Source organism: Metopolophium dirhodum, chromosome 1, assembly GCF_019925205.1.
Source record: "Metopolophium dirhodum isolate CAU chromosome 1, ASM1992520v1, whole genome shotgun sequence".
Taxonomy (NCBI): Eukaryota; Metazoa; Arthropoda; class Insecta; order Hemiptera; family Aphididae; genus Metopolophium; species Metopolophium dirhodum.
The window spans coordinates 76,883,682-76,948,508 of NC_083560.1; the positions used below are offsets into that span (position 1 = coordinate 76,883,682).

Sequence of the window (64,827 nt, forward strand, 5' to 3'; positions counted from 1 at the left end):
TAAATTAATTGTAGTTCAGCGTTTACCGTCATGGGCTTGTAGTCCCGAGGTGGACCTTAAATAATTATAGGTACATACTATACACAATGTTTTAGTATAAAAGTCTGTTTTAGTTAAATTGTATGCTTTTTAGATTTAACCGATTAGTAATATGTAACCTAAGAACCTTTAATAGTGATATTTTCTCGATAACGTACATCAAAAAATTATAATAACAACAATGTGTACCTAATACCGATTCGGTCTTATAGTTCCAGATAAAATCGTCTGTATAGACCCGTCTGCAGACTATAATTATATTTTTAATGGTTTCAGCGCCTTACCTTATTTCGGCGCTATCAAGACGCAGTCAGACCTACTATCATATAGTTTTATACATTATAGATTTTTATGCCCACTAATATTTTATTATTATATACCTACCCGACCCTCGGCGCGGCAGGAAGCAGGTGTTCGAGTCTTATTGTTATTATCGTTCTTAGAATGCAATACAATAGTAGATACGTTGGTAGCAGGGTAGAGGTAGTAGGGGACGCACTATATACAATAATATGTCTACAACAATAAAAGTGGCGGCATTTTATATTTTCTCTTGGATATATATTGAATATATGTATACGGACGAATCTCACGGTGCGGCCGCCGAAATTCCATCAGGTATTAGGACCCCAACCCTCGAGGTTTTTTTTTGTGTAGGTACGCTATTATGGTATACGCTGTTTCCATACTGTGGCCATAACCACTTTATACAGCTGATACCTGTTGCTCGGCGTAGCTTTGTACATCGCATTTAGGGACGTCACGCCGATAGTTGGGTATATATAAAATATTTTTCAAATATAATATAAAAAGGAATATAACATGTATATATTTGAATAGCCGCAGTACTGAGGGATACAATGATGGTGATATTATTTTATGTGTGTGTGTAAAGCACTAAATCCCGTCTGAAAAACATGATCTGAGCGGTTGAGAATAATATATTATATTATGAGAATGAAAATGTGGGGGTACAAATTATTATTGTTGTTATTATTATTAAACTCAACTGTCTCCAAAAGAACACATCTTACAATTCGCGCCCGACCAGCCTCGCCCCTCACTAAGACAATATAACCGCCAAAGGTGTAAAAATGAATAGTATAATAATATTATAGTTGATTTTTGAATTATATTTTATGTATCTTAAATTTTAAAAGTATTTAAAATCGTTAATAATCAATAAGTACTACGTAAAATGATAATCGTGGAGATAAAATAATAGGTAATAAGTAGCTAATATGAGGTAACTAATGCAATTAAAATAATAAATTAACAATAATATTTTTATAATACAAATTGATTATATTTTAAAATTGTTGACTTTTTAATCCCACATTTTCAGCTGATTTATCCACAATTTCACAAGTAATATTTAAAATTTCTTAATAAAGTTACAAATTATTAAATGGAGTACTAAAATATGATTAATTATTAATAATCTAAGAAACTTATAGTTTCTATAGTGTGTAATGTGCACCTGATTATATAGTTATTGATATTTGTATTCTTACCTATGTATTGGTATTTGTGTGTATTTTAATATTGAGTATTTCATAATTATTTTTCATACTTTTTACGTTTTTTACTGTTTTTATTAGGAAACAATAATTAATTATTTTGATTCATATGTATATGTGTAAATGATTATAGTAACTCCGATACACCGATGGCCGATACGGAGTTTACTTCAGTGGTGAATAGAGCCAAACTATGTTGTATTTTATTAGTATTTCTTTAGTGAAAGATTGTAAAACACATTGTGATTTAATTAACTGTTTTAATTAGTGGCTCTATGTTGGCCAATACATTTTATATAAGTATGTAAAATTGTTCATTTTTTATTTTTATATGCACTCCAATTTCCCTGATAAGAGGATATCCTCCTTAGTTGGAACACTATAAAATATTGTATTTATTCATGTGATTATCTAAATGGCCAATAAATTATTATTATTATTATAATCAATATTATGTAGTTCGTTCACATGAAATATAAAAATTATGAAAAAAAAAACCATTTTCATTTAAACCATTTTTTGTGTTTCCGGTGGCACAATATTATAGTATAGAAGTTAGAACTCGATGATATTATATGTTAAGTTGGATTGTCGTTATCGATTCATTTTTTTTTATTATCTTACACTGTTAGAGACGGGTGTGGGGGGCGACGGTTGGAAGATAGCTGGGCAGCAGCTGCAGTGAGTGGACGGACTAGAAGTGATTTACGACCAACGTCACGATTACGAAAACGAATATAATATAACGACAGGATAACGATAAATATTAATCCCAAATATTAGTGTGCACCGGAAGTCGAGTGTCCGGGACAGCTGGATAAAATCCTTATTATTGTAAGTTATCATCGACCACGGTCGTCCGTTCATGAGATTTTATAATCCAAAATATGTGTGTGGCTGCACCAGTCCTCCTCCTCCTCCTCCTCCTCGACTACCACCTTTGACAGAAACGCGGACTGGAGAGCATCCGGCTGAGTGGGAAAGTAGGATTATCATTCCACTCATATCTAACTGGGGGGATTTGTGATTGGGACATGGATCCCACATGGCCTTTTTTTAGGCAACATAGTTTCCTGTTTAACTGATATTTAGTAATAATAACCAATTAAATAAATTAAATAAACACTTTTTATGATTCGTTATCGTTTCCACAATATTCGTATGAAAGTGTATAGATATTGTATTATCTATTTTTTTTTTATATATTTTCATATCCCCCAATAACAAAAATCCCGAGAACGCCTCTGATTCCACTCTATACAATTTTCTTCATAGAATTATAATATAATTCATAATAAATTAATAATCAATATAAATTATAGTCTTTAAGAAAACTAAATGTATAGGTACTATCAATGTATTATACACATTTTTTTTTATTTTAAAGCAATTAATTATATTATTTTTTTATTAACTAAACGACACATGAAATTTACATGAAAATACAAACTCATGGAAATTACAATGAACACATGTTCCTCATAATAGAAGTGTAGAACTATACTCGCAAAATTATTTCACACAACTGATAACAGTATAGTACAGTACAGCACATTGCAGACGAGAGTTGCACATGCAACATTCGAATTAAATTATCTGTACTTTGTAATAATTATTTATAAATAAAGTTGTCTAATACAGGCCGACTTATTTATATGCATATATATATTATATATTATATTGTATATTTGATTTTGTCGTCGTCGTGGCGTGGCCAATTTCCCACTGTCCCACCAGCCCACCTCTGTCCTTTGGAACAGAATTTTACATTATATTCCTGCCCATTATTATTGCAAAACCGCCTTCGTAATGCATTAACTTACCTAGATCCTTTTTGGTTTCGATATAATATTATAACGAATTCGACGTGTTGAAACAAACTCGAAACGTGTATCGAACTCGCCAACCACTTGCTCACCATTATAATATTACCTTTCTACCTACATAGTACGTACCTACCTTTGCGTATAATAATATTGGTCATCTTTGTTATTGTTGTAGTTGTTGCTTGCGTTTGGTAACTGCATAGTGCATCTGGCATCTGGCATTTTTTCCATTCCCCAACGTTACTATACGGACTCCGGCCCCCTGCAGCAGACGTTGATAAATCGGTTTTCGGGGTGAAGTGGTACTAATGGGATTATTCGGTACTGGTTTATTATTATGCTTTTTTCTTCATACAATATGATATGATTATATTATGCTCGGCCGTGACCCGACTCTATAGTGTTTTTGTTGTGCACGCGCGCCTGGGACAAAGCAGCGACGAATAAGGCGGGAAGAATGTGGAGAAGAAGAAGTAGAAGAAGACGACTAACACGATGGGGGAGAGATAGCGGAGATACGGTGAAAATAAGGTGGAGGGATTGCCGTTAGCGGGGTAAAATGTAATAAGAGTAAGCACAATAATAATAAATTATCTACGTTCCTCTTTACATTATTATATTATTTTATACCCGTTCGGTACGATGAACACAAAATATTTTATGTGCACTCACGATTTTCGTTTTTATTATTATCGTCTTACAGTAGGTACGTGTTTGTTCGTCTTCCTGTTGCACTGACATGAATATTATAATTTATTGTACCTGCCTATCTTGAATACACACACACATACACGTGTATAGGATATCCACACACAAAGTCAAACCCGATTTAACAGCGGTTAAGACGCCTCGAGGAGGAGGCGGATGAGGAGGATACTACATATTATATATTATATTATTATTATTACTTACTACTATTGTATAATAATATATGCCGACGAGAATATATTTTCTTTGAGATCAAGTTTTATCGTCATCGTTCTAACTCCCATAGAATATATCATAAACAATAATATTATTGTTGTTGTTGTTGTATCACGTGTTACAGTACAGATATTATAAAATACAACGTAATTATGACGTGTTATACATAAAGTGTTATTACAAGGCCACACAAAATACCTATTATACATAGTGTCTATAATTATATATGGAAAAGGGCTCCGCCGGGGTAGTAAATAAACTGTAATTTATACAGCAAACACTTTCTTCACGCAGTCTTACCCTACGACGTGTAAAATAAAATGAAAAAGATAGATAAGACCGTATATTGTTATAATTGATTATTAAATTGTGCTGTAATCTGTCGGCTGTGATACGTTTGAGTACATATTATATTATAACGATTTTTTTACCCGGGGCTTGGGAGAACGATTGGGTACACACGTTGAAGTACACGCATTTTTTTCAGACACTAAAAATGAACATCAAGTTTGGGTGCTTTTATTATATTTTTAAAAAAATTATAGAGGTGTAAGCTTGAAAATTTTCAGTTGAAATTTTTTTTTTTTAATGTAGGTAGGTATGTATTTTAAATATATTTTTATAACTTAATTAATTTTTATTAATATTGTAACAAGTATAATGGCAAGTTATTTAACAAAACACTTACATTTGAAATAAATTATTATAATAATCTCGTATAATAATTTTGTACCTACCTATTAAATTAAATGTTTAGGTATTATTTAATTACGAATTAAATGACTATGAATATAATAATATACTAAATAGGTACCTACATGTAAAATAATACATATTTATCAATTATAAATAGTTGCGACTAATGGTTAAACTATAACTTGTGTTAAGCTAAGTACAATGTAATTTGTAACAACTAATAACTATCAGGCATGGATTTAAAGGGGGGGGGGGCTATGTGGTCTGAATCCCCTTTAGGCCTTAGGTACTTTAAAATATTTCACTCTTGCCTGCATAATTATATAAAATAAAAGGTAGTTTTGTTATTAAAATTATTGTTACGATTATTATTTTATATTATGCTTGTATGACTAATATTTTATTTGCTACAAAAAATAAACTTAATGCCTATGGTTTTATGTAATTGAAGTTATTTTTTCGTCGAGCACATCACTTTTTTTAATTTCTAGATCCACGGCTGATAACTTCTCATAAAAAAAAGTCATTCTAGTGTTGTGGAAAAAGTCATAATGACAAAAAAAGGAAAAATCAATAAATGTAGGAAAACGTTTATACACTCGACATTTATAATCAAGTAATAATACAAAATATTTAATAATAAGTAAAAATGCACATTTATTAATGAGATAAATTTATTTTTATTTTGAATTAACTATATTATTATGTTCAATAGAATAATATTAAAACGGGTAAATGGTAATACAAGTACACAGTTTTAAATATAACTATGAAGGTTAAATAAACTATAATTACATAATATCAAAGGATTTATTTGATAAGAAATTAATATGAGAAATTATAAAATTATCATTATTTCAAAAAAAAAATTGTCATGAAAATTCACACCACGAAGTATGATACACTAGACATTATTCCTCTGCAAGAATCTCTTCTCAATCATAGAAATGTTTGTAAGTGTAGTGCTGCAGTAGAAGAATATCTTGTAGCCTGCGCTACATTTCGTTAAGAATTTAATGAATTACAAATATTAGGTATAGCTTGATTTTTAGAATATTAAAAAAATTAAGTTTTTATTGTTGATTTGCGTTTTTAGGAATACGCAAAATTGGTTAAAAAAAATTAGTTTTATCAATCCCAAAAACTTTATATATCTATGTTAAAAAAATACAAATTTAGGTAAAAGTTTTTAAATTTATATTTTTTTTACTTTTTTACTTTTATAGCTTTTACTAACGTTACCCAGGAGAAAACACACAAGGAGATTAGCTCTCAAAACTTTTTACAACTTTACCTAGGTACCTAGTTTAAAAATATGTTGATCATTATACATCTATTATATTAAATCTATAAAAATCAATAATCTTTATTTTCGTATATAGCTTTATTTCTTTTGCAACTTTGACGAAAACAGTACCTATACGTATCACAACGTTAATTGTATTGTATCCAGATGTTTCCTAATTTCCATCGTAAAATATCGTTATCCTAGCAAGGACCGCAGCACTAGATTAATATAAATTCCAAATTGTATAACCTATACGGAGTCAACAAAAAAAAGATTTACATATCTTATTAATTATCATAACAGATTGCATGATATTATGTTTCCCACAGAATATAATATGACTATTGTCGATACGTCTATGAATAGAAGTTGTTGTATTGATATCAAAATACGAAATAATAATATAATATAATGTACTTATCGGTGAAATATTCGAGGATATGCATTTACTACTTTAAAATATGCGAAAATATTTATAAATGAATATGTTTTATATGTTAACTCAGTATGTTACGAAACGTGATAATTTTTAATCAGAATTAAGTACCAATATTTACATAAAAATCTATGCCCTACAATAATATTATCAACCTAAATACTAAAGTATAATACCAAATTGCATTTCTCTGTTATAATTACATAATATTATCATGTTTTCACAGTGAAATTAATTTTATAAATTCATTCCGATATACTCAGTCCATTTGACAATCGTACAATAAGTGACACTGTATTTCATAATACAAATTTAGAACGTTTTTGACAGATATTGATTTTATCGTGATATTCATTTTATATTTACCTTTTCGCGAAAATATAATTTTTGTAACAAAGTGACCACATTGAAATGCAAAAATCCCTGAACGATAAAATAATATAAATAATACGAATTATTATATTGTACATATTATTATTATTATTGTATTTACTGGCGTTCAGAATCGGGCAAAGTTAACATTTTTTTTCAAAAAGAATTTATTTACGGTAACTGGACTACTAAAATGTTGTATTTATATAAAAAGGTGCGTTCGGAAACTCGGCAATTACTTTACAAATTTTTTGAATCGTATCACGAGGTATATTGTCACTATACTAATAAATGAGTCGGTAAAAATTGCATCCCATTTATAGTTTTTTATGTAAATTGCGGCCCTGTTATATATTATATATAATTTTGTTGTGACCCAGAAAAACAATATTTTGTATATGAAGCAGCTATAGTAGCTAAAACTTGTTCCAATTTCCGACCACCCGTTATACTTACCATTATATATAGGTAATATATTATATATACTCCTATATCATGTAACACTGATACGATAGCGTTACATTATATGGTTTTTGTGGCAGTAACCTACATAGGTTCTCTTTTAAATAGTTTTTGGCAAACTGTGATATTGGAAAAAAATTCAGACTACATTTACAAAGTCAAATTTATGACCTGTCTCTTATTACGCGGAGAAAATGTGCAGTTTGTTTAACCGGGGTTGTGGCTAAAAATGTCACTGAGCGGATGGAAATTAATTTTAAAATTGTCAACGACTTGCGTATTGAAAGGCGGGATTTATCATCAAATGATATTTTGAATTAATTTATAAATAAAGTAATTTCAAATTTAAATACGCCATGTGACCGCAAACGGTTTTTTCCTGTATAATCATATTGATTCATATCATTATTGAAATTAGGTTGTGGCCGTATCCCCCTCCACAGAATTTTGACCAAAGTAGCACCCAAGAATTTATTATGGTTGAGTTGGAAGCTTGTCCACGGGAAACGGTTTAAAACAATTTTTGGGCGAGTTATATAACTACTACCTACTTACTTATACATAAGTAACAAAATCAGTGAACAGTTCACCAGTATATAACTAAATTGTAAGTACATAATATATTGACGTGCATGGGTATATAAAAATTATCGAATATTTGTCATATTGCGGTTAAGTCCACAAAATCGTTTGCACGTGTCTAATAATATTCCGTAAATAAGACAAATCAATAATGTTATAATCAATATCTATATCGAAGAACAAAGTTATCGCAATGTCAAAGTTTTGATCGGTGGGTTGCACGGGTATAGGTATAACTAATATAATAATATTTTCTCATATCTTTGGTAATTTTTATATTCTATTATTTTTAGTTTTAATTGAAAACAGTATTTCCCAAGTAATTTACACTTCAGTCCACGTGAAAAAGGAAAAAAATCACAGTGAGCTCAAACCGGAGAATCACTGGATCTGGGTTTTTTTTAAGGTAAAACATTGGGTTGGACTAATTTTTTTGCATCACAAAAATAAACAATATTTTTATGTTGTCAGTCCAGTCAGTAAACATTTTTATCGTACGGGACCTTTTATATACCTTTTATACATCAATTATTGCACTGGTTATTTTTCGGCGTTGATAGACCAATTGCAGCTCCAAATAATAGCCTCTTAATATTTATTTTATACAATAGCACATAACATTATTTTTATTAGAACACAGTGAACACGAACGTCAATAATACTTATTTAATAATCTAATATACATAAATGATAAATATAATTTAATTACAATTGAATAAATCACTTTTATAATATTATTCTATATTATAATATATTTTTAAAAAGAATGCATATAAATAAATAGTTTCTTTTAGATAAAATAAAACAATATTTTGTTTGTACATTTTTTCAATATTGTTTTACAATAAACGTCAATAATTAGTACATTTATTAATTTATAATCTACCTAATATCCTACACAATATAAATATATAACTAAAATTAGATACTATTTTACCACCAATTAGGCCAATAAATAGGTAACGATTGTAACGATAATTAATACTTGTAAATGTAAAGGAAAATGTATAGGAAGTAGGAACTAAGTCTTTAGTTCGTTGATAATAATTAAAAAATGATGTTTTATAATCGTATTATTATAAGTCTCGATATAGGTAGGTAGTTATAGAATATTGGCCGCAAATAAATAATAATTTATGTTATTCGAAAAATCTATATATTGGCGGTTAAAATATGGAGCGCAATTATTATACTGACCTTCAAAAAATATGCAAAGCAGTTGGTATATTACAAAATTATAAGAGTTTTGTATTAGGCGCAACTAGACCATATTGTAATCCGGTACTGGTTCTCTAAAAATAAAACAACTGTTCCGGTTTGGTTCTGGTTTTTTGATAAAAAAAAATAAAGGTATCGATTCCAAATAATTTCGGTACCGGTTCCAGATAATTTAGTTACCGAAAAGTAAAATAATTTTAAATACCTATCCGGAATGTGGGTTTAATTAATATATGAGAAATATTAGGAAACTCATATAATACATACAACTCATACATAGTTTATACACAAAACAGTAATACCATTAAACTATCATAAATAAAATCATTATTTTTTTGAACCTAAAGAACCTATTTAATTAAAAAATTTCGGTTAGGTCCTAGTAATTTAATTATTAAAATAAAGGTTTCGGTTCCGGTTCCGGTTCTTAATATTTTAAAGGTTCCGGTTTCAGAACCGGCTCTTTTAGGTTCCAGTCCCTGTCCAAAACAAAGACCTAATAAATCAAAAATGTATTAAAATTCATGGTTGGAGTCAGCTAATTCAAAGTTCAAATGTTGTGTTTAGAAAGCTTACAATAAGCGAAAAACAATGCATTTTTATAAAAATTCACAGCCATTGTATCCCAATTTAATATAAAATAACGATATATTATCATATAAAATATATTATAATAATAATGTATTCGTAATTGCAGCCCACCATGTTGAGTATTCGAGTCTCTTAATGAGAACGTCAAATCCCACGGGAAATGGGGACTAACTCATCTAATATAACGTTTTAAGGGTACAACGAAATCGGTTTTCGACGACCGTGAGAACCACAAGTTAATGTGCATGTGCCCGCTATAATAATATAATGTTATTGTCGGATGTAATATTATATGTATTCAAAGCCGGAAATCGGACGTGCAAGCGATTTTCCTACCAAAACTGCGTTCAGCACAATGTCATCGCATATTATTCGTAAGTGCGAGTGATTTACTATTACGTTCACGTATTGTAAACTGTTAGATATAAAAATAACAATTTTTTGCACGACTAATTTATAGTTAATTATTATTGTGATTAACGAGTCGTGCAACATGGGGCGTATATTATTACAGAAGTTGGTCGAACCGTTCGAAGTTGGGAAAATTTAACCAAACCTTAGGTGTTCAGTGCTAGTTTTAAAGTCAAACCTAGTAAAAATAAAACTTGAACCAAACCACTGAACTCGAACAAAAAGTTCGAAATTCTATATTCAATCCAAACTTCAAGACACTATGAATTCCAAAAAAATTTACAAACTCCTTGTATTAAAAATATACAATAGAATATTTGTATTAAAAGTTTGGCACCACCGCAAGTATATCTGTGTTCAATATGTTATATAGGGCATAGGCATACTATGTACGTCTGTACGTGAATGATGTTTGTATAGTTGGCGAAGAAATAATTTTATAAAGTGAAAAACGTTGTTGTTTCCTAGTAGTATAATTGTATTATTATTATATTATTATGGAAAGGACACAGCCGTAGTATTCAGACTAGTATTCACTATAACGGTGGATGGTCGCTCTGCTGTATAGTAGGATACAGGTGGGTCACTGTATAATTGATGGTACCTATTAAATTTGAATTCAATGATATAATAATTATCATTGTATACGAGAAACGATTATATAATATATTATGCAGGTACCTATTCAATATCCACACTGAACGTGAATTACGATGCCAACGATTGGACCTTCGTAGTCGACGTTTAAGTTGAAAATGTTGTAGTTTCCTAATTGAATATAAGAAAATGTTAACTATTTTATCGAATGACCACAACTACAGCTGCCGTAATGTTCGGATGCTGCCTGTGTCACTATATTTTAATGATTAGGCATAATATATAGGTTCAATAATTTATAATAATAATAACAATGATAATTATTGGTGCCAATAATCTCGTGAGAAAATAAACATTGCAAATTTAAACAGCAAACGTTTGTATAAGAAAGATTGCTATTGTCGGATGTGTTGTTATCTATTCAACATCGGATCGGATGTCCAGACATGCAAGTGGCTTTCCGCCCAGAAATTCTATTTGCACTTTATCGCATATTATTCGGAAGTTTTAGGTCTTAGATGTTCGGTTCGAGCTTAAAATTAGAACATAGTCTTAAAAAAATTGAACCGAACTGAACTCGAACAAATAGTTTGTAATTCTATAGTCAATCCGAACTCTAAATAAATGTATACGACCTTTTCTCTTTAAAAATAGGCATATTTGACGAAAAAATATCAGCATTGAAAGTTCATAGTGGAAATCATTTTATAAAGTTTAAAACGTTGTTGGTTCCTATAGTCGAATAACAAAATTAATTAATATTATCGAAAGACCACCGGCGTAGCGTTCAAACGTTGACCGCGTCGCTATAACGGCTATAATATTATACAATCACAATAATAATTAATAATAATAATAAAAATAATAATGATGATAATAATTGGGGACAGTAATCTCGTGAGAAAATAAACATTGAAAATTTAAACAGTAAGTATAACAAGCACCTACATCGGGTATGATGACGTAAATATTATTATAAACAGCGATACGACGACGTGCGGACAATGATGAAAAGACGTCCTTTATCGTACTGCCAGGCTCGTTCACATCGGTTAAAGTCTTTGAAGGCCATGTATAATATACAACCACACACAAATTCACAGACGTAATATAATATAATATTATTATAATGTTATATAGCTGTGGTGATGATAAAACACAATTAATAATGCTTTTATTTGTCCGTCGACGTTACTATATTTACAATCCACATACCTAATAATATCTAAAAATATGCACATCGAATGTTTACCAATATAATGTTTTGCAACTCAGGTCAACTCATATCAAAATCAAGCGTGTAGTAAAAAAATTAATGAAGAGACGATAATAATATTATTGTTACATAAGCACACGGTGAGCAAAACGTTGACATTGCGACGCATATTTTGCTTTTCGTCTGATCTATTATAATAATATTGTCGTTTTGTCTCATTCATCGAGTCATGTGCCAATAACGACTATTATAATTATTATGCGTGCGGACTTTACACAGTGACACGACAAATATTCGATGATTTATATGGTTGGTATATACCCATTACCCGGTAATATGTATACATACAGTTTAAGAGGATGTCAGCGCACTATTTGTTTTCTCTCTCTGGCCACATAGACAAGATGCACTTACGCAGATCATTTTTTCTATGTTTTTAGGTAATCTTAGAGTAAAATCTCCAATTACAAAAAAGACAGAGAATAATATTTTAGAGGGCATTATATATCGATTAGTCTAAATATCGTCTCAAAACAATTTAAACATAATTTAAATGTACGACATTTTTTTTGTTTATTTTGAAAGTCGAATACAAAGTCAAATAACAATAAAATATAAAATCAATATGTCATTCCCTCAAAAATATTATTATCTTTCTTATAATGGGTGATTCTACTTTAAGATTACATAGAAACATAGAAAAAAATTATTCAGCGTTAATGCATTTTATCTATGTTGCGCCTAGGCCAGAGAGAGAAAACAAATAGTACGTTGACATTCTCTTAAGTGTACATATTAAGCTTCACACACTGACCTTTTTATAATATTACTAGCTGATCCCGCTGGCACTTCGTTGCCCGTTAAATGTACCAATTCTATAAGACTCAAACTTTGTTCAATTCGTTATTTAATATTCGGTGTATGGTGTATGGTATTCACAATTTATCCTAACTTTTCTGTTGCCCGGAATAAAAATTCTGATTCGCAGCAGCATTTTAACAGGTAGTCAATCTACCTGCGGTAGATCACGAACCCCGTGCTGTTTGTACGTAAGTGTATGATTTAACTCTAAAGTATAAAAATTGTACCAAGTTTGTCATTTTTACTTAATTCCACCCACGGAGGATTAATATAATCAATTAATACAAAATCCTAACGCAACCGAACTAAAATCCGACGAATAAAAAAAAAAACAAATTTAACACTTTTTAAATTAGCCTATCTTCTTTCCAGAGGTCTAATCTACACACAACCATTCATTTTTATCTATACCAACAACTCTCAGCATGCCTACCCCCCCACTACTACTCCTGCTGGAAAAGCCTGAGTGCGTCGTCGATTATGGCAAGCGTTATAATAGAATCATAAATGATTCATGCATCATGCCACCGTGTTATTTTAAAATCGAAATTAATAATATAATGTGTTATCGATAAAGTGTTGAGTATCCGACATCCCAGACATATCTATATATCTAGCTGATCCCGTGCACTTCGTTGCCCGTTAAATGTACCAACTCTATATGACTCAAACTTTGTTCAATTCGTTATTTAATATTCGGTGTATGGTGTTCGAAATGTATCTTAACTTTTCTGTTTCCTGGAATAAAAATTCTGATTCGCAGCAGTATAGGCAATAGGGTAAGCAATATCAGGTAGGCAATTTATCTGTGGTAGGTCGCGGACCCAGTGCTGTTTGTACGTAAGTGTAGGACTTAACTCTAAATTATCGAAGTTATACCAAGTTAATTTTGATATTATAATATAATTCGAATTGATGCCAGCTATTGTACCTGATCCGCCCGAATAACCAATGGCAACCAATAATAAATAATTACTAATTTCTACTGTAGAGTGTAACCAATGGCAACTATTAATAAATAAAAATAAAATTTCCAATTTCCATCTTGAACCTCAATGTCCCTGTTTGAGCAGCTATTTAAAATGCGAATTTCGAAAAATCCTTTCTTAGTGCGCCTATACATAGTAATAAATACATTTACTGAAAATTTCATATCCATAGCTTCAGCAGTTCCGGCTAGGCGATGATGAATCACCCAGGACAAGTCTTTTTATATATATAGATATGTTTGATTTAAATCACTATAATAATGACATAAACATTTTTTCCTTACCGGCATTATATTATACTCATAACCCATAGGCGTGCGCAGGATTTTTTCACGGTTTGCAGAATGATTTTAGTAGCGATATAACCTTTCCTTGACTATATTATTTTTCAGTTTGCAATATTTATGTAAATAAAAAAAGCCATTAAGTAGGTAACCACTCTGGTTTACAGTTGTAGTTTACGAGTGTACCCGAGTAGGTCACTGTAATCAGTGCTATGGATGACGTGTTAAATTTGAGTTCAATGATATCGTTGCTATGATTAAAAATAGTTTTAAGCCGAGACGTACTTTTTGGACTTAACATGAAAGGTTACCAAACAAATATTTCAATAATAATATTAAAATTTTAAAAATCAATCCTCTTACTTTCAATCTACCAAAGTATAAGCTAGATATCAAAAATCTATACCTAGAATCATATATTGTAGATTCTGAGCGCTCCGCTGAATGTATATTGATTTCACAATGAATTGTGTTTTTTAATGTTTTTATTAATTATTATTTCTTTATTTTTGTGCTTCAATCATCAACTTCGAGAGAGGTTTCTACGGTATCAAATTGGATTTAATTTTTACATTGACACCTACAACTGTAGTATATACCAGTTTTTTGGTGTTATCTTGGATTGGTCTAGGGCTTCAATTATAATATTAATATAACGTTAGTATAATAATATTATAATAGCATCATTACAAAATACTGTCTGGGATACCTATTTCAGATAACCGTTATTTTACGATTGAAAAAAATTCTTAATCATAGAATATAATTTATGAACTTTTTTCAATTTATTTGTTTGGTATTATTATTGTTATACACAAAATACTTTAATACACTACAGCTACTATTGATGACGTTCTGCACTTTGATTACCCGTAAAAATCAGATCATATAAAATTGCTATGAGACAGTTCATTATATTTTATAGGTCGATGTAATAATTGCGTCCGATTTTAAATTTTATTTATATAATTTACAGCCCCAATATACTTTGTATAATATCATAATATGTAAATATTGTAGCCTGAATATTTTTTATTCGTACGTAATTTACGTCAGGGATATTTAAAAAAATCAATATTTGCTTCCCATTTTTCAGACTTAGGACTGTAGGTAATATAATTATGTTAGTATATTGGTTTTGTTGCTTATTTTGTTTGTGATTAAGAAATGTATTAGTAAAAATTAGTAATTTCGTGACTGGTACGATTTATTTATGAATGGTAGGTATCATAATATTCATTATAATTAATATTCAATTATTATAATATTCATTATAATTCTCACACAACGGTGTATAATTCCCGCAATACTCTATTTAGTTTGCAATTCTTTCATTTTTTCTTGTAGATAAACCTATATTATAATTAATTTTTCTCTTTTTTGTTATTATAAATTACATTTAATATACATTCAACGTATATTATAAAATTCAAACTGATATTTTCACAAAATAATATGACTGTAACATTTTATCGGAGACGCAATTTTCCTACTCCGCGTTCATTATTTTTCCATACGTACCTTACTAATAAATAATAATGATCATAATACAGCCGACTACGACCTATTATGTATAGGTAATCATTATGAATTGATTGGGTCTTTTTTGTTAATTAATTAAAATTTAAACTTTTTTAATAAACAACGATTATTGCGTTCTTTCTGTATACACTGTACACTATAATACACATATTATATAAGCTACACAAATACACAGGTTTTGGATTTCATATTTTCACGTATATCATAATATGGGTGCGCGCACAAGTGCAGCAGAAGGTACCCGTACAATATTTATTGGGTCTATTGGTTTATGGTTAGCTTCTGTGTGGAGATAAAAAGTTAGCAGCTTAGTTACAGTCAGCTTGGTAAATTCGTTACATTTAATATAAGTATAGCTATAGATAAAAATATGATAAAATGGATCTGAACCAATTTATTATTATTTATATGTATAATTTATACATAGTACAATATTGTACCTGGTTTACAACAAATAATAGTATATACCTATTAGTGGATATTACACATTTTATGTATTATTATAGCCCCTGTAGTAACAATAACACAGACTGCATGCAGTGTATCATACAAATATACAATTAATAATTTTGGCTGATCAACATTTTTTCGTCGATTGTAAGAAATGGGACAATATATTTTATTCTGCGCACGCCTATAATGTTTATATGATATATTATTATACACGTTGATTTAAAAATCAAAGATTTATTGTTATAACATAAAATCACATAAATATTACAATAATATTATTATGTACCGAGTTCTGTCCTAGTGAAGTAAAATGAAGTGTACCTATATATGCGTACAACAAAAAAAATATACTGTTTCTGTATCTTTGTATCTTTTCACCTTTTTTTATTACATTTTGTACCGACACAGCATAAACCAACGTCCTACATAATATTATATCACACATGGGTGCACGGTTTGTTTTTTTATAAACAAATTCGTATTACGCTGCAGTTAGTTTCTTTTTCATAACATGAATTTTGAGTGGGTTTTTTTTACTTAGAACAGTAATTTATTATTAGTTTAATATCGAACGAAATTCCACGTGTTTTATCGACACGATCAGTGGTAAACCGTAAAAAAGTTACGAGAAAAAAATTATTTAAACTATATGTCTTGTCATACCCTATAAATGATTTATACAATTATTTGTTTTTTAGTCAATGTTATAAACTATAGTAATGAACAGCTTCCATAATTAATATGTTTCTATTTTTGTTCTCTTATAACATGATATTATAATAATTGTAAATAAATGTTCAGGACTTAAAATATTTCTATGACAAAACCAATTATTTGCATCAGCGATGTAACACAATAACTTACTATCCTTCATCAGAACCAGGCCCACTGTCATAATACCTAAAAATCTTCAGATCTTTATATGGAAATCCTTAGATGTTAGCAGTGAAACTCGGCTCAGAGGAATTTCGAGGTTTTTAGAATAATAATATTGTGATCGACTTTCAGCAATGTTCTTTTTTTCCCTATAATATCACATCTGGTATAATGATGTTATTATTATTACAAGTAGTATCGGTTTTATTAATTGTATACAGCAAAATAATTATTTGCGCTCGAATAACATTTTTAAAGTTATTTCGTGCAGCTGCGGGAACAACGCCGATGACGATTTAGTGCGTTAATGCGTGCACTTAATGTGCGATTAATTTCTATAAATCATTGTTAATGACGGGATTTTTCGAGCCTAATCGGACCAAATTATATTTACCTCAATATTATATTATATGATGATGTGACGAGAATGTTAATCGCGAGACAGTCACCCGATAGTATACTTAATATGGTCCAACTATGGGCACAACCATAATACTCTGCGTCGTATGCTCAGAGCTGCAAATAATAATATTAATCCTTGCGGGCTACATAACCACTGCTTTTACTTAATTATCATTTAACTAATAAATAGGTACAATGTATATATTAACCACTCTGTTTTTTTATTTACATTAGAGTCCTATTTATTTTATTCTAACCATTATCATTCCACACGTGTTTACTTTTCTACCATTTTTTGCGTTGTAATAATTTGTTAATAAAACAATAATAATATTTATTAATTATTTAATTACTATTATAACATCATAATATAATATGTATATTCAATATGTCCCGGATAAAAGTGAACGGCTGACGTTATGTGATATTATACCATAAGGTCTTGAAATTATACCTTTAAAATAGGGGTTTAACTCTTTTTGATAATTTAAAAATTGATTCAAAAATTAATATTTAATATTTTTACTATATTGATATAAATTATTGACTTTATTTTTTTTTTAATTTAAAAATAAATTCTGAATATCATATATTTACGCAAGCATTTTCGATTTTAATATTATCTATTTTTGATTTTTAATGATTTTTAACGATTTTTACCGATATTTTACATCAATTTTAAAATCGATTTCAAGTCCTGTATCATGTAGGTACTTAAGTGATCATGCGTATATATTATTAGGTATGTTGTATTTATCTATTTTATTGTGATTCATCACCACGAAGTTTGGTCGATTGATCGAAAGCAAGAATCCGACCTAATATTAAGTATTCGTGTAATCGTGTACCTATAGTAGGTATGTTACCTGTCGTAAAATGCTACCAAAAAAACTGTGCCTACGTGACTATTCGCGTTGATGGATATGTTGATGGATGTTTACCAGTTATCATTATGGTTAATATTGAATATTATTATAGTATTGTATATGACTAGCTGTTAGTATTGTGCCTATATAATAATGACTCAAATCACAAGTGCATTCCCGTAATAAAATTAAATAAAAAATATAGAATTTTTATATAAAAATGACAGCTATATTATATCTATGCGTATGTCATGTACTTATATATTTCCGGTTGGTAACAATTTATACCGCGGTAGTGGTACACGCCAACGCAGTAGTAGTAGGTAGCGCATTAAAATACTACACGAGTATCTATACCTAATATTATTGCACTTTATTATAGTTACCTATATTGTTATTATATTATAATATTATGTTTGCTGTTTGCATAATAATAATTATATTTTATTATTAATTGTTGCAATATTGAATTACCTATATACGGCATACGCATAATATAGGTATACACAAGGCTGGGCATTAACGAGTTAAAAAGTTAAAGTTAAGTTAAAAAGTTAATTTAATTTTAACTTTTTAACTTAAGTAGTTACTTTTGGCTTTTCATTAACTTAATTGTTAACTTATTAAATTTCTTTCTTAATTAACGTGAAATTAACAAGTTAATTTTTCATTTTAAGAAGTAAGTTAAGTTAATTTATTTTGTTTTTAATTTTATAATATTTCACTATTTTAGTTTATTTCGTTTTCATGTCAAAAAATATGTATCGTAAATTGTTTAAAGTTAAAAATGTATATCATTTGAATCTAACTTATATGGAAATAGTGTATGAAGTATTAACCCTTTATCCTATAATTTAATTTTGGGTTGGAAAAAAATTAAGTACGCTAGCGTTGTATAAACAAATTAACTTTTTTTAACTTAATAAAAAGTTAACAAAAAGTGTGTATTAACTTTTAACTTAACTGAGTTAACCTATAGTTAAATTAACTTTTAACTTTTAACGTTTTGTTATTGGTGCATATTAACTTAACTTAACTGAGTTAAAAAAAATCATTAACTTGCCCAGCCTTGAGTATACATGCGGTTCCGGCCACGCGCGAGTTATTATAAAGGAAAAAATATAAATCAAATAATAATATTATATACATGTATTTACAACATTGTTTATCCCGTTATAAAAAAACCGTTAACATCGATAACATTGTTTGTCAGGCTCTATAAAGCGTGTTGAACGGTTTATCGTATTTTGTTTGACCTTAATTTTTTTTCAATAATAACGCTTTTATCTATACTTTATGTAGGTACAATTTATATAAAACTATTAACTGTTTTATTTTCATTCGATGATTCAAACTGAATAATAATAACATAATATTATATTATATAGCAACGGAACGAATATAGAAAGAAATATTTCATGTTAATTAATTCAGTTGTGCGGCCTTTTATAGGTATAATTGGTTTGTTTTTGATCGAAGCTAAATCTGCGATAATTATTCGTACTGTGTTGGTTTGGGAGATCAATATATAAACAAGTAACAACTACTAACGAATAATCAGTCAAATCATTATCGTAAAACCAATACGTAATACATAGTAATAATATAATAATATAGCAAATACGACTACAGTCGTAAGAATATAATATAATATTTTAATGTTAGTCCATCAACAGCGAACATAATAATGCGTTATACATACCACGTGATTTTTTAATATAAATATGCTTTTTGGCTGGGTATAATATTTTTATTTAGAAATGAAATACGTGATGTACTATAGGTATGATGTATGTTTATTAACGTAGTACAAAATTACAATGTTATAATATATGGTGTAAAAGAGTGGTGTTACGACTCCTTAAGATAGAATTTAAACTGTGAGTGGTGTTACGACCTGACTCTGAATTTCCCTAACCGTCTGAAGAGCTCTTGTCCTGGGCTTTTATATAATATATGATTGTGTCCTTTGGAGTGGGCGGTTGTAGTAGTGGCTAAGCCCGGTCATGATACAGAGTTCGGGTCTCGTATTTGGTATGCTGGTCGACTCGTATCCTTCGTATGGGTGTTGGCTTTCCAGGAAAGATACGTGTGACGACACCTTCTATAGTTTAATTGTTTTCTCCACGCTTTTGCAACGACCTCCGCATGTTATACTATACTAATTGCCTTATTAGTTATAGTGTCAAATATTATTAGAAACGTGCGGCGCACTGTACATAGTTAATATATGACTACTTATTACGTGGGTACGTAACACGTTAAGTCCAGCTAATACCATAACATCGTAATAGTTTATATTATTATATAATAATTAAGATAGTGGTACCTAGTTCCAGGATTTTTTTTTATGGGGAGGGCAACATTTTTTAAAACAATATTAATTGGAAAATGTACTATATAATTTCTGCAAAAAGCCTAGTAAAGTGATTTTTCGGTTTGCAATTCTTTCATTTTTCAGCTTATAATCTGTATTATCATCCATAGTTTCTATACTTTTTGTTCCCTAACGTTTTCCTAAACTTATATTATAATATGATGGATCACTTAGCATGGTTTTTTTCAAAATGTCCCTGAACCCAATTTATGTATGTTTCAAAAACACCCGGGCTACAATTTTAGTAGTATATATAATATACGACTTTAACCTTTTTTCGGAAACGCATAACTTACCTACTCCGGTAGTAATAATGTAACAACAAATTGCAATACTATGTTGATGTGTGGAGATAGATTTAGAGAGTATAATATAGATTTAACGCAACATCATAATAATACAATTCGTAATAATATTATATGTCTTAAATTTGCATTCAATAATATCAACAAAAAACTAATTTTGTCAAATTGGAGATAGATGCACATGACTACCAATGTGTTCAAAGGATATTTGTTTGCCAATTATTATTATTTTATAGGTTGAATTAAACAAAGCTCTTGAAATAATTATTTTCGCATTCGCTTAAACAGTAGTTAAATTATATTATTATATATTTAATGATTTTAACGCAAAATAATTTTTTGAATACTCTTTTTAATACCTACATATTATTATATATTATTATTATACACTCGTATTTTTGTCTTGAAGCCACTATAAACAGCTGATAACCTTTGTACGGGATTTCGAATGATGTATATAACAACATTATAATAATTTAGGTATAATAATATATAGGCACTATATTATGCCTACATCGTCTGTGTTATTATATTTAATTCCGCACATCGTTGGAATATTGTAAGTACAATGGTACACATTTTTATTTTATTATGTTTCCAGAGCAAATAATGATTTTTTTTAACAACACAACGCATAATTATATATACTATATAATCATATTTACGCACAGACAAAATTATACCTATTATCTCCGTATTTTTTAAATCGTTTTAATTAGTAGATTATCATAATAATTATTACACCTATGTTTGTTCAATATAATTTACATTTTCACCAAATGTTAAGCATATACGTAAGTGTAGAATTGAATATAATATTTTATATTCAACGAAGTCTAATTCATGCTTATTATAGACGAACACGTGTATCCGTTTGTGGTTAAATATTTTAACGTGTGTTGCGTTTGAGCGTTTTACAAAATAATTTTACTAATGTCGCCTATGTAATGATATAGCTACACACTCAATTCAATTTTTTCATTACTTAAAATTAGGTTCATAATAATATTATTAGGTTTAAGACAAATTTAGGTCATAATTCATAAGTAGACTTACCTGTTATTATACAGTGTTGGACTCAAGACGAAGAGCGGGGGGAAAATGAATTGGTTTGTACATAATTTTTTAGTTTGCACTCTTTTTGTGAATTAGTTCTTCTTTTTTTTTGCGGGGGAAGTACTGAAAAATATTGTAAATTGAGTATGGATGATGGTAAGTTGTTATTGTTTAGGAAGTCGAAGGAAAAATAACCGACAGTAGGTACCTGTAAAGTGTAAAGTACGGGGAGACTTAAAATCCCTTTGCAGTTTATATAAACTAATATATCTTACAACACAGAACAAATAAGAGTGTAATAATTAATAATATTATGTTATATTGTATGTGAATTGAACACTTTACCGTGGTATATTATTTTTCGTTTTATTGCAAAATGTTTGATCACCGCAATACGACCGATTAATAATAATATTATACATATTATAAACAATACCGTTTGAACTGTGTATTGTCCAATATGTGTTATCAGCTCTATACCTACTAATTTATTAGTTTGTTATTTGAGTTTTTCGCAATTTTTATTTGTCTTACTGATAGACTCCTATAATATTATTAGTCTATTCTTGGTTCTCGGTTCGATTAGCGTTGTATTTTAATACCTAATAATTAGACTATATAGGTAAAATTGGTACAAATACAGTCATCCTAAAATAATTACTTTATTACTAATTACTAATTAGATTTGTTTTGGGTTTCGTTACGATAATATTGTAACATTTACCAAAAGTTCACGAAATAACAAATTATACACAGAGTACGGTAATAATTGTTAACATTAAATAATAATAAAACAATTATTCCTCAAAAAATAAACATACTCGCGAAGTTGCGAAATGGTTTTAGTAAGATCGATGCACATTTTACCATATTAGATTTTTTATCCACTAGCGGGTATCGATATATGGGGAGGTTAGGGATAGAGGGATATTTATAATTCTAGATCCCCCCTCCAAAAAAAAATTTCCCATGTTGCAACTTGACGGGTACCTGCAAATAGTGCTAATATGTAATACAAATAAAATGTAAATGGAACAAAATATAATAATTGTTATTATTGATTATAATTATTAGGTACATAATATTTTTAACAATTTTATCACGCGCTATATTTAGGTACCAATACTACACCTAATTACCTAAATTTACGCATGCGCAACCTTCTATGAAGATTTGAAGAAGGAATAAATACATTTAAAGCTTTATTATTTAATAAATTATATAAACGTGGACTATAGTTCCACGGTTAAAAATTCTGAAATTTGGTAGGTTTTACGTTATAGGTAATTCGATAAATGATAATGTTTTAGAACCGAACTCGACTTGGACTAATAATATAATTATATGCACGCAATGTCTTGGAACAACACAATTTTTTGCGATGAGGCAATTTGAAATTAGTTGTACTATTGTTCATTTGTATATTATTGATCGTTGATATTAGATTAATGAGTGCTATTGAAATTATAGGTACCTATTGAGAAAATTATTACGAATTAATTATTGTAAATATATCAATGTTCGTATTATGATTTACGATGAACTGTCATCAAATTGAATTTTTATATCAGCCGTCTATATATATATTTTATTTTGTTTTAATTATAAACATTTGTTAGCATATTTTTATAACGATATCAAAAAGTAAATAATTGCACATTATTATCATGTATAATGTACATTTATCACTGCAAACGAATCATTATGTTTGGCTGTATAAACTCTCGCAAATCGTGGTAATCGTGTGCTGGCATATTCGTATTGTGTAGGAATATAATAATATATAAACATAACAATATTATTTATGACATTTAAATTATTAAACGTAAATATTATTACGAAATGTGTTTTGCGTAATACGGCGCAGCGTAAGCACTATAATTTATTATTGTAGAGATTGGTGCGTTGTCGATATAGGACAAGTCGAGTTCATTTTGAAATGAAAATTGGGTTTCCTCGGAAAATGTTTAGTCACAAGAAATAGTTTGTTGTTGGTCATCATATACAGAACTAGATAGTTGTTATATCAGTAGGTCACACCTAGGTACAGGGGTATTTATGAGGGGTGACTTGGCAGTCATTTGCTTCACTATTGACTTTTTTTAACGATATAACGGGAAAATCTTCATTGTACTTTATATATCACTCATGAATATTCCTATTCACCCCCCCCCCGTTTAAAAACGCTTCAAATCCACCCTGCCTAGGTATATTATATATAGCGTAAGTTAGTGTACCTAAGTACCTATACTAAATGTTAAGACTGTCCCGGAGTCAAATCTGTGGCCCAACTTCACGAAAGATATAAATAATTGTACTAAACACCAACATAGATATACCCTATAAAATCAACAAATGTGCCCTAATATTAAAAATAAATCTCAATAAACGCAAGCACTTAAAACTTTTGATATTTCATAGGTATACAATATACATATTAGCAACTTGCATCTAACAGTGAGCAGAAACAAAATCAGCTTAAATGCAAAAAAACTTCGATCTCTATTTAATATAATATAATACAAATATACAATGAAACCTCTAAGTACCGTCGCGGACCTCGGTCGATGACATTTTGTCCACTATTGGAAGGCGACCGTTATGGGAGGTCTTGCTGTATTACGATGTAAAATTAAGTATGGGAATAGTAGTTGTATACAAAATTACTAAGTATATTTTGAAGTCACATTTAACAGCATCGATGTACATACGCGTGGAATTCGATTGCACAAAATATCCGAATATTGATGCGATGGCCACAAACGCATCGATCACAATATTAGGTAATAGTTAAAAATATAATATGTCATGTTCAATGGCCACTAACGTATTGAATAATGCGTGAAATAACTGAGAACAAAGTACGCCGTCGGTAAAACGCATGCGCACGATTATTGTAAGAATCTTTGAATTTCGAAAATCTACCAACCGATAGGCTTAGAAACGCGTTGCATTCGTGTACTGGATCACGTCATAATATATTAAAATATTATAACACATGTGGTTGTATTATTTTGTTTACGGGAAATCGAAGCCACATTGTACATATTATAGAAATGTTGTAAGGATTTATTCACATTGTCGTAGTGTTAGGCATATTATAATATACATATTATACAATATGAAATATGTATATTTATTGTATTATATTATGTTATATTGTGTAATTTTGACTGCAACTCATATAATATAGGTATTATATTATAATAGTATATTGTTCATTCATAACACATGCTAGCTATATATAATAAACTATACAAACAAGTTCGAGATGAAACGAGTCTTGAACTATATAATATTATAATAATATTAAGTATTGAGAACAGAACAAACCGCATCGTCGTCGTATTATAACATACGAAAAACCGTTTAATTAAGCAATATACTCATTACTCGTCCACGATGACGATGGTATATTATATTACAACACAATATAATCTTATGTATATGAATAGTAGTTCTCATCAGTACAATTCTTATCTGAGTTCTAAACCGATCTAATATATATATATATATATTATATTTAAACTATATAGTATGTATATATATTGTAATTGTGAACTCGGAGTATAATTAATATAATGAGGATGTTTAAAAATTTAAAAGAAAAAATCCATCTGTTTTTTTTTTATCTCAAACATCGCACATGCTATATATTATGATAGTATTTAGTCTACGCGATTCATTAATATAATATAACAACGTATTACTGTTATACGACTTTTTGCATTTTCGAGTTAAAATAATTTTTATCTAATTTAGACAAGGCTGGGCATTAACGAGTTAAAAAGTTAAAGTTAAGTTAAAAAGTTAATTTTATTTTAACTTTTTAACTTAACTAGTTACTTTTGGCTTTTCATTAACTTAACTGTTAACTTACTAAATTTCTTTCTTAATTAACGTGAAATTAACAAGTTAATTTTTCATTTTAAGAAGTAAGTTAAGTTAATTTATTTTGTTTTTAATTTTATAATATTTCACTATTTTAGTTTATTTCGTTTTCATGTCAAAAAATATGTATCGTAAATTGTTTAAAGTTAAAAATGTATATCATTAGAATCTAACTTATATGGAAATAGTGTATGAAGTATTAACCCTTTATCCTATAATTTAGTTTTGGGTTGGAAAAAAATTAAGTACGCTAGCGTTGTATAAACAAATTAACTTTTTTTTAACTTAATAAAAAGTTAACAAAAAGTGTGTATTAACTTTTAACTTAACTGAGTTAACCTATAGTTAAATTAACTTTTAACTTTTAACTTTTTGTTATTGGTGCATATTAACTTAACTTAACTGAGTTAAAAAAAATCATTAACTTGCCCAGCCTTGAATTTAGATCATTATTCTCGAAATACACGCATCGCTCTTTAATAATTTTAATATCGTACGAAATAAACTGAATAATATACAAAAACCAAATAGTATTTACTTTTATGCAATTTTGAAGAAAATAGCCTAACAAGAGTAGCCGTTTCAAACTTTAACGATTTGTTAAATTAATTTGTACCAATAGATATTATTATCTCGAGTTAGGTATATATTGTAAATAAAAAGGTTGATTTAGTTAAACCATAATAACATGATGTATTATAGAAATGTAATTAATATAATGAGACTGTTTAAATAAAAATATCCATTTGCTTTTTTTATTTCAAGCATCGTCCATGCTACAGATGAAATTTAGTCGACGGGATTCGTTAATATAGCGACTGTTTTATATTTTCAATGTTATAAATAATAAAAAAATATACACACAATGCTGTAATAATAAATTATCGTACTAAATAAACCAAGTATACCGAAACCGAAGACGGTTTACTTTTAGTTATATTTTGAAGAAAGTGCGTGAAACTAAAGTCACCGTTCCAAACTTTAAATTCGTAGCTATAAATTCTCGAGTTATAATAAGTTTCAAACAAAACTGTTAATTTAGTTAAATCATAATGTGATACGAATAAAAATATGTATTAAGCTAATATTGAGTGAATGTTGACATCCGCGTTTGTTTTTTTAGAAGCGGGTTATAGCATCACAACAATGAAAACTTTAACATGTCATAAAATATAGTTAATTAATACTTTATTTTATAATAATTTAATGGCATATTATGTTATATTATAGAAATTATCACATTATTTGTTGGTGTTACCTACCAATGTGATTAGATAGATTTTATTATTTTACGATAGGTTTTCACAACGTCAGCCCATATATATATTTTTACGATAGGAATTAATATTTTTCAGGTATTTGGTCAGTAATATCGTTTAAATAACAAATGGTAAAAAATGGGTAAAAATTAAAAATAATTCAGCTATAGGTTTGTAATTATAGTAATATCAAGAATAAAGATGTTGCGACTGTTCTGTTGAAACTATTATATTATAATGGTAAACTATATTATAATAAAGATTAATGACTCCATAACTGTATATATATATTATATATAATATAACATCTCAATGAAAATGTATGACAATAATTTGTAATGCGATTATTTTTTATCTGTTATATAGTGAATATATGTATAAAATATGCTTCCGTGATATATTATATGCAATGTTACTTAGAATTATTTGATGTTTTTGATAATTTGATTTTTTACTCGTGTATTTTACGACTATATTGATATAAATATATATATATTTACTAAATACTTATCAGTAAGTATATTATGATAATATATAGTTTCGTCGTATTCGCTACGTCGAATAATATGCGTAAATTAAAATATATAATATGTTATTTTCTGTGAACGTGAACTGTAGTTCAGATGTTGTCGTAGTATAATATTATAAATTATCGTGAAATATAATAATTATGTATTATATTAAAGACGGTTCGGAAAACTGTAATATATAATATATCAAAATAATCTAAATGAAAAAAAATTCTGTCAGGACCGTAAACATTTAGCGTAGTGACATTAATACTTAATAGTGGGTATATATTATTTTGTATTATGTACCTATGTACAAAGGTGGGCAAGTTAATGAAAATAATTAACTGAAGTTAAATTAAGTTAATAGGATACAAGATCGATAAGTTAACAGTGAAAAGTCAACATTGAAAATAATATTAACAAAACTCAGTTTAAAAAAAGTTAATCTACTTTTAAAAACTATTATGAAAATCACATAAAAATTGACTGCGTTCTTTCTAATTTGATGATTATTATATATTTAAACCAGGTTTTGCATTTGAAAAAAAATTCTGTTTTATGTTATTTAAAATTAAAACGTTACATAATTTTTTGCGTTTATCGTTATTTAAAATAGTGTTAATACCTATTAAATTTAAAAATAATAACTAATGAGGGTAGGTTATGGCCCGGATACGGAATGTTATCAATTCTTAAATTGTTTGCATGAAATAAATGTTTCTACGATACCAATAACAGACCTTTTAAATAAATAGATTTTAAAATATTTCGTTTTGTGTTATTTTTCGTTCAATGAAATTCTATAAATTACATTTTTTGATATTTTTCGTTTAATGATATTCTATAAATTACGTTTTGCATTATGTTTTATTTAATGATATATACCTAATATATTTTGTTAATCGTTATGTTTTGTTTTGGGGTATTTAATTATTTTTGATTATCGCTTTCCGTTATAATTAAAATTTTCGTCAAATATAACGTTATTATAACGATTGCAAACCCTGTTTAAATTTTAAACTATAAAAACAAATCCCATTTAAAAATTGGAACAAATATTAATTTTTAATCAAATAGCAATTTAATGTCATATTATATAATATTATGCCCATCTAATCTACTAAAATATATCTATTTACAAAATTATTTTATTAGAAAAATAACAGAACTGTTTGTATTACCTATTATAGTATTGGATTATTTTTATTTTTATTTTAGTATTAATATTTACGTATAAAACCATAAAAACAAAAAATTTTATAGTTTTTTAACTTGATGGATTATTTTATGGTCATTTTTACTCAATAGTTGGCCATGGCCCGTGAGTGATTCTATCATTTGTATTCGTATAGTTATTATATAACTATATAATATTATATAACTATCGTACAGATCCCAAAACTGTTTTATTTGGTAAAATATATCGCTGTAAAGAAATATATAATATTATATAATACAATATATTAACTAATAAGTAATAACTATATTGATTTAAGCTATTTGATTTGATATGGTATTATGCGATTATTAGTATTTATTACGAGGTTTTACTGACACGAAAACGTCCCGCTGAATTATAATAATATAATATATAAGTACCTATAGATGTATGGACATTATATATTTGGATATAAGTAATGCAATACTAGCTATAGTAGCTGACCCGGTAAATATGTTGTTTTGCCCGTACAGAATTTTTATAAATTATAACTATACGGCGTTGCTTGTCAAAAGAATTGCGAATTAGTATTATTTATATTTATTAAAACTATCAATTTTAGTATTTATTTAATCAGCAAATATAATATTAATGTCCATATCTATATGTTGTGTAAATTTTCCATACAGGCACCTATATAATATACCTACCTATATAATTGTCTTATAACAATAATGTATTTGATTTGACGTATTGTCGATCTATAAAGATTCAGCGTTAAACTGAAAATGTGTGCATTAAATAATATAATGAGTAAAAATATGATTTTATTTATACAATTTGTACAATAATATACTACCGTTAAATTTTATATTGAGCCTAGGACATAAGTTTACTTATATAATTCTTACCTACATTGATCTTATGGAACGGTTTTAATTGCATATTATTATATATTAATATAGTCAATATACAAATGCGTTAAAGTTTCGTGTTTCATTTATATACATAATCTCGATTAAATAGTTAAATAAAATTAATACACATTTTATATTATAATATAATATACTTTTGTAATATGATAACATTATAGTTAGGTTCACCTATATGGGGTGATCTATTTTATGTAAGACACTTAATATTTTAAAAAATACTAAGGTTTTTAAAAATATTTATTTTGGGTAGGTACATAATTCGTTACCACTTACAATACAACATGAGTGACTTATACGTTATACGGAACACTCGTGGGTATAAGGTAATATTATATAGGTATTATATATATATTATATTTATATATTTTTATTAATTGCATTTAAATAATGAATAAACACGTTCAAATTACACACGTTTCATTTATATAGATAACAACTCAGTAATAAAGTCAAATAAAATTTATTATTAATACATATTACATTATATATTATTTTTATTTGTAACGCTACAATAATATTATAAACACTTGAAGATCCATTTAACAAGAGCGATTTATTTATTTCAGAAAACACCAACTTTTGGAAATTATTTTTTTACTTTGGTAATTTTAAGTCATTACAATAAACAACATATTTGGAAAAATGTATCATCCAAAAATATATTAAACTATAAAAATACAAAATATATGTTTTTCCAAAATATTACGTCCGAAAATGAATTATTAGAAAATAATGCTGGGCGCTGAAACGTATTTTATCCAAAAAGCCATCCAACATTCGAATAAAATATTTTCACAGAGATAATTTTTGAATATAAACGATAAAATACTTTTAGGATAAAATATTTTCTGTTGTTTTACTTTCAGTGTACTTAAATAGGTTATAGGTTATAGTTCGTTAATTTCCTAATATTAACTTAATAATTTAACTAGTTTAATTTACCGTTGAAATAACTTTAACTTAATCCATCGAGTTAAAATTAAAAACGTTTTTGATATTTTTGCCTATAATATAGTAATATACTATTACTGCACCCACACAGCATTTGGGATGAGATGATAATATTTTGTGAATGTTTTAAAGTGCTTGAATAATGAATATTTGACTAATAATATTTTATAAATATTTTCTTCTCATGATAACAAAATATTTTACTATATGATTTTTGATTGCATTTATGTTTTTAAAATGTTGGCTTAATATTTTTATAAAGTTTCTGTAAAAATGTTTTTTGAAAATGTATATGATTAAAATATTTTGTAGGTAAATGTTTTTTATAAAATATTTTCAAAAATAATATAAACTTCTTGACCAAAGAATATAGCTTAAATATTTCTTAATTATGTACGCAAATTTTAAAAATATTTGACAACTATATTATTTTTCTGAAATTATTTTTACCATAGTTAGGAAATATTTTTATGCGGTGTGGGTGCAGGTGTATACTATGGTTTTAAATTAAAAGAATGCAATAGGTACCTACCCACCATAATTTCTGTTTTGTTTCTTGGTAAAATAATGAATTATATGGGTATACGCTATACCTATTTAGGTATAATATAGATACCTACTGTTTATGATGTAATGCACTATTTATACGCAATAATTATTAATAAAGTAGATTTTTTTAACCGAGTCATGTCAAAATTTTTTTCCAAACCTTTTACTCGCATGTGAATTAAATATATTATTTGTTAACTAAATTTTAACTTCAAAATATAACTATTAAAACGATCTTATTGCAGTGCAATTCGCACTTATAAATTATTAAGTAGTGTAACGACTCGTTGCCCTGCACCTCTAGAATCGGAATCCGAGAAATCGTTTTTATTATTACGACTGAATCGGCGGTGATGACGGAGAAACGAAAAACGAAAAGACGATAATATAGTTTCGGAAAAAAAAACGCGTCCCATCATCTCCGTACTCGCTGAGACGCTAATGCGAGTTGCGTCCGGGCGGCGTAGTGTAGGTGGGAGTTTTCTGGGTGGGACTGGGTGGTGGGTCGGGGAAACGGCCGAGTGCGGCGGCTACTTGTTCTGTTTCGTCGCCGTACACCACACCCACCTGCCCTCTGCACCGGTGTTATAGCCACGGCGGCGCATCCTCCAGGGCCGTGGCGTCGATGGGCGGCGGCACGCGATTTGCTGTCGCCGCCGCCGCTGTGGCGCTGGGTGCGCGCGAGCGCCGCCGAACCGGTGGCCGAGCCGGCCTATTTAAGGGCCCGTCCGAGCTCATTCGGCACTCATTCTCGCATCGTTTCCTTTTCCCGGTAGACGTCCTCTCTTGAACTTTTGTTTATTGCGATCCTTTTTACGTTCAGTCTCGCTGTTTAGCAACTAACTTTCCGTTTTTTGTCTATCCATCCCTCAAGATGATTTTCCAAAGCATCGTGTCTGCGTTGGTCTTCGCTGCCATTGCCTCCGCCGCCGTCATCACTGTGCCCAAATACGCCACTACACACGCTCCATTGGGTAATATATTTTTGAATTTTTTACTATAACTATTATTTACAATATGTTTGTGTCGGATGGTAGAAAATATTCATAAGATCACATAACTAATTATTATATCAATAATATTATCATGTTAAAGTTTTCATAATTCATTTTTACAGCAATTTACAAATAGTATAATTTAAATTCATAAGGCAATAATATTATAGTGATTTTGAATATTTCTACCATTCGATAATATATAACGGTGGGATTGTATTTAGTTACTTTATATTTAAGTAGGTATATATGCACAATATTTTATTAGGAAATTGGGTTCGTTCGTCTGTGTAATAATATATTAATTTTCTAACTTTTTTTGTACTTTATACGAATTTCTCAATCAATTTTCTCAATTCAATCGGTATCATTAATAACGTATAATTATGTTTATATTTATTATAATATGCTGCATTTGGTAAATTAATATAATATTAAATGGACGAATTTGTATTTATAACTGTTATTGATATTGATTTTTATAATATTTTTAAAAATATATGTACCTATGACATTATAATTAGTACCTATATTATTCTCGATTATTTATACTTTATGTTTTTTTATAATTAATTCTTATTTGTTATACATTATTTGAATAATGGGGTTGATTTACTAAATAGACAATAGTTCAATCATTTCGATTTAAATATCATTATTTATTTATTACAATCGTTGTAGATTGCATTTAAATAACCATAATATTTATTGCGCACGTATTTATTTTTTTTTGGACCATTTATTCCCCACAAAATGTGATTTCTATTCAATCAAAATTTATTTATATTTCTGCCGATTTTCGGCGTGTTAAAAATTCATATTAAAAATTTACTTCAACACATTTCGCTGACGTGAAACGAACACATATTGAATTTGATAACCAATAGGTATGTACTATTATTGTAATATCGTAATTTTATTCCGGAACATTATACCTACACATCTATCGCATAATCATAGTATATTATACTATACCTATTAATCCAGCAGATTATACTATCAAATGTTATGGTTTTAGTTGGCTTTAAAACGTACTGTCGTCCATAGGTCTATACGTGAACTAAATGTTTTTTTAACTTTCGGAAATTTGTGTTATTTGATTTAGTTCAAATCAAACAAACTCGTATACCTAATCATATATTTTATACCAATTTCTATCAATGTTTTGAATATTATTGTATTCGCTATAACCATAAAATATATATCCTATAGGTAGGTAGGTAGTTGGTAAATATTAAAAATACTAGGTGCAGAATAGACATACATTTCAGTTAATAATTATTTTATTTATACCCAAGCAGAAAAAATGTGTTGATTCTTATTTGGTATTAAACTACTAGCTACTGGTGTATAATATTTTAAAACTGTAAACATATTATGGGATTAAATCTGTGTATTTTTTGAAGAGGTGGTTAGTTATTGGGGTCAAGCTCCTGTAAACCCCCTACAAATATAACGCCTCGTAATAGTATTTCTAATTAAAACATAATTTTATAGTATATTTTCAAAACGCATATTATGGGGTACCTTTAATATAATATACCAATACAGCAGTTTCGTGAAATTCGTAAAAAATATCGCTGTGCTAGTTTCTTTTTTAATACCTATTCGTATATTTTCAAACACAAATGCAACAACAACAACAATAATAATATTATTATTACGTTGTGCATTTGTGGCACGCGCAGGGTCGAGGTCAAATCGTATTATATTATAATATAGCCTGCCAAAATGCTGCCCGCATAATTGTCTCTAAACAGTCTAAACATCCATCATCATATTATACTCGGTACCTATGCGCTTCATATCATAATATTATATTTTCCGCCTTTGATTGCACGCTGTTATTGTTGCTCTATTTTTAACAGCAACAGTTGTATTTCCGTGTCCCACCTAACCTAGTAATAATAATAATAATAATAATAATAATAATATTAATATAATCAAATACATCGATTACTATAATATTATACAATAACAAATGTGTGCGCGCGCAACGACTGGGCCGGCAGACGACCATTTATCTCGCGCGCGCCTTCCTCTTTCACCCACTCCGTGCCTACACGAGTCAAGGGCGGTGACCATGTGCGCAAACAACAACAACAACACCAGTAGTAGTAGTAGTAGTAGTAGTAGTAGTAGTAGTAGTAATAGTAATAGTAGTAGTAGTTGTAGTAGTAGTTGTAACTAGTAGTAGGAATAATAATAATAATGATGATAATAAATAATAATAATACTTACTCCTTGTAAACAAAAACAATGACTCGGCGCAACAGGTTGTTGCCGCACGTTTATAGTCTGTAGGTCGCGCGCGCCGAACGTGACGCGACCGCTCTTCTCGCAAATATAATATTATTAATATTTATTATCGTTATTATTTTTATTATTACTATTTATAATTGTTGTTATTTATTATTCCATTTTGACATCGGCGGGGGGCCTTTGACTAGTATTAAATAATTACATTTTCCACCTATACCTAAATATATTATTTTTCTACCCTCGACGCTTCAGTTCTTTATCAGCCATTGTTTACTCGTTGTCACTTTGATATCACCATATAATTTTTGGTTCGGGATTTTTAGGTAGCACTTAAATAGTAGACATTTTTCCCTAAATAGAAATAAGCACTTCATACAAATTGAATTCTAAATGTTGTTGCCCGTCTATTTTTTTTAATCTGAAACTTCTAATAAAATTTGAATTATTTGTTTAATTTTCGACAATTATTTATATACGTGGGGATAATGATTATAAAATATAATATTATATACCATAGCAAAATCCTCAAAATCTTTAAAATATGCAAAGTAAAATATCGCATATAGTATTGATTATTCTGTACTTTTTAACGTCATGGTATATACCTATTTGTATAAATGTCTATTGCTATATTATTATGTATTTCACTACATAATATGTAATATTGCGCTATAACTACAAGTTTTCTATTCATTTGATCAATAACGGGGTCATATAAAACAATACAATAATAATAAATTTTGATCACACAAATACAATAGTATATACTTATATATAGTTATGTGCAATACTTATATATTAACATTGATGATGTTTTGTGTGCAGAATACGCCACCAATAAATTCGTAGAGTCGGATTTGGATTCGCCAATTACAACTGTGAAACCAGCTGATACGATTACAACCGTGAAACCAGCAGATAAGAATGCAACCGTGAAACCGGCAACACCAGCACCAACCCAGGCACCCATGATCAACTGTTATTGCAACCTGCCCGAATGTTTAGTGGCCGCCGGTGGAGATGGAACTTGCTTCACCCGGCTTGGCTGTTATTCTGAAGTTCACCCCTTCATTCCTGAAATCGAGGGGAACCTCGATATCTTGAACATGACTCCGACCGTGACCGAATCAAACAAAACCGCTAATAGCTCATCTGTTTTTACCACCGAACATGCAGCAGTCATCAGAGGATCATATGGATGTTTGGACCAGTTGCACTTCGCGTGAGTTTATAATATAATTTAAAATAATATATAGGTACCTACATAATATATATATTATACACGTTTTCCATCTGCCATGGTGGTTCCAGGAGTGGGGAATTATGGCAGGGCTGTCCCACCCCCCCAAAACAAACAGAATTTTCTTTATCGTATCAATTTTCTCCTGAGTTTTATGTATTTTTATTCTTCTAATCGTATAATGTAAACGTATTTTTTTTAAACACGTGTACACTGTACACCATTATGGTGTATTTAAATATAGATGCACACGTCAATAGAGGGAACGGGGTGCCATAAAACATACTGGAACTTTCACCCCCCCCCCCCCCGCTCATTAATATAAAACGGACTGGACCTTCCATGGCTGCTTCCTTGTACGCGATCGCATGTTCGTACGTCGCATTTTATATTAATATCAACATATCACGACCTACATCACATTTGTCATTGTACCTAAATTCGAGTCGCACGTTATCTACACACGCTTTTAATATTTCGTGGTATAGACGAGGTAGTCCAGCGGCGGTGTCGTTCGTAACCTAACCTACAGGAAAATGTATTTTATGTGGCGAATCGGTCGGTGACGGATACGTAATAATAATATTATATACCTATAATACGCGTCGTTCGATTTTATACAGTCGCTGCGTATACAAATTAGCGTGTGTTCATTTAGTACGGGCGACGTGCACCTGCACCGCCGACCGGTCTCGTCCCCGACCGTTGTTTTCTTTTTGAAATTTTCTCATTTCGCACTGTAATTATATTATATTGTAAATTGTAATAATATTATATTATACAGTTGATATTATTATAATAGTAGTTTATACCTAACTTATAATTAATATTACAATTCTTCATATGCAGCAATAATGCTGTTAGTTTGTTATTGTAGTATTATAGGTACATCATATTATTTAGTCGTAGTCGTTTGTTGTTTATTTTTATAGGTGTTTTTTTGGGATTTTCTTTTCTTTTGTTCCACATCTGCTTTTAAGTTATGTAGTTACGTTTATCATAGTTGGATTATACATATTGTTTGATATGTATTTATGCGGTAGCCATATTATAATCTACCGTGACTACTACACAGTGCGTATCATTATACACTACAGCTGCTTTGCATCTACGGCGTGTCGTTGCGCCTTAGTTTCGTTGCATGATATATCTTAACACCTCGAAACTACTATTATTATATTATACAACAAGAACACATATATTGTTGACATATTATTATTGTGTGTTCGTTGGCGTGTAACTTATACAGATATCGCGTTTCTTGTATGTTCACACCCTATAGCTAGATAAAATGGTAAACGGATTTTTTAAAAGTTCAATAGTTCCTAACGTGAGATTTTTAACTATATTCTAATACAACAATGGGTAAATTAATTAGTTAAAACCGTTTATAACAATAATTAAAAGGATTTAGGATTGAATATATCAATTAATAATCTGTAAAAATATTTCGTAACATTTTTTTTCTCGATGCTTGGATATTGGTGAAATGTTTATCTATATTTCCCACTTTAAATTGTAAAAAATAAAACTAAATAATATTATTTTATATTTTACTTTTCAATTATCGCTATAGTTTTATTTTTTATTTTTTAATTATATTAAAAACCTTTTAATTACTTACTATGTATTACTTCTATTCACTTATTCTCACCTCGTGCGCATGCTATTATATACCTATTATACTTGTACCATTTAATATATCCTACCACCAATAATTAGATAGATACAATATTGTGATGTCCATCTTGCGTATGCTGCAACAATGACAAATTATATATCGTCGTGTATAATATACTATTACTCTTATAAACATTATCGTGTGCATAATACTGATTGGCATGTGTTTTTGTTTGTCTGTTTGTGGCGCGTTTCCACTCGTGCATCCCCGACTGCACTTGTTTCTGGCGAATATTTATACAGAAAACAATCCTGCGAGGAAATTCTGAAATCGATGGAAGCCGAATCCTCCGAATTCCCCATTCTGCAAATTCCTACTAATGGAGCTGCACCCTCTGCCGCCGCTATTGTCCATGCATTCCACTGCTGTCAAACAGAGAGATGCAACGGAAACCAATCGGGCCCAGCAGAGGGATCCGTGAAATCTGCCCAAGCCGTTTTAGTCGCTGCCTTGAAAAACTCTTTTGCACCCCCTCCCGGGATGCAAAATTCTACAGTGGGGGTGCCTTGGACCCCCGCTGTCAAATCATCGGTCAACAATGTAGAATTATCCAATTCCAACACTTCGGTCAACCATGAAGAATTATCCAATGCCAACACTTCGGTCAACCATGAAGAATTATCCAATGCCAACACTTCGGTCAACAATGTAGAATTATCCAATGCCAAAACTTCGGTCAAAAATGTAGAATTATCCAATGCCAAAACTTCGGTCAACAATGTAGAATTATCTAATGCCAAAACTTCGGTCAACAATGTAGTATTATCCAATACCAAAACTTCGGTCAACAACGTACAACCATCCAATGCCAAGAAAAATAACGCAGCAGCTGCAGACTTGTGGCTTGGATACTTCTCCCCTCCTTTGGGTGAACCAAAAGCCCCATCCTCCTTGAAATCGGATACCATCTTTGAGGATGCCTCATTGATTGATGCCACCACTCCCGCCGTCCCCATGGCGATGACACCAAAATTATCCGTGGTCGTACCAGTCAACCAGGAGATTACCCATGACGAAACCGTTGCCAATGTGGAACACGTAGTGACCAAACGTCACGACAGCCAAAAGGGTATGTAAAATAACACGCTGCCTAATTAGCGTGATTGTCTATAAGTGTATAATATATATAATTTAATAACACTTTATGTTTCTTGTTGCTCTGACGTGCTGTATATAATATATAACAATGATATAATGTGTTTGATTAATAATAATATTATACTACTTTAAATAATTTAATTAATTTTTTATATACCTACAAATCAATAAATTTTATGAAAAACAATTTATTATTTACAGTTTTTGATTTTTGCTTTTTTTATATTATGTCTTATATATTTTTTTTTTTTGGAAATACTCTTTTAATAAACCAATTGTAAACTCAACTTCATCGATTATTTTTTCAAATGTCAATAAAAAAAAAAACATGGTCTCGACCAACAAATGTCTTGTATTTTTTTTTATTAAATTTATTGTACTTATATAGTTATATTTCTTCAGAGTATAAAATGTAGTCTGTAGAATAGTTGTATATAAAGCAGAAACCGTTTATAATGACGTTAAAGGACAACGAAAAATAAGTCATACTTATAACTACCCGATTGTCATAATAATCAAATTAAAAAAAAAACAATTTTTAGAAAACAATAAGTTTTATACATTATATTAAAAACACAAAATGATTGCTAAATTATGTACATTATTAAAAATTAAGATTTATTTTGCAGTGATCTTTAATTCTATATCGTTAGACCCGGCATATAACTGCAACCGTTGTCATTATAAAGGATTTCTACTGTATATGTATAAACATTATAATATAATATAGTAATATACACACACATTCACTTACACATATACATACACATACACATATGGTTACCCATCTGAGTATTGAATTATCGACAATACATTTTAAAATACCTAATAATTATAAATTGTCATCACTTTTTCAATTCAACCTATAGAATAGACGAGTATAACTATAATACAGTAATACATTTATGAGTTGTAAATTAATTTACCATGATGCCTGTAGCCAAATTTTTTGAGTGAATTAAAAATATAATTTCGTTGTTTTATCGTATAGTACTTAAACACTTAATTAGTTTCCTTTTAAATCAAAAATTATCGAAAGCAGCTTAAACGTAAACGATTAAGCTTATCCGTTGTAATCCACTGGTTGTTAGAAAAAAAAAACAAAATATACACTCACAATACATACATCTCATCAGAGCACACACCTAACTGATGTCTTTACCGAACTTTAGTTTTAAGTCTCCGGTACACATACATCGTATATTATTTTATTATTAAAACTGATGGCCGATGAAACGATGACTATAATAGTTTGTGTATATTATATAATATACCACGACCACGGTCTTAAAAAATGGTATATATATAAGGTCAGAGACACTGCATCAGTGTGCTGGTGTCCACGTACTGCAGAGTAGTACCTACTAAGTATAGCTGGTAACAATATTTTTGTCGGAATTTTCACGGAGCGTAACGAGTCAAACCTCGTTTTTTTTTTAAAGTTATGCATTTTATGCAATGATTACTGATAATATTTGTACGCTAAAAATATTTGAGTGTTATAAAAACAATAATTTTCAATTCGATTGACCTAGCGTTGTCGACGAGTAACTACGTGTAAAAAAAAAAACTAAATAATTAATATATTACAGATAATATATTTTTACATCTCTGCAAATTCATCTCATCGGTTTCTAAATTATAATAACGAAATAGTATCGAAAGTTTGACTGGTCACGTTCAAAAATGGCCACGGGGACGGACCCTAGCTCCTAGAGTAGACTGACTGATAATACCGGTTGTTATCACATGTATTATATTGTATAGGTGATAACAACTGGTTAATTAAACAATATAATAAACAATATAGATTATAGGTACTGCTCTCGTCCGCGGACGTACACACGTGACCTTATATCCTGCGACCGTGGTTTTATCATCGTATATTATAATAATATATACATATTATATTATGTACCTACGCGCGACCAAAGACAACATAGACGCACATGCGCAGTGGCGTGGAGGAGAGGGTATTCGAGAGGTAATAGCCTCTGAGTTTTCAAGGGGTGGTGGTTGGCCAATATATGGGTACATAATTTAATATTATAACTCCGACAGCTGGAGGCCCGTGAAAAAGTATTCAAGTTCGCCACGCCACCGTGCAATGCACAAAATAATTTACTAAATAATTTTCGTTTATGTTGTCACGTCGTCGTGGTCGTCATCGTCGTCGTCCATCTGTTGTACGTGTATCTATATTGAGTATATAATAATAAAGTATTATTGTTTTGTCGGTTTCGCGTGTGCAGTCGTGCCAGTCTTAAAGCAGACAATTGATGACCAGGAGAACATTGCAGACTTCGACGACGACATCGCGGCCGAGGTTGCAGCCGCTGTTGCCACCGCCAAGTCACCAGTAATGACCACCCACCAGGACACCGTGTCCTCCGGATCCTCTGGGTCCTTATCGGACTCGTGGTCACCTCGTCATAGTGGCGTTCCGGATTTTTTGCCACCCCCGAGCCTGAAGAAGAATTTTACTACTAATTCCATCTTAGCGACTCGGGGAGTAAACAACAACAGCAACAGCTATAATAACCAAGCCGATAACAACGACAGCGGCTCGACCATGATCGGTATAATCTGCACCATCGTCGTATTGTGCATAATCGGACTGTCCCTATTGATGATGATCGTGTTAAGAGCCATCATCCGCAAGTATGACGTATTCAGAAACTATAAAGGGTGAGCATCAGGGACTGGAACCGAACCTAAAGGAACCTGATCTGGAACCAGAACCTTTAAAATATTAAGAACCAGAACCGGAACCAAAACCTTTATTTTAATAAATAAAGTACCGGAACAGAACCGAAATTTTTATATTAAATAGGTTCTTTTAGGTTCAAGAATAAAATTATTTTATTTATCATAATTTAATAGTACTACTGTTTAGTGTATAAACTATGTATGATCATATAAGTTTTCTAATATTTCTCATACTATTAAATTAGGCCCGCATTCCGGATAGGTACCTATTTAAAATTATTTTATTTTTCGGTACCTAAATTATCTGTAACTGGTACCGAAATTATTTGGAACCGAAACATTTATTTTTTATTTATCAAAAAATCTAGAACCGAACAAGAACAGTTAATTTATTTTTGGAGAACCTGTACCGGAAACTGTATTTATAAATTCAAAAGGTCACAGTCCCTGGTGAGACGCCCCGTATATATAATATATAAATATAATGTTATGCTTATAAGATAGTCATTTCTTGACTAAGTCCATCCGTGCCTATTAATAACTATAAAGTGATAGGGAGAGAGAAGGATATATTTAATCTACATTTAAGATAAGTGCAACGTTAGCACTTGCATAAACTTATAATGGGGTATGTGGGATGTGCAGTGCATATTATATGGACATTTGTCTATGAGAGTGCAAAACAGATATCAGCTGTGGCACACACGATTGGCGACTATAACCGTAAGTCGTAACATTTGTCACATCGCATACCTACCTTTGTTTTCGGAACTTAAACACATTTTTTTTAAGAATTCATAATGATATTACGTGTGCAGCACTTTCAGCACTCGAAACATCACCTCCTGACTATATCATCAACGAATTTTATCTGAAAATAATTTATTAATGAAAATGTTGTTATTCCTCAACAACTTTTGGGGAGGTCACAACCCCCTAACGCTCCATTCCCTTGAAAACGCCACTGGCTACAACTATAATACAATATTATTATCAATGTATAACTAATGGATTTTAATTCGCCACGTGTCTTGTTTTGTGTGTTCGCATATCATTATTGCGTCGTGTGCGAATGTAGTGTGTGCAGCAACCCAGGCCAACCTTGCGCATGCAACGGCGGACTGACCAGGCGCAGGCCTCGCACGCAGCCGTCCTCGTCCCACCCAGACGCCGCGGCCGCCGCGGTCAACCGTAGTGCCAGCACCGCTCCACTGCTGCCGCCGCCCAACCCCGGCCACATGTACCGCGGCCACGCCAACGCCGGTGCATCCTACAACGACTCGATCGGAGATACCACTTACGTGTTCACCACCATACCAGTGCCCGACCACGTGACACCGGTGAGGGTGGTCCGCCGTTAAGGCGCGCACTCAACTATGGTTGTGGTCAAAGCACCCGCGCAGGAGGAGGTACCTATTATTATATTGTTATTGTCTTACAGTAATAATATTAATATTAATATTAGTATATTATCGTATCGAAAAAGACGACGACGACGAGAATATTATTATTATGACGTCATTTCGGTATTTTAGTATTTATATTATTATGAAATATTATTACACGTTGGTAGATAGGTGCCTATGTTATTATAATTATTATTATTGTTAATTGCGTGTTCTTTGGATAAGACTGATGACAATGTTTTTTTCTTCATATTATCGTAATAGATTTCATAGGTAATAGGACGAACGAACGGGTTAGGTTACTATTATAATAATTATTAATTATTGACTATACCGTAAACCTGGTCCGAGTACTCGGGACATGTTTTATCGTTTTTTAATTTTAAATCTATAAAAGATTTTGTTTATCACGTGCGTAGACATTGGAGGGTTGAATTTAAGACTGAGCTGTAAATGTTACGCTTCACGACCCTGTTCCTGTTTATGTTTTGAATTCGATCGTTTTCACAAACTGCTATTTTCGCAATATAATAATATTATGGTGTAAATAATAACATTGTTGAATTTAATTTAAAAAATACGCACCTTTTGAATAATACATAAAATATCCTTCATAATTTGATACTATAGGATGCGCTCAGCACCTTATCCAGCTAATTCACTTATATATTTTTAAACTTTTGAAAATATTACGTAGACGATTACAAATTAATTAGCTCAATTTATACCGCGCCTTGTTTTTAGTTTTTATTATTAGGTATGATCGCCGACTAAATTAATTGATACAATCATATAACGATGACTTGATTCAAAATCCCTTCAACATTACTAGAGTCCCAAATGAACCATAATATATGTACTATGTCCCGAGCAATTCCCCAGTTTTAGGGTACCTAGGTTTAGATATTTCATTTTATTTTTAAGCAGACAAGGAGGGTAGAAAAATCCCAATATTTTGATCCTCATTCTGCGGGATCGTGATGCGTTTACTATATACGGATCGGTGGGTCAGCGTAATCATCCCTATATCTTGACGCCCCTTCCTGCACCCTCCCTCGCACCGCATTATTGCGTCTCATTTTTATTATTTTATTTTATTATATTATAGGTAACTGATTTAAATTTTGATTCAATTTCTAACAACGTTTTACGACAGAATAAAGTGGCTCATTTACGTCGACTATATTTTATTTATATTCATTGTTCACGTCCAAGACGATTAATATCTACATGTAATTTCTCCATTACATATTAAACTACTTATATTATGTTATTATTTACACGACAATCATTGTGAGGACGCTACAATCGCATGTGTGGTATAACGAATGGCAAATATGGCGAATTGTTCGTTCAATAATCCAAAATATTATGAATTGACTTATTATAAAATATTCTTACTTTTAAATTTGATAACTATTGGTCAATTCACTCTAATATTATATATAGCTTAACGGATCATTCAGAATGTACAATTTGTCATGTTATGAGTTTGTAAGACGATGTAGTAAACACTATACGTGAGGGCGAGTGGCGTCCTAAAGAGTAACTATCGCCAAGTTCCGTGTAGATGTGTGGTGTGTGTGTTTTTTTTTGTTTTGCATCATTTAAGGGTATATACAATCTTGACAGAATTTGTTAATAAATAAATTTTTTAATTTTTTAATATACTATAATAATAATAATATACTTAACAATTTTTAAGAATAAATAATGGAAAGAAATCGTCGAGGTTTGAGAGAGAAGTTTTCATTCATTAGTTATCGCATTTTTATGTTATTTCATAATGCAGCCATCCTACATAGCTCTTTTTTCTTTTTTTAAAAACAAACCTATATAATGGTATCTGTCGACTGTAAATAGCCACTTTTCATTCTCTCTGTCGGATTTTAAACTATTATTTTTACAATTTGTATATAATCTAAATATTTTAATTATTAATCATCGTCTGAGCAACTTGTATTTTTTCCTATCGCTCATGTACTTACAGCGAAGACACTCGCTTTTAAACGATGACTACCTACGTTGTCGCATAATACAAGTACTGAAATGTATACCGGTCAATAATTTGCAATATTGTAACTCCTATTATTATATACATAATTACATAAACTTTCAAATTTATAATTTCTGTTCATATCTATTTGTATGTAAATATATACATCAATATATAAGTACGTATATAATACTATACACCTATACCTATATTGTAATTTTTATTCGGAAACTCATATTCTGTTATTTTACTATTACTAATATTAATTATATTGTCATACTTGTTTTCCGATGATTTGTATATCATGTTATGTAGGTATATTATAATATAACATTCAAATATTATTTAATACGATTGTACAATATTTTCAAAATTATTCACAATAAATGATGAGTGTTTTCTTATACTATATTAATTGTATTTTTATTGTATTTCATTGTATTTTTAACCTATTATCATCATCATATTATATAACATATAATATAAACGGTATTTTGAGTGAAGTTCGACGACACAATATTATCATCGTCGCACGCATTATACACAATATGCACACACCGTGAGCGCAATCGCGAATGTTATTGTGCCACGGACGATCTTGTCATTGCCACTGCCACCACTGTCACCACTGTTCGCTGAAAGATTGAGGTATCACGGTAAAAGAAGAACAAAAATGCTGTATATATACCTATACTTGCATGCCATTCATGTAGTTTGAGTGCATGTCTTTATCGCATCATAATATTATATTATTATCGTTTCCAGTGGCGGTCGATTACAAAATAATATAGTAGGTACCTTTGTTATTATAATAGTATGATATAGTAATAACTAATAACTAAATTTATTCGGCCCGGATTCGCCCTAATATATGAAAAAATGATCTAAAATTCCCTGTCAACATAATAATGCCCTTAAAAAAATTACCAACATTTTTTATAGACTCTCAACTACGCAACGAAACTGATAGTTCAACTTTGGACATGTTTAACACTTTATCTTAACTATACTAAAAATAATACAAAAACTAAATACCAAACTTATATAGGCACGCATAATAAATAAACAGTATACTAGAAATAAATGCAAATCGCAATGTATAAGTATCTCAACTGATTATAATTAGTTGTTTTTTATTTATAAAGACATTATTGCTATTCGCTTTCATATTATATAGAACGATCGACATTAATTTGCGCGGATGAGAAATACCTACTAAGCTATACTGAAATTATTTCATGATATAATATTTTTAATTTCCTAATTTATACTAAAAACTCGTTTGTATAATTACCTAATATAATATGCACTAAATATTAATAAACTTACATACAAACATTATAAACTGAAAAATATAAGTGTCACCTTTGAAGTATCTGTTATAATATCTTACATGAAACCAATTATAATTTGAATGCATATTCCTAAATCACCCAAAACATAATGCATTTTGCATTGAAATTCGAGTACTTGTAATGATTCGTTGTAATTGGTTCGTTGTCTCTGCCCGCTGTAGAGGTTTACAAATCGTAAATACTTGTTTGGCGTTAAAATAATAATAGTATATTATAATATTATATTATAAAGTTATCGTATTTTTGAACAACCAGAAACGCATAATATTATTATTATATTATAATATACTATAATAACGACGTATACCTAAGTGACACGATCATATCATGATGTGAAGTATAAATATTAATCACAGTAGGTATAGGTAATAATTTAGTTTCCAACATAATAATATTCTTCGTGCTCATTGTTTATTAAACTGCAACGCAACGATTAAATGTAGGTTTAATTTGTTTTTTTACATTTTTACAATTGATATTCACGTATGTCATAGTAGGTACATAATACCTATCTGTTATTACTTATTATTATTGATTTTGTTTCGAAACACGCTTGCATTTGATAAACGAAATTAATTGTTTTTGTTTTTAACACGACGAACGTTTTATCATATGTCATTTTTTTGTGTATACTTATAATAGGCACATGCGTTTTAATGAACGCAGGCAATTAAATTTTCTACTCAAACGGTTCTCATATTATACAATAACGGTCGTAATTAATTTAACTATCAACATTAAATTTTAATCTATGGACGCACGAAATTAAATTAAAGTTTACTAAAATAAAAAAAAATTATCGTTATGTCGATTAACGAGTTGAAAGCGAAACTATAATAATATAAACATATTAAATACTATAAAGGTATAATACTATAATACCTAATTAATGCGATCGATTCTGGACGCGCAATCAGCCGACCCAACCGGATGTATCGTCCTTGAGTCCAGCTGCAGTTGTAAATAATATTTTTAAAAAGGTTATTACGGCGTTTCGAATTAATATTAATATTCCCTATTCCAAAAAAAAAAAATATTGTTGTTTTAAAATTGTATAAGAATAAACTACTTGACTCAAGAAAACGTTTTTATGATCAATATTGTTCTTGACACTATATTTACAAATTGGCTAGTTTGAATTTTTCTAGAAAAAATCTATTTACATTTTAAATTTTAAATGTTTAGTATTAAAAATTAAATATAAATAGTTTTGTACTGTACTAACAGCGCAATAGTCTATCAATCATACCTATATAAATCAAAACATTTTAAATATTGATTAGGATAAAAGTTATTTCATTCATTAGGTCATTCTTTTACATATATTATACAACTGCAGCAGGAACTCAAGGACAGTACACCGGCTGATTGCGCGACCCGAATCGACCGCATTAAGTATTATACCAATATATTCATATTATTGTGGTTTCGTTTTCTACTCATTAATCGACATAACGATAATGATTGTTTTAATTTTTTGTTTTTAGTAGACTAGCTTGGTTAAAACCATATTAGTCTGGACCATTGCATCTAAACCTTTTTCAACGATGACATCCTAATATAGATCTATACAAATGGTGACACACTTAAAACAATTAATGGATTTTTGAAAAATTAACAACTATAAACCTATGCAAATTGAGAATGAGACTATCTTAAATATTGTTTTTCTTATCTGTGGTTTTTACCATCATGGCATAACGTCATAATAATGTCATATTATATTAATATACGTTAAACATAAATAAATAATGGTGACATACCACACACGTCATGGTAATACGCAAAACATTAGTGGGCCCAAGTGTCCCCATATATTTGTGACAACTTAAAGTTTCTTTAGTTTATTATACAAATAATATGTCAAGAGGATGTCAGCACATTATATTATTTGTTTTCTCTATCAGACCCACGCACAACGTAGCGAATTTGTGTTCAACAGAACCATCCTTGTATTGTCAGCTTTAGTATTGGAGTGAATTGACATACTATCAAAATTCAGTTTGAGAACAATATCTGTGTTTGTAGGTTGGAGTTTTTAAGTTTTTTCAATTTGCATGCAAGTTATGATCGTATTTACATTTTACAAATTAATATCTCGTTTTCAAATTAAAGTATCGAAAAAAACGAATTTCAAAATATGCATAATGTTCTTAACTTTAAGTTTTATAGTAGGTAAATTCACTACAATACTAATTCTAACAACACAAGGTTGGTATCTACTGCTGAACATGAATTTATTACGTTGCTCGTGGGTCAGAGAGAGAGAGAGAGAGAGAAAACAAAATATGGTGTACATTCCTACTGACATCGACTTGAGTCAAAATCATGTTTTGTACTGCAGTACTTCAGTTGTAAATAAAAACAAATTAATTAATTTTTTTTTTTTGGTTTAATCTCACCAAAAAACATAGGTACTAGTATTAATAGTCCTTGATTTGGTCGAAACAAACGTGCTATTGTCTAAACTTACTACATCTAGTGTGAAATATAAGAAGAAATTATAGCACAGTATGGATTTTTAATAGATTTTTTAGTTGTTTATTAAAAAAAATTGAAAGTCAAACAATCACTATATTATCATGCGTGACCCAGTTGGAAAAAAATAAAAATTAACTTCTTTATAACGGAGTTGAGTTGACATTTTTATCCACATTAACTTCGCACGTGTTTAAAATTAAAATATATAGTTACCTATAATTACTGTTATTATTAACCATCTATATTAGACTCATGTTAATTTTAGATTCTGAGCGAAGCGATGAATGTATGATTTTACAATGATATGTGTTTTTTTTTTGTGTCTATCATCACTTTTTAGGACAGTAAAAGTGCTTGGATTTTCTTCAACAGTAACTTTTCTGATAGGAAATTGAATCTAGTTGGTACTTTGGGGGGTTAAAAGTAAAAACTTCCCAGTTGTTTTCAAAAGCCACGTCGAAATACAAAAGAAAAATTAAGGAAAAATGGGAATTTTTACGCAAAATTTGTTTTCGAGGAAATCGATTTTGGTTTTCGGTGCAACTATAAAACAAATTAACGTGGGTACATGAAATTTTGACTGAATGTTTATTTTAGCATTTTCTATACACCATAACATTTTTCAAATATTTCGACTTATTTTGAGCTGTTTACGGACAATTCCAGTTTCCATTTTTTTTAGTTTTTTTTTCTACAAATATCAATAAAATTTTATTTGTTGGTTAAAAAATCTTGAAAATTTAATAGAAGGCTTGAAAATTCTTAGTACAGTTTTTATTTTTAAGCATTTAAAGTTCAAATCTTGACAGAATACGGAAAAATCACGAAAATTAGCAAATTATTTGGAGTTGAGAATTCATAAAAATTTTGCTTTTTAAATCTAAGATTTGAAAATGTAATATAAGATTACTCATAAGTTTGTCTACCTTTATCAAAAAAAAAAATGTCTAGAAGAAACTTAAATTACATTTTTATGAGCGTCTGAAATTTATATTTTTACAACATTTGATATTTACTCGATTTCTCAAGTAACAATTTTTTTATTTTATTGTAATTAAAAAACGAATGACTGTAGATATTTGAAAATTTCACTGAATGTTTATATTAGCATTTTCTATACACCATAAAATGTTGAAAATATTTTGACTCTTTTTGAGATGTTTACGGACATTGTCAGTTTTCAATTTTTTTAGTTTTTTTTTCTATAAATATCAATAAATTTTTATTTGTTGGGTAAAAAAGCGTGAAAATTTAATATAAGGCTCCTGATATATCGTTCTAATAGCAGTTGAAAAATATTAAAAATACATAGGCACAATTTTTTTTTTATAAGCATTTAAAGTTCAAATTTTGACAACATTTATCAAATTTATAATTTATTAATTATTTTGTAGTTAAAAATGTATAAAATGTTTAACTTGTATGGCTAAGGATTGAAAATTTAATATAAGGCTCCCTGATATATCGTTCTAATAGCAGTTGAAAAATATTAAAGATACATAGGCACAATAAAAAAAATTAGTCACTATTGGTACTTAAATTAATTTAACATATTATAATATTATAATGATTTTTTTGTAAAATATCGTATTATGATAAACGACAAGTTCTGGATTGTAAATTCAACACTATCTTCTTTTTATAAACTAAAACTTCAATTTATTTATTTGTGGTTAAACTATACTATACTTTTTGTATTAGTACAATTTAAATTGTAATTCTCTTGTGAACAAATTAATTATTTATGTCTTTTTAAGATCTAACTAACTAACCTATATTTTTTTTCACTATTTTCAGTAATATCCATTGTACATTTGTTGATAAGTACATTTGTCTAAATTGCGACAACCTAAAATGGCTCTAAGGCCGCCACACATACTAGTCTTGAGTACCACTGCGGAATACTCTTTTCGGGGATTTATTGTGACTTTTGATATTTTTCAAAAAACAAATCTATAAAATCACGTGTTGATTCCTTATACCGATATTTAATAAAAATACGTCTCATAAAACGTATATAATATAATTTAGTATTTTCACATTTAATTTTATGACTAATATTATTATGATGTTAACTGTTATGAATTTATAACCATAGTATTATTATGGCATTGACTTACATACAAAAATAATATGTTTTGTTCAGTGATATAATCGAGTGACACATCGAGTGATATTTTCAACTTAGATATCCAATAGAGCTTGTGGTTTAAATAAATAATTATTTTTAATAATTAAAAAATAACGTTGATTATTTAAAGGTTATCAATATTCGTACTGTTAATTGCATTTTAAAATTGTATTTGTTATAGATATGATTGACCTTTGACATGACTTCAGCAATTTCAGTAATGAAATGGAATTTGATTTTTTAAACGAGGACGTTACAATACAGAGACGCGTTATTTCATAGAAATATTGTAATTTGTATTGTATCGTTATACAATAAAATAAGGTATACTTATTCTTGAACGTAAGTGAGCAGGAGACTAATTTATTTTTATAACTGATCTTAGGTGTCTATTGTTAAGCATCTACAGTGGAACCTCGATAACTCGAACGTCTATAAGTCAAATTTTATGGGTCCTACTAATACGATGTGTGCGCCAATAATGACGATTTGTAATAATCATAACCGCGATGAACGATAATATTTCACATTTTTTTATCTACATACAAGGTGAGTGATGTACCTACATCTATATAATATTATACGAAGTGTTGTGACTTGCGCGTGTGTGCGTATTTAATATAAAAACCTGTAAGGTGTGAAATCGTAGAACGAACACCCACAGGCGAGTATAATAAACATTATAATATTACTGTAAATGTGATTTTCACGAAAAAATTTGTTCGCATTTGGACGCGATCACTTCCATAGTGATCCATAGTGTGCTTACTATCAGAATACAGTTGTAGTGTACCGTGTACCTACGGACCTATCTATTTAACATATTAGATAGGTACACGATCTTTTGATCTACAAGCTACGCCATGGGCAACTCCGGGGGCTGCGATTACCTCTCCCCCAAGCCCACATTTCAAAAAATACAATTATAAAAAAACAAACATATTATAGGTACTATCGAAAGTTTTCCAAAGATTATTACTTAGCCCCCACCCTCTATGGAGCGGCCTCTTGTGAACATGTGTTCAAAGACAGCTGCGGCGGTATCAAACGAGCAGTATTGCACTTTAATTTGTATATATCTCTAACTTTGTGTATACACTTTTTTATACGCCGGCGAAATTGATAATAAAACGGTGGAATCGATAAAACCCCAAGAGTCTAATCTAAGTAGGGGACTTCTATATTTTTGTAGAAGTATGCCACCTGTTTTTTTAAAAGTCTCGTTGGCTTTGTTTGGTTTGTAATAAAAACATATTGTATGAAATAATTCAAAATATACACGCTTAAAAAGAAGTATGCAAAATAAAAGTTTCACCTTTGAAGTATCAGCTGTTATATGAAACGAATTGTGTACTTGGAATGCATTAACGTAGAGCAGCCAAAAAATAATGCACTTTGCATTGAAATCCGGGCTGTAGTTAATAATATGTACATAGATCATATTATTATAATATTAATTTAATAATTGGGCACTTGAAATTTCGTGGAATACAAGACAACGGTAAGAGACCGTCTTTTTACAGCACCACGGACGGCAGTAACTTTGTATATTATTATGTTTAGGTTTTGGTTTTTGCTTGTTTGTTTGTTTTTTTTTAGTTTTAATGCACATACGAAGAGAACATTGCAGACCATGAATATTTACTGGTTATGACATCGTAATTATGTAATTACATACCCATTAGCAACAAATATACAGATTTATACATTTTAACTCAAACCAGGCAGTGTATCAGTTCAACTACAAGTAGTCATTACAGTGAAGTCGTGAGGGGGTGGAGGAAAGATGGGGCAGTTCCCCTCTAGGTTTATTATTGTGTTTATTTATAGTATATTTATAAAAACATATTAATGTATAGTATAATATAGGTAATTTGTATAGGTATTTTAATATTTGTATTAAAATAATTGTTTGGTAATCTGCACTTGCTTACCACAAAGTTAAACCACTCGAAATCATTTTTCATCGTATCAAATGATTTATTTAATATCATTAAATTCATATTTAACATATCCGTTTCAGTGAACCAGACGGCACCTAATGTACAGCAGAGCGGTATACCCATTGGCCCATCTTTTTTATTTTAATAATTTAGGTATCAATTTATTCAAATTCTGATTATATTTGCAATCCTTTAAATTTTTATCAGCATATTATTATGTTCTAATAATTAAAAATAAATCCTCTTACTATCCAAGATATTATCTACAGGTTCACTATAAGTGAATCATTCTGTATATGATTCTATATAAAGATATTCACGTCCTAAATAATAATTTATCGTATTTGTAGTTTGGTATCTGTTTTCGATATACCTGTGTGTTCGGCTCGCAAACTGTTATCTCCCACAGCATACATATATATTAAAATGGTGAATATCTCAATAGGTATTCACAATTGTGTCGCTATACTGCAAAATAAAAGTAAATGTAATTTCAATTTTATAAACATTTCACATAATAGGTATCCGCAGGTCATAATAATGTTTTATGACAAAATCTCAATTATCAACTAAATATTTATTACCTATAAATTATAATAACAACATATTTAATATTTATAGGTACTCTTAAAATGCTTATCTAACTGACCTGGATTCCAAGTATTGAACTGAAATGAGTGAATATATATTTTTTAGATTTATTGGTTACATTATGAACTATAGCTAATATACTAATGAGAAACCATGTATACATTTTCAATCCTTAATTATAAAAATTGAACATTTTATAAATCTTTAAATACAATATAATTTGTAAATTTTAGTGATTTTGATGAATTTTGTTTCAGACGCTCATAAAAATTTACTATGGATTTACACTCAATTTTTTTTTAAATTTCCACCTACAAAAACTTATGAGGAAACTTGTATTCAATTTTCAAGTATTTTTACAGCGCGAATAATTTTTATCGATAATAATTAAATTAATAATACATGGTATACATTTCAATATTCACAATTTTGTCGCTACTACAAAATAAAAGTAATATGTTATTTTACTTTATAAGTAATTTTATTTTTATAACCATTTCACATGATATAGGCATATAAGTTTGTAAGTATATATAATAAGATTACACCATATAATAATCGTAAAATAATGATTTATTGGCAAAATCTCAATTACCTACTAAATTGTTGTACCTATGGTAATATCATATTTATACTGTTAAAATATCTATCTAACAGACGTGTGGTACTTAATAAATAGGTACAATTTTAAATAACTATACGAAATAACATAATTAAATTAATCAAGAATATTATATACAACGAAATTCACAATATCAGTTTAAAAATAAAATATTGGTAATTATAACTTTTTAGAAATTTCTAGAATTTTAACGAAAAACCGTCCCTTGCAAGTTGTGTATAAGACATGTGTATAGTTATTTCCTAACACTTTAAACCTAATTTTTTTTCAACATTTTTTGAATTTCAAATATGTTGATATCCACCTATTGTCGTATATTCGGATATTTGTGATAAGACTTGAATCGTATGTATACCTACATATTATTAAACAAATAAAATTATTAGAAACAGTTAGGCATACCTATATAGCTGTACTTCTAGCTGTTCTTATATTTGTAATTTTTTTAGTTAGTTCCTAAAAATATTATTTCTAGAAATATTATCGTATTGTTTAAAAAAAGATGTATATACTTACTCATTTTTATTAAAACAAGCTTTGGACTGATCACGTTTACCTTAATTTTTATTATTATATCAAGTATAGTTTTTAAGAAATCTTAGTCAGCGCAGTCACATATAATTAAAATAATGACAATCGATATAGACGATTTCCATTTTTATGTCACCATACCTAACGCTTTATGAAACCTCGTAATCCAGTGCTTATCAAACTTTTTTGTAAAGTAATGCATTAAAACAATTTAATGGCCCTCCAAGGTAAAGAGTTTTTTTTTATCATAAAAATCGTTAAAATAATAATAGGAAATTTATCAAATTGTGGTTATTGAACACGTCATTATGTTAAATTAATTTACTATTTATATTTTATACATACATATATATTTTTAAATAGGTATATTTTCTTTCAGCCATTTTTCCATTTTTAATAATTTAACGCAACACAAAACGCACAATATCGAGAAATGAAACACTTCGACTGCAGTCGTTTTGGCTGGTACCGAATTGGTTCCCGAGCTCCAACCCCACGTGCCGAATTGGTTCCCGTTCAAAAAGGTATTTTATTAAGTTGAGCCGAATTGGTTCCTATTTAATTACGCACATTTTCCTTCTCAATTTTACAGGCTTAGGACTGTCAATTTAAAAGTAGGCTTGGTTAAAAATGTGTGTTATAAAAAAAATTATATAATATATAAAATGTTAAATTGTTGATTTGGAAGTCAACTAGCTATCACTTAGGTTAGGTGTACAAAATACAAATAATAAAATATAATAAATACAATTATTTAAAATCGTTGATTTGCAAATTTGTTGCAAACTTTCTTTAAGTATTTAATTCACGTAAGCTTCTCATTAATGTACTCAGTCATACAATTTTCCAAGTATTTGTTATTTCTTTCCTGTTTGCTAGTAAGTTTCCTAGTATTATTACTTCGAAATGTATTATAATTTAATGTCTGAATGCTGTTTAAAGTCTACATTAAATAAAATATATTAGGATGGGCACTTGTAAATTCTTTATTTAGCTTTGAATGGAACGTTTTGCAACAATTTGTAGTTCTATCAATATTTTTGTCAAATAAATAGACGATATACCATACAACGATAAAAGTACGTAGGTATATTTTCATCGTTTTCTTAGTTGATCGGGGTACCACCGATAATTTGCTAAACTCCCAATATAACAATCTATTGCCATCTTATTGTATACATATTATACTATAGACTATAGAGTGTAGACTGTAGGTACATTTATATTTTTTACTATCTAATTTATATTTTGTACCAATTATCAAAAATTAAAAATTAAAATTGTAACTATTTTACCTATACACAAACGGGAACCAATTTGGCTCAACCTAATAAAATACCTTTTTTAAACGGGAACCAATTCGGCTCAACTTAATAAAATACATTTCTTAAACGGGAACCAATTCGGTTACTATCCCGTCGTTTTCTAGCTGTTAAAAGCTTATATTATGTATCATTGAAGTTTAAATAGCATATATTAAGTTTGTTTATCGTGGTAGATAGTCTTAAGTCAGATGATAAACATATTCGAAGGAACAACAAATTTATTATTTATTATTATTATTATTATTTAAATGGAATACCATTCAATTTTGGTAGCAAAAATTCTTTTTCATTAACAAATTTTTCACATTTTGAAAATAAAATATAAATATTTACAAATATGTTGACACTTTATTAACTATTTATTGTCATTTTAAAGTTACCGTTTTTTTTTTTATAAAAAATTTTAATTTTTCACTCGGCCGAAAAGCTTAAAAATGTTATATACTATAGATTTCAAATAAGTTTTTCTTTTAATAATTTAAAAATATTCAAAAATAAATAAGTACTTACGTTTTTTTTTTGTAAGCCTTGGAGTTAAACTTTTGACATAATTTATAAAAATGACTAATTATTATTTTCAGTTAATAATTTGTATGACTAAGGCTTGAAAATGTTAATACAATATATTCCCATTAATAATAGTTTATACTGAAAAAAAATATAAGAAATACAAAATCACAATTTTTTTTATAAAATATACTTAAATATTTACGAAATTTGATGTTTAAACAAAACAATGAGGACTAATTCTATTCTTTTTATAATATTTTATACACACAATTATATTTTTAAAACATTTAGATTAATTTTATCCTATTTCCTATACGTACTATGAACCTATTATCACCGTTCTACGGCATGGCAGTGTTGACTCAAATGCTAATAACATAATAAATATAATATATAAATACAATTATAATTTAAACATATTTAGGTATACCTAGTATAGGTACTATTATAATGATTAAATGATTAAATACAGCCGAATCTTTATCTCGAATATTTTCTTGCCCCTTGTAATATTTTATATTTCTATATTTTTTTGTGTTTGAGGTATATATAACTAGAAAAATATATAAGCCAAATCCATTTGGGATTCGAGTTATCGAGACTTGACTGTACTAATATTATAGGTACCTAATACAAATACATCTGTACATATGCAATATTTTTAGCAAAAATTAACTCAGCCTACCGTATATATTTTATTAATTACTACATAACAATATAAAAAAATATTATAAAATATACTTACCAATTTAGGTTAGGTTACCATCTTTGCTCAGAATCATTTTTCATATGTTTATTATTCAATTAAAATTTAATATAATATACAATGCATTACCGTAGATCGGGGTGACTTTGATAATTTTTAGAACTTTTTTTACACATTATTATTCATAAATCATAACTATTCTTCTAAACAATCAGTGACTTGCTCATCGATGAGGTAATAATAACTAATGTGGGCAGGTAATGGCCCAGATACGGAATATAATATAATCAATTTTAATGTCCGTATGCATGAAATAAATATTTCTACGAAACCAATATAACTTTTAAATAAATGCATTTTAAATTATTTCGTTTTGCGTTATTTTTCGTTCAATAATAAATTCTATAAATTAAGTTTTTTGATATTTTTCGTTTAATGATATTCTATAAATTACGTTTTTCATTATATTTTGTTTAATGATATAATATAATATATTTTGTTAATCGTTATGTTTTGTTTTGTGGTATTTTATTATTTTTGATTTACGCGTTCTGTTATAATAATGTTTATAAATTTCAATGGTTTTTTGTCAAATGTAACGTTATAATCATAGCGTTATTACAACGTTTGAAAGCCCTGATTTTTCTATATTTATTTTTTTTCAAGTATCCACCTAATAGTTTTCATACTGGATATTTTTTTAATAATAAATATGGTAGTATAATATAGGATCTTATAAATTATTGTATCGAATAATATTGTCAATAACAATATATTTAAAAAAAAAAATTGTTTTCGATTTTTATTCGTTACTATTTTTTCTGGATTATATCATGACAAAACTTTTAATTTGTATTGAATAATTGAAAGGCATGGATTTAGGTACAATTTACAATATTTTGGTTATATAAACCGTCCCAAGGTTATTTCATAAAATAACATACCTACAACCAATAATGATCCACCTAACGATTGTAGGCCATTTTAATTTGTGGAATATTATTTCTACAAGTGAAAATATAAAAGCCGTCCCACGACGAGAGTATATGCAAGTCTTATTTATACTGCAGTCTAAATAATATTATTATTTTAAAATATGTCTGCACGTAACTATATGTAGACCTAAATATGTCATTCATTTACTTGTATTATTTTGATACATAATTATCAATTTTAATTATTTTTCAACTTCAATATAAATTCTTCATTAAAAAACATCATTTTCAATTTTAATGTTACATTTGATTTTTTTAAGGATTTTTAAAGATTTTTTATCGATATTTAAAATCGATTTCAAGGTCTGCATGAAATGCCTATATAGATAAATATGCTTTGTTAAAAAACAAAATTTTAAAAGTTAATTTTTGGTAGGTACTTATATTTGTTGAAATATTTTGGTTGTTGGCTGTTAATAGAATCAACTATTATGTAACGAAACACCACTGATTGTATCTACATTTATCGTATATTTATTCCCAAAAAATAATTCAGTATAAATTATTATAATAAAATATGATAATAGTACAGTTTTGGGTAAGTAATGTGAACATACATGTGACTGTCATACATAATATGTTTCATTACGATGTCGTTTGGTCAAGCGTTATACCAAATAGAGAATAAAAAATAAATATTATTATATGGTTTTTTTTGATTTTCCTTTATGGCCTTGGGGATTCACAAAAAAAAAACCGTTGTGCGTAATATTATTAACGTAATTTTACCTAGGTACTAGATAAGAAGTGTTGTCTTACCCTTCATAAGCTTATTAGGCATTTGGAGACAATCACTTATACAATTTATTTAAATTGTATCTGTACAATATATGTTTCTTTAAATGCAATAAATATTGTATTATTATTAATACCTACAACATAACACACAATATTTTACATAACACTATCCCCGGGCTGTGGCTGCGCGTTTGACCAAAAAACTTGTCTTACGAATCCACGTACGAGTATTATATAGCGGTGGACTAAATAGTATAGAGTATTGTACATAGAGGGAGTGATTTACTAAGCATGCTAAATTCCGTTTTTTCGTTCAAATAATTAATTTATTCTCATTTTTTGAATTATCAAATATACACATATATTCAAGTCTCAAATTCCATATTTTAACTCTTGAGATTTTTCGTACAATTTGTGAATGAGAGTCTTGTTTCGGTACAAACTTGTGTTTTTTTGATGAGAATCCACCTTTTTTACTGTATTTTATATTATAGTAAATAATTATAGTATATTATTATTTTGAAAATGTTGTAGTAGGTATTTAACTTAAGACCTGAACCAGTAGTTTTTCAGTTATCAAAATGTTTATAACAAGTATATAATAGTCCTTAAAAATGGGTTCAAAAAAATATATATATTAACGTAATGTCAAATCTTGTATATTTTTTAGTTGAACCATTTTTAAAAATTATTTATGTTGAAAGATTAGGTAATATTAATTACTACAATTTTAAAAATATCAAGAGCTCTCAGCTCAAAATCTTCCAAATCCATGATCATGGACTATTATCTTTGGTACCTACACAAAGTAATGAGGTATTTACTTAATTCAACTACCTTTCCAAATCTCATTACATCAAATTCTATTTAAAGCTCAACTAACATTCCAATTCATTAATCAAAATACTATACTCTGCCACTCTCGTACCCAGGAGGTTAAAAATGCAACGGCCCATGGACCTGCTAAAAGCATAGTAATATTAACTTAAACTTGTCAGGTGGTGCCGTTGGAAGCCTTCCTATTATAATCTAAAACACCATTGTCCATAATAAATTTTGTCATCAGTGTATACTGTGTTTGTATAGATTGTAAATATATTAATTTATAAATAAAAAAAAGGTGGGTAAGTGGATGTCGCTCTGCTGTGCAGTAGGTTACAAGTGGGTCACTGTAATGGATGGTGTTAAATTTGAATTCAATGATATAATAATATCATTGTTTAAGAAAAACGATTCTGATCGAAAACGGTAAGTCAACCTATGATATTACCAAGTATATTTGATGATATTATTGTGAATAAAGTAATTTATATATAACCTATTTACGTGGAGCCTTGTTCTCAATTTTCAATCCTTAGCTTTAAAAGTTGAACATTTTATACATTTTTAACTACAAAATAACTATTAAATTATAAATTTGATAAATTTTGTCAAAATGTGAACTTTAAATGCTTATAAAAAAAAATTGTGCCTATGTATTTTTAATAATTTTTAAGTGCTACTAGAACGATATATCAGAAGCCTTATATTTTCACGCTTTTTTACCCAACAAATAAAATTTTATTGGTATTTATAGAAAAAAAAACTAAAAAAATTGAAAACTGACAATGTCCGTAAACAGCTCAAAAAGAGTCAAATTATTTTCAAAATCTTATCGTGTATAAAAAATGCTAATACTAACATTCAGTGAAATTTTCAAGTATCTAGAGTCATACGTTTTTTAATTACAACAAAATTAGAAAATCGTTACATAAGATATCGAGTGAATATCAAATGTTGTAAAAATATGAATTTCAAACGCTCATAAAAATTTAATTTGACTTTCTTGTAGACATTTTTTTTTATGATAAAGGTAGACAAACTAATGGATAATCTTGTATTACATTTTCGAATCTTAGATTTAAAAAGAAAAATTTTTATGAATTCTCAACTCCAAATAATTTGCTAATTTTCGTGATTTTTCCGTATTTTTTCAAGATTTGAACTTTAAATGCTTATAAATAAAAACTGTGACTAAGACTTCTATTAAATTTTCAAGATTTTTTAACCAACAAATAAAATTTTATTGATATTTATAGAAAAAAAACTAAAAAAAATGGAAACTGAAAATGTCCGTAAACAGCTCAAAGTAAGTAAAAATATTTGGAAAATGGTATGGTGTATAGAAAATGCTAATATAAACATTTAGTCAAAATTTCATGTACCTACGGTCATTTATTTTATAGTTGCACCAAAAACCAAAATTGATTTTCTCGAAAACAGATTTTGCTTAAAGATTCCCGTTTTCCCTTAATTTGTCTTTTGTTTTTAACGTCGCGTCTGAAAACTACTGAGAAACAACTGGTAAGTTTTTACTTTTTACCCCCCAAAGTACCAACTAGATTCACTTTCCTATCAGAAAAGTTACTGTTGAAGAAAATCCAAGCTTTTTTACTGTCCTAAAAGGTGATGACAGACACAAAAAATTTTTTTAAAAAAAACACACATTTTTGAAAAATCAATGCATTCATCGCTTCGCTCAGAATCTAAAAATACTGAAAAAAACTCATACATCGATTAATTTTTGATTTTGATACCTAAGTCAACATTTTCAGAAAACTCACTAACTGATTTTTATAAAATATTTGTCAATAGATTCAGCAAGATCCGTAATATAGACAATAGACAGTGTCATAATATATTATACATAACAATTATCTTTTTATAATATTTACATAATATTGTACGCACGATTATTATAATTATAATTTACCACGTTAAATAGATCCTCCTGTGAACAATCATCACACATCCACCACTGCTGACCTACTCCATCCCGTTGCTCTTACCCGCTTTTTTTTTAAATTTTTCATTTTAAAGAGTGGCACAGCCACGGACAACAAGTTAGCCGAAAAACGAATAATATTTTTATGGTTGCCACATTTGATTACAGAAAATAAAATAGTTATTTTAATTGTTTTTTTAATTTTTAGACCTGTAGATTTTTTTATTTGGTTGAAAAAAAATGGTTTTAAAAAAATTTGGTTTAAAATTTTTTAAAAATCTGTGCAGTTTACTTAATTTAACGAAGTTTAAGAAGGGCCGCCGTATTTTACAAGTATTGCATTTGAAAAACATAAGCTATGAACACAATATAATAAATACCTGTCGCTGCCGGGTTGAAGTATAAAAAACTAATAGTTAGTAATTAGTTTTGATATATAGTACGTTGTAAATATTTCTAGTGATAGTTCTACTACGGTTGACACGTTCGCTTATTAAAAATGTGTACGCCTCTAGACCCCCAGCGCTGCGTCGTACCCAAATAATACAATATTTTCATTAGTTCGTTTGAATTTCACACCAACTACCTATTTGGGTAATTATAATTTAATAAGAATTAAGAAGACTACAGCGTACCATATGTTTTCTCTCTCTCTCTCTCTCTCTCTGACACACAGTAGTAAGTAAATATTATGTTATTAAGTGCATATGTTATATTAAAATAAATTACTGACGATCACCGTTTTTATTTTTTTTTTTACGAACTTTGATCGCCAGAGAATAATAATAATATAATATATAAGACAACCCGTCGTATATTTTATACGGCCACGGTGACTCCGCGGCGCCCGTAGAATATATAGGTAGTCGTCGTAACTCGTAAACAGGTTTTCGGTCACATTTTTTTTTTTACTTTCGAAATATTTCGAGCCTATATGTAGGTATAAGGTATATATCATTATACTATACTACCGACGTCGCTACGATGATAATGATCGACGAAATATATGTTCCCAGTGCCGTTTGCTCCGGCAGTGAACACAATAAAATATAATATGGTAAGCCGACGCCGCCGCCGCTTTATTCCGTGTTTAACGATCGGTGAAGTTTTTCCAAAAAAATACTTCGGGCCTCACATCAAGGCATCAACCCATTATACGGTATCATGTATACACACACATACTGAAGCATGTTCGTTATATATAATATATAAAATCGTTCCGCGTCTATTCACTCGGACTGGCTTTTAAAATATTTCGGGCCTACTGCACGTGGCATTGTTGATGGACCAATGGCCGTCGTAGCGTTTTGAAATAAATTAGACGCACACGAACGCGCACACACACACACACACACACACACACAACCATATTTTAGACATTATCCATGGCGAGGTGTGAGTGAATGGTGTCAGGGGGAGAGGAACGCCAGAGAAATGTGCCTGTAGTTCTTGAGAAACTCACACGTATCACGCACTCGCGCACACATGTGTACAGTAAAGAATAATAATAAACCAACGGCCGTGTTTGGGAAAACGTGGTGCGCTGCAGTGGGTACTATTATCATATGCTACAGTACCCGGATGTGATCTCACAAAAGGAATCGATCTATGCAATCGACATTCAACGAAACGAAAAGAAAAAAAACAATGTGCACAATAACGATGACGCGTATAGGTGTAGGTATAGGTATATTGTATTTATAGGTATATACAAACAGACCACCCACATCAAAATTTGGTACTCTGTACTAAATGTTTTTTACTGGCCCTATAAAATATTATTTAATATAAAATAGGTATTCCTATCAACATTTCAAAATTTCAAAAATTACAAATTCATATTAACGGGCCCCTTTTTTATTGTAATTTTTCAGACTTATACAAAATGTTTGTCCATTACACTGTTAATTGTTGTGTTATTGTTATTTTTGAAAGAACTTTCGAAATTATCAAGACATTTTGAAATTGGTCAATGGTTTTATCACCTGTAGTTTTCAAATGTTGATAATTTAAGATACCATACGGTTTTAAACCTTATAATTATTATATATTATAATACATAATATACAATAAAAAAATAAGATACTTTTTTAACAACTAAATGTGACTAGCGGGGCGCGAATTATTAGGTATTATATGGACTGGACCAACTCACAGTCAAAGAAATACTTCGTTCTCGCCATTGTGAGACGTAGAGTTAAACGACCGTATCTATATATTATATTCTATAAGATCGATGCACTTAAAGCGTCTATACCAGATGATCCATTAAACTTAAGACACTCATTATTTCAATAACTATAAACTGTAAGTCATCAAAAAATAACATTTTTAAAAAATATATATATTTTTTACCATTTTTTTTATCGAGCATCATGGACTTTGGCCAAACTCGCATTACTGCGGCCCGAATTCGGGTAACTTTATTGTGTCCCAAATATAAGTATCCTGATTGCGTCCCAACACTCGACAGCTTATAAAACTACGTATAAACGTATAAAAAAACAGTTGATATACCTAAACAATATAAATATTAAGTGATAAACCAATATTGTTCGTTGCAGAATAATATTATTATAATACGCATAGTTCATAGTAGGATTTGCATTCAATGTGACATTATAATGATTGGGGTATTAATTATTATTTATTTATTGAAATACCTATATCAAACATTGCAGGAGTTTGTAAGTTTGATTAATAATTTGGATTAAAAATAATATACTATAAGTACCTTATACCGGTTTAAATAAAAATACAGCATGTAATATATTATATAATACTATCTTATAAAACATTATCTCATACGCCACATGTACCAGCAATACATTATTATATTTGAAAATAATTGACGCATATTATGTAATTTGGGATAAGCAATACAACACTGTCTTCATATTTTTATTATTTAATTTTGTTATATGTTGTTTTCCAATACGTTGAAAATATTATTTGATTTTGATAGGGAATGCACTCGTTCTTTGAATATTGCACGTACTTAAATCATAGCGAGATCGGCATAACATTTTAATGTGAAATTATTATGATCGCAAAATGAATTATTTTTTGTAACGTTTTGAATGCGGCTTATTTCGAACATTGGGTTATGTGTAGGTTTTGATTAATATTTTGTATTATAAATAAAAATAATATAGTATCATATACCGCATAATGGTTACACGACAGTCCGTCGGAACGTAATTTATAATTTATCGTATAGGCATAATGTATAATAATATGATATTTTTCTCTTTTGTATAATATCTAAAACATTGACAATAACTGCAATAATGCATCCATATA

The 64,827-nt window shown here is 29.1% G+C and overlaps 1 protein-coding gene across 2 annotated transcripts; it reads left to right on the forward strand.

The window, feature by feature from the left end:
• Nucleotides 1–32,170: 32,170 nt before the first annotated feature.
• LOC132936158 (uncharacterized) lies at nt 32,171–45,148 on the forward strand. Of its 2 annotated transcripts, none has more exons than XM_061002848.1 (5): nt 32,171–32,419; nt 35,528–35,924; nt 37,866–38,692; nt 40,974–41,409; nt 42,509–45,148. In XM_061002848.1, the coding sequence occupies exons 1-5, from the start codon at nt 32,320–32,322 to the stop codon at nt 42,789–42,791; spliced, it is 2,043 nt and encodes a 680-aa protein (XP_060858831.1). In that variant the 5' UTR covers nt 32,171–32,319; the 3' UTR covers nt 42,792–45,148. The 2 variants fall into 2 exon arrangements, with proteins under 2 accessions (XP_060858831.1, XP_060858832.1); XM_061002849.1 differs by having other exon boundaries at nt 40,974–41,382.
• Nucleotides 45,149–64,827: the final 19,679 nt, after the last annotated feature.

Coding starts and splice junctions, on each gene's coding strand:
- LOC132936158 (XM_061002848.1), top strand. CDS start 32,320: ATGATTTTCCAAAGCATCGTGTCTGCGTTGGTCTTCGCTGCCATTGCC. Junction 35,925..37,865: donor TTGGACCAGTTGCACTTCGC/GTGAGTTTATAA, acceptor ATATTTATACAG/AAAACAATCCTGCGAGGAAA. Junction 41,410..42,508: donor GTATTCAGAAACTATAAAGG/GTGAGCATCAGG, acceptor GTGCGAATGTAG/TGTGTGCAGCAACCCAGGCC.